The sequence below is a fragment of the Coturnix japonica genome, chromosome 1 (assembly GCF_001577835.2).
Source record: "Coturnix japonica isolate 7356 chromosome 1, Coturnix japonica 2.1, whole genome shotgun sequence".
In the NCBI taxonomy this organism is placed as follows: Eukaryota; Metazoa; Chordata; class Aves; order Galliformes; family Phasianidae; genus Coturnix; species Coturnix japonica.
This window is the reverse complement of record NC_029516.1, coordinates 161,959,990-162,032,078: the sequence shown is the minus strand read 5'-3', so window position 1 is coordinate 162,032,078 and position 72,089 is coordinate 161,959,990. Positions and strand designations below refer to the sequence as shown.

Here is a 72,089-nt window from a genome sequence, read left to right as displayed (position 1 = left end):
AAAACAGTTTGCAGGAAGGCTGTGTCTAAAGTCATCTAATTCAATGTTTTTGTGACATTAGGCACAGACAGTGTTAGGCTGCTATGGCAATAGAAGTGATGTGATGACTTCATGGAAGCGAGTGACATTACCTTGACAGTTTTGGAGCAGCTGCTTCATTTATGAGTTTGGCTATGAAGAAAGAAGACAGAAGAAGGTTTGTAAATATATAGCTCTTCCATGCATACAGTGCCAAATATCCTAACTTTCCTCTGAATGTGTCTGAAAGAGGTCTAAATAATTCAACAGTACTTTGTCGGGCCAATTTACTGTGATATTCATTAAGAAAACAAGATTTATACCCAAACATTAATTTTATTATATGGACAAGAGCCACACTTAAGTAAAGGTGATATATCTGAAGGGCATCCCAGCAGACAGAAAATGGAATAAAAAATTTCTAGGCAAGATCACAAATTTTTCTTTTAAGCTTATGTAAAAAGTCCTCAGTCAGAAAGATTTCCATTTTTTCAATCAGACCTCTTTATAACTCCTAAAACTGCATTAAAAATATCTGTTCACTAAAATGATGCTAAGACAAAGGACATCCCTTCCTAGAACATCCTTTCTTATGCTCTTTGAAGGAAGAAAGAATAGAAAAGAAAAATTTTGCATGTTTTCCAAGAGTGGTATTGAAAATTTACACAGGTCATCAGCGCATGACTAAGTGCCGCTGAGCAACGTTTCAGGCAGTGTAAAGCTTGGGGTCAGCCCACAGTGAAAATAAGCAAAATACGCCAAGCACCATGGTTCCAGCTACCATTACTGTCCAACAGAAAGATGCACAGATGAAACAGCAACAAAGAGTACTGTAGCATCATTCACAGAAATGGACAGTTCTTGGAGAAAGCCCTTGGAATGAGATGTAGTACAGCCAAATCTTTAGTACCGAGCTGTTATTAGTGGTCAAGCAGAAATCCAAACCTCTCGTTAGCACAAATTCACAGGGAAACCATTCCAAGGGAACAGAGAGTATCTCCAGAAACAGCATGTCAGGAATCACTCACAAAGAGCTGAAGGGACAAAGAGACAGTGTAAGGACAAAACCAAATGGACTAAAGTTGCAGCAGGGGAAAATCTATTTAGAGAACTGTAAACAAAATTCTCAGAGGAGCATGTCAAACATGGGGCCAGAGGTGCTGTGAGGCCCCCATTCCTGGGGACATTTAACACTTACTGGATGTGTTCCTTAGGAACCTGATCTACCAGAAAGCTTGGATATCCCGACTTTGAGAGGGGACTGGTACAGAAAACCTGCAGTGCCTCCCAGCAGCCCAAATTATTCTGTGCTTCTATAACAAGAAGCAACTGCATCCCTATGCTCACAGAAGAGCTGAACTGAAGCCAGTGTTTCAACTCTTCCAGTTCATGTGACCAACATTTCAGACCATTGGCATGTCAACACTGTGGGGGTGAGGACAGAATGAAGCTGCTTCCAGCATGAGACCAGTGTTGCATGACATTTCTTCTCCCTGTATAACACAACAGGTGTTCTGAACACATGCATTGGCTTCTACACTTGTTTCGGGGAACAGTACTGTGGACATGTGGCAGTACAAGTACCAGACAGCATCCATCAGTGGCTTGGGAGGCTATGTAAAGGTTGTTGGCACAATGAAGCTTTGTGAGATGGATATGCCCAATATCCCCCTACCCTAAACCTTCATCTGAGATACAACACACATTTTGTCTCTGCATATGTCTTTTCCAGGATCTTACCATTTTTTCCTGACTTTTATTTCCCTGCTGCTTCAGAATTGCCCATCTGCTCAGCTCCCAAGATAAGCATAAGAACATGCAAAAACAACATTTTGGTGGAGATTATAATATTTCCTAAACACTCCTGAAATCTCATCCAAAGCAATATTGTTTTTATTTCACCAACATACTCAGTGCTAAAAACATCCAGAGAGTTCTATACCAGTCTGTACAGCAAAATTCATTTTATGTTATATCAAAGAATCATAGAATCTTCTGGGTTGGAAGGAATCCTTAAAGGTCATCTGTCGGTGCTCAGTCGAGTTAGAGAGCTCTCTTAGTTTCTTGTAGCATCAGAATAGTGTATCTTTATTGTGTTCAACATACATCTTATATACCATTCACTTACAAGCAAGACATTCCTGTTCCACTAACAGTTCCTCTAATCAGTTAATTGGTCCCAGCTTCTCCCAGACAACAGTGATAATGGATGAAAGGTTTCTTAAGAGTAACAGGATTAACAATGCATATCAGTGGAACCTCCTGTCTACCCTTAGACGCAAACACACACTTCTTGCTCTTCATCTCACACTCTGGTTTTCCAGGGTTTCACAGTGATAAGGTCTAACAAAGAATCTGATAAGCTCTTTGGTGACTTGCTCACAGTTACATCTACCCCTACAGTCATTAAGTCCAGCTCCCATAAATATAAACTCCCAAATTAAATAAGAAACAAATAAACTAATAAATAAATCATATGAATATAAATGAATTCCTGAAATATCCTTATGTATTTGATGTATTCATATGTATGTGGAAATGCTGGTCTCCCTTCCTGGCCTAGTAAACTCATTAAATTTTTAAAAAATAGTAATAGTAATAATAAAAGAATTGACATGAGTTGTAATTCTTCACATTTACATTCATTTATTCATTTAATTGTTTGGCATTTTGTTTGTTTGTTTGTTGGTTTGTTTTTAACCATGTCTCACAATTGAACTTCTGAAGGCTCTACTAAAATTAGGGTCCCTAATGAAATCACATAGCTCTGCTTCTGCTCAGTGGTACTCAGTGACCAGGAACCAAAAAAAAAAAAAAATGTTATCAGAGTTACAAAGTGTGAATAACTCCTTCTGATGTATGAAAGAATAGCAAAGGTGATTTTACCAGCCATGAAGAACCTGGGCAGAGTTTTATGTCTAAGCTCTTCCACATAGATTACACATGCTGGTTACAAATGACCAAGCATAGAAGACCAGTATCAGCAGTTTTAGCACCTCCAGCTGCTCTTCTAGTTTTCTGGCGTTATGGCCTACTAAGCTGAGCCCCAGAAGTTTCCAAAAGACTCGTGGGGCTTTACTGCTGAGGCCATTTCTCATGCAGGAGTATTAACTGAGTGGTTGAAAACACACTGGGGTGTGAGAGCAGCAATATCTTGGCTACATCTGCTTCAGTATACAAGTAATTGACACTATAATTTGAAGAGGAAGATACAAATCATTGTGAGCTGACTTAGTGCCTGATGAATTACTTAGTCATTAGCTGTCATTGATCAGACCACATGTGTTCAAGGGCCTTCATCTACATAGGAACTCAGCTATTCCATCAGCATCCTTGAACTGCAGTTCTAATCCTACTGATTGTCTACAAACCCTTGGATTTGTGAACTGGAGGGAATGGGAAAAGGGATTACTGCTAGCATTGCTGTTTGAATGACCACTATTGCAAGCATTATGTGTTCAGCATTAACTGGGACTGCTGGCATTGATGAATTGACCATAGCAATGGGTGAGTATGCAGGAATCCAGCCCACACACAGACAGCTATAAATGCTAACCTAGTAGGTAGATGAAGCCTTCAGGAAACTTTGTTCACTGTAAAACACTGTTTATCCTAAATGGGGTACCCTAAAAATTTTTCATCTACTTTCCTAGGGATTACAGATTCTGCAAATCCACTTTTCTGTAATCAAAAGCAAGCATTCAATTAGTCGATCTCCCCCTAAAATATCCATGCTACAATAAGCAACCTGGATGCCATCTGCAGCATATGATGGAGATCAGTGACTGTGAGAGGATCAGCTGCAAAATTGGCACACCACTGAAATTGCTAACTAAAATGATTTTAACAAGCATCATCAAGGAAACTTTCAAAAGCCTTGAGCTTCTCACAAGTTAATGCTATTCTGATAACATTATTCACTGGAGAAGTGTCTCCAGATATTGGTTCCACAATACGAAACAGTGTTGTTGCTAAACTGAAGAATCTAGAGAGTGATGAAAACAGTTGCTTGGTGGCCAAAGAGAATAAAAAAAGTAGCAGAGTTGTCCATTATAAGACTAGGTTCACACTAAAAGTATATTTGATTAGTGCAGTGTTTTTAATTCTTGGCCATCAGTGTATCAGTGGTGAGTCAGAAAGACAAGGGAACAAGTTTCTGGGACAGAAAGACCTGGTCACTGTGCAGAAGATGCAGCAGTGCCTGCTGGGAGGTGCTGTGAAGGTTGTGGTTTAAGATGTTATCATGCACAAAATTTAACACTCACCTGCATAGCCAGAGATCCTGACTCACCCATCCCAATGGGGAATGGACATCCTCACCGCCTCATGCCTTGTAAAATGGGAGATCAAATACATGAAAACCTTGCATCCCACAACAGCTTGCTTTCCCCTAACCTCCTTGCTCCCCTCTGCTCCTTTCAGTGGCCAAATTCCTAATACTAAGAGACTCCTCATTTTACAGTTACATTTTACATCTTACATTTTGCAGTTGCTTGACCTTCTAGTGGTTACTGTCACAGCTCTCTACATACAAGAAAGAGAGATATTTTCACCTCTAAATAAGATTTTAGAACAAAGTCCCAGCAGAGAAAAGGAGATGTGGACAGTGATAGTGCTGGGAGGTTATCTCTGCTGGTGGAGCAATCAATTGTAGCAGAGTAAAAGCAAACTATTGGAAAAAGACATCAAATTGAAGGATGACAAGGAGACAAAGAGCAGCTATCAGCGTATCATACCATGCATGTAGCACTAAGATGACTGAGAAAACATAGATGTTAATGGGTACACCCACAGTGAGGTGCAGGATGGTCACTTGATTTCAAGTGCTCATGCTCTGTTATCACAAGCTTTACACATTCGTATCTCATATATCTGAGAGACTCGGCAAGCCAAGAAAACTTTGGCATGAAGGAAGGAGACTTTGCAGCACAACTGTGCGTTTTATTCAGGTATGTTCAGGTGAAGATAGAGAACTCCTCCACTCTGCCTTTATTCAGCTGCAGAGCTGCCCGGGTTTCTCTTCCAAAACATGACACACTTGCTGCCCTAGCTATAGCCCAAGTGCTGAGATGCTCCCACCTGCCACTACCTTACCTGCAGTCAACAAGGATATTAGATGTCAGGGGGAAATTTTTCACTGAGAGGGTGGTGAGGCTCTGGCACATGTTGCACAGAAAACATGTGGATGCCCCATCCCTAGAAGTGTTCAAGGCCAGGTTGAATGAGGCCCTGGGCTGCCTGATTTAGTGCCTGATCTAGCAGCCAGCAACCCTGAGCATGGCAGGATGGAAACTAAATGATCCTTGAGGTCATTCCAACCCAAGCCATTCTATGATTTGATGATCCATGGCCAAGAGCCTTTTCTGGACGCTTAGGGAATAAAGGGATGAAGTCAGGTCCCAGCTCAGACCTCTGTGTTGGTCTTCTCCCCAGAGCTGGAGGTGGAGCAATGCAGCCACCCAAACCGAAACACAGACTTCAAGAGGGAGGACAATGTGAGCCCGACCACGCTCAGCAGTGAGTTATCATCACCTGCTGCTGAGAACATGTGATGACTTTTTCCCTGCCTACTCCCAGTGGGCCTGTGACCTCATTCAGTTAATGTTGGTGGGAAATGTGATGTGTAGGTGAATATGTCCTCTGAATTGGTATTTCAGGCAGAAACGATTAGTTTATATATATTTGATAATTGGTGTTGCATTTCTTGATTTGATTTCTTTTGGATGATTTCCAGTGTGCCCACGTAGAAAGAAAAAAAGTACAGAAAGTTTTTTGGTAGCTTCACTTTGTATTTGTCTCTAGTATGGCCTCAAATGCACAGGGTGCTTTTTGTGGGGATTTTTTGGTGTCTCGTTTCTTTTTTGGTTTTTTTTCTTCATAATATGTGTGATCTGCTAACAGTTACCAGTCAAATTCCCTTTGAAATTGAATTGTTCTATGTAACCCTGGGAAAAATAATACACAGGTAGTAGCAGGGCTGGCTACCCCAAGATCACTCAGTACATTGTGGCATCTGCCCTTATCTACAGAGAGGACCAGATCCTGATTTTCACTCTCATGCAGTCTTTGCATCTTCTGATGTGCCTCTGAAGAGATGGACTTCTTGGTATTTTTTTCATGAGGATTTCCGTCCATTTGTAACTCCATAGAGTCATCTTGGTGCTGGGTCAGGCTTCGGTGCAAATGTATAGGAATTCACTGGAAGAGAGTACAGTGAGAATTGATTTGAAGCATTCTTTCTGTTTCTGATGCAAGTATGCTCAGCTCTTGCAAACCTGTTTGTCCTTGGAGGTTTCCACCAATATAACAACATATCAAATGGTTGCAGAAATTCACAGAAGTGCCACTGAATGTTGGATTTTTGTAAGAAACAAACCACAAATCCTAGATTGAAGTATCCAGAATTTGGGGGAGTGTTTGATTTTAGTTCCCTTCAAAACAAACAAAAGAAAAAGGGAGTCAAAGCTCCACGTTTATATCTGTTGTACTGAAACCTGCTTTCTTGTATCCCTGAAGAGTAAAGTTAGTCATTATAACACATAATAAATTGTATCTGATCACAGTATCACAGTATCATGCGGGTTGGAAGGGACCTTAGAGATCATCGAGTCCAACCCCCGGGATTCGAGCCTCTGTGTAGCAGAGCGGTATTTCTACCACTTGCGCGACAGGGGGATTCGAACCCGGGCCTCGGTGTTGCAAGCGGCACTTCTACCACTGCTCCACAGAGGGAAAATTATCTCCAACACCCATCCCAGGGCAGTTCCATGTCCTGGGCCTAAGGCAAGAAATTCTGTCAGGGTAGTGTGTTATACAACCACCCTGAGCAACTCCACCTCACCATCTGGTTGCATGATTTCATCTTCCGTGCTGTACGCCTAATTTTCTGAAAGTCTCACCAAGCTAGTCCATCATTTGTTCTGGAGGAACAATTTCAGCTTGAAATCTATTTATTTCAGTCTCATCTCATCAGTTTGAATAATCAGTATGAACACTTCTTAGCAACAGACCAGGTTTCTTCTTTCCTCCTTTTCATTTTCAAAGATATAATTTTTTTTGATTATCATTATTTTTGGCTCAGGAGACTTTGAGTCACTGTGCATGATGTCCTCCCGGTCATCATATATGCTGGATAGATATAAGCACTTTAAATTTCCTCAGGATTTATTGGTATTGGAAATTTGCTTTCTTTTTGGGAGCATCTCCAAATTCTTTAGCTGTCCTTGTTCTTGATCCCTTTCTTCTTCTCCAGATCCATTTCACAGCATTGCAGGAATGATGGTGAATATGCTGTGCAGCAGGTAGAAGACTCCCTGTCCCAGGACTCCAACTTATACCACACTTGGCGTGGGAAATAAAGTAAAACATCAGCCATCTGCTCACAGGTGTGAATATAGCCCAACCATAAATGTCATGCGTATCAGATCTGCAGCATGAATTTGGATAGTGACAAATCCATGCACTGGGTAATTTGTATGCATAATCATTAGGCTCCTACCCTGAAAACCTTGATGTGCACCTCCATCAGAAACTATATTCTCCTGAACCTCTTTGGGGTTACATGAACACGTACATACGTACACATGCACATACACACTTTTTACTCAGATCTCTACCAACAAGAGCAGTAAAGACAGTGACGAGAACAAGGAGATTCTCCTGGTGTAGGCAGTGGGGAGGACATTAGCACAATGCTGGTGAGGAGTAGGAACCACTCCAGTCAGTAAGAGCCATGCTCCAGTCAGTCAGCACTGGTGTCATGTAAGAAGCCCTGCTTAACACAGGAGATGGGAATAAATAATGTCCATCCAAAGGCTTTTCCTTTCTCTTTAGCAATGGTAGAGGCTTGAGAGAAGGCTTTTCAAAGTCTGCTCCATTTTTCTGGCTTTTTTTTCCCCCTAAGCTCCTTCTGAACTCTTAGATGAAAACATGCGAACTGAAGCCTCAGAGCTCCGTTTCTCGTTCCCACAAATATTTTTGTTCTGCAAGAAATAACTCTTTTCTACAAAGTGAATAAACATATGAGCCACTCAGACTTAAAAATGGCCATCTATCAAAAGAGACAGTGTGAAAAGGGCACAAGGGACTCATTATTTGAATGGGTTTGCTCATCCTGAATAAGAGCTGGCATCTCCAAATAGACTGAATTTTCTTTTCTAGAGAACAGTCCAGTTAAATTGACAAGTGTCTGAGTAAAGCCTACAAAGTAAACAGCCTTTTCTCCCCCTTGCAGAAACATTGCAATTTGTATAAATACTGCAGATGGGAAAACAATTTGAAGGAAGGGAAGCTGGCAGGCCACAGGAAGGAGGAGGAGCTGGCTGTGCACTTTGATGTGCAGAGAGGATCCTTTTGTGATACAAACGAAGCAGGGCAAGTTGTTATGGTCTCTTCTGCCTCTGAAGGAATTGCTTCCAGAAAATATTATGGAGATGCTTTGAAGACAAACATTTAAAAAATACTGATCTAATATAAAAGGTCAAATAGAAATCACTTCTTTGAAAATCACGTTACAAGGCATATTCCTTTCAACAGAAATGCTGTTTTTTCAGTCTGAGACATCTCAGAGGTAGGTGATAGCCCTTAGATTGTCTGTTAGCATTAAGAGCCTTACCAGGCACCAGTTTGGGTTAGTCCACAGTTTCTCTGCTGTATTCACAGATGAAAGGATCTCTCCAGATCCAAACTGGAACAGGAACAGCACTAGTTCTCTAGCATTTCTCCTGAATCTTCTTCAGTAGAGCAATTTGCTGTGCTTGTAAGCAACCTGCAGTCTTGCAAATAAAAGCCAAGAGGTGAAGTATAAGTTCTGCAGTCACTGATGTTAACTGTAAGGAGGAGGAGGAGGCCATGGGCCTGGCAGTCAGCCTGCATGCACTCAGGATTGTTTCACCTGCTGCTCAGTTTTCACATGTCCATCTCTCTCTCTAAATGTCATAGTGGTCACAGTCAAGGTCATGACATATGAGGGTCACTCCTAGGGATCATGGGTTATCAGAGACCCTTAATATACAGGCCGGTTTTCACAGATTCTACAGATTACTACTAGTAGAACAGTATATACCTGTGTACTCCAAGCTATTAACAAATTACAAATAAAAATACAAAAGCAAGTATTTCTTATAAGAGTAAAGCAAACATTAAAATTGACTACAGAATTTAGATTTGCGAATACTTAGGGTCAGAAGCACCCATTTCAGGGACAGAATACCTGGACTATTGCTTTTTTTTCAACTAAGCATCTTGTACATAGGCTGTATATTATGCGAGGTGTTACCGGTATGGCACTCACAATTAGCCCCAAGAATGAGGCTAATTGATAATGGAAAAAGTCCTGATTCAGTGACAATCCATGGAGTCAGACAGGCATCCCCAGTGAGGCATCCATCAGTTCTGGACATATCCTGTAGAGATCTTGTGCAGAGAAGATCTCTCAGAGTTGCTTATTTGGGAGAGAGAGAGAGTTAATCTGTACATCTATGGCTATACAAGTTGAGTAGGACACCAGTTCCTAAAACTGGAAACTAGTTTGGAAATATATATTTTTTCACAGGCCTGGTACTGAGCACCAATAGCAGTAAGACCAGCAGCTCATTTCACACAGTCCTTGGGAAAGTTACAAGAAGTTGTTAATGGTTTTCTCCAGCACACTGAACAGGTGACTAACAGATCTGCATGCACTGCATTAACAGAGTAATGCACAACAGCCTTCCGTGGAAGAATGCCTAATTTCTATCTTTCCTGTTTTGCAACCCAAAACTTCAGAAAGTGCTTTTCAAACTTCTGTTCTTTCTTTCAAGTTCTTACTTCTGTAATCCTTTCCTATCTTGGTGAGATAAATATCAGTCTGAGAAGCAGTGTTCAAGTAACTAAATTGACAGAGGAGCAAAATTAAAAATTTGCTCCTTCCTTTAGCTCTTATAAAGTCCATGATGGGGCTATCCATCAAGAGTGAGCTATCTCAGGATTGATCACAAGTCTGGCACAATGTAATTACTGAACCAGAAGCATTGCATTATATAGCATGAAATGAAATAGCAACTTTGCTTTCCACATTATGAACCTGTTGACTAATGATGGAGTGTTGCAATTAGAAAATATGGAAGTAACAAGGCAAAGTATTCCATGGTCTGCTAATGTGTAGAATAAAACTACTGATAGTCTGAAGTCGGGAAATTAAAAACAGTAAAACTGTAACAGGAAATAACAGAAGCATTCTTAATAAATTATAAAAGGAGGGAATGAAGGCATCCTTTAAAATAGCTCAAGTTTAAAAGGATTATGTGTAGCATGTACAAAGGGCTCCTTCATCTATTGTATTAGTTAACCTATATTTTCGTATTATGCTTTCTGATGTTTGAGAACTGATGCATTCATAGGCATAGTAACTGTGACCTAGAATTGGATTTTCCTTTAAGAATCCAGGAAGGAAAAATGATGAGTCTGAGAGTGAGAACCCAGCGCTCCCTCCTGGACTCCAATTTCATGCTGTGTGAGTGACAAATGGCCAAATCACAGAGGGAGGCAGAGCCAAAAGCACTGGTAGCATAACTGGTTGTTTGAAAAGTCACCATTTGGGTGTAGATCAGCCTAAAAGGAAAATAATAATAATAATAATAGAATGAGAAGAATGAGAGGAAATGATGGAGTTGTCCCAGGTCAGCACTGAGGGGGTTCTTCCTCACTGTCCTCATGTTGCCCAGAACATGTTTTTTAAATGAGTTGGTTATCTGGAATAAGAAAATGTTGAAGACTTGTTTTAAAATTCACTTCAGTTTTTGAAACTTGGATTATAATCTTTTAGTATTCAGGATACCAACTACAAACATTCAGAGTCACTGATGCAAAATGAGCCAGATAACGTATGTAAGAACCTGGCCTATTCACGTTTTTACTGTCAGCTGCAAAGTTCAATAGTGTCTGACTGATGTAGGGATCTAGACATCCAGTGACACCCAAGTTTGTAGGAGGTTATAACTGCTGCTGCTCTCAGTCTGCTAGCCTTTAAAATAGTGGTTATTTGCCACACATATAGCTATTTCCCTCTTTAGCATTTTGGACTGCATGGATCCAGATAGCCATGCAGCTGCCATGAGGCCTCCCTTACTCTGCTCTGGGCTGAGCACACCCAGGGACCTCAGCCATTCCTCACACACCTTGTTCTCCAGACCCTTCCTCATCTTTGTAGCCCCCCATTAGTTTTATATCTTTCTTATACTGTGGGAACCAGTCCCCAGCCCCAAATTGCCAACAGATGCCACCTGCACAAAGCTCCTCAGTGTGCACAGCACACAGTGCTCTGGCAGTTCTATAGCTGTAGCCACATGGCAAAATATCCAAAAAATTTAACGAGAACAAAAACATTAACAAGATATTAAATAGGTCATTTGGAAGACATGGAAAGGAAAAGGAAAGGACCAGAGGAAACAAGAAGACAGTCAGAAGTTATCTCCTCGATATTTCAATAAGGATGACAATTGTCTCTCCTCCTTTAAGAGATCTACTGAAAACTGTAGTGGTGTCATAGATCCCAAGAAGGAAAATACAACATAAAAAGCTCCTAGAAAAGAAAATACAGCTTAGAATCCTCAATGCTTAGAATCCTCAATGCTTAGAAACCTCAATGCACAGAGTCCTTAATGCTTAGAAACCTCAATGCTTAGAGAGCTCATTGCTTTGCATTCTCAAAGCATAAAATCCTCAATGCTTTTTAAAATATATATTATTTGTATTTAATCACAACAAAATACTGTAAGATCGTTATCACAAAAAAACTTGATAATTGCTTTAACTTTTCAGGTAAGAGAACATTAGAGATAGGTTAAAAACTGTTTCCTTCCCCATCAATCTTGCTCTCCAAAACTTCCTTTATAACGGCCCATGATTAATGGCCAGCGTTTTGTTTTTTTTTCCCTCTCCTGGACTGTGTGACTGCTTATGACCTTGGAGAGGCAGGTTTCACATGAGCAGGAGAAAACACACCCTGGGTAGAGCAATGCTGAGCCGTGAGAGAGCTGCTGGGTATTTCCTAAGGTATGAAGCTGCCCGGCTTCCCCTGGCCAGGGTAGTAGAGCTGAGCTACCTGCTGATGTGCCATGCAGCAGTGCCAACACAGTGCAGACCTGAAGAGTCCTGAGCTGAGGACTGTGCTTCCTACATGGCCTCCAAGGAGCAGCCCCTGGCCACAGGGATGTCCTGGAGCTGTCTGAGCCTGGGAGGTAAATGTAGATCCTTCACATCCTGACCAGTGTTTCACTCACAGCACATGCAGGCAGTCATGCCAGTGATTCAGCCTCATTCTTCCATCTCTTGTTGGCAGCAACACAAAGAACACATTTTTGTCCTGTAGGTATTTATGGTTCTGAAGGAGGCCATTATATCTCCCCTCGCTCCCTGCAGTGTCACCCTGCAGGAAAAACAGCCCCTCTGACCCTGGGCAAGGTGGGCAATGGCCAAGGGCCTCCACCAGCACCTCCAGCTCTGACACTGGGATCTGGGGCTGAGCTGGGTTGTGCAGCAAAGCCTCTTGTGCATGCGAGGAAAAGGACACATGCTGGGAACTCCTGATTCTGATAGAGAGACACAGGGCCAGATCAAAAAGGCAGAAACAACAGCCTGTGACATGAGAACCTTTATGGGGCCGTAAGCAGTTGCTTGTCTTAAAAGTCAGCATTTAATGTCTACTGGGCTGAAAGGAGATTACTGCCAACTCTGAAAAAACAAGTGGAAAAAAAGGGAAAGAGGGCAGGGAGGGGAAGCTAGAAAAAAGGAAAGGGGAATGAAGAAGAGAGAAGGGAGAGGAGGAGAGAAGGGAGAAGAGGAGGGGGATAGAGAGGAGGGAAGAGGAGATGGGGAGGGGGGGTTGGGGTGAGAGGAGATGGGGGAGTGGAGGGGGTTTGGGGAAAGGAGGGGGGAGGGGTGACAAGGAAGCAAACACTATTGCATTTGGTGGAGTTTTCTGACACCCTCTGGCGGTTTTTATCTGATAGATTTGGAAATTAGAGTTTATTTTAGGCAGGGGACTAAGTATGAATGTAATTCATTGCTTTGAAAGGGCACAGGGAAGACTATTGTCCAGTTCAAGGTGTAACATATAAACAACATGTTCTGGATTGTTCGAAGAACTCACACTGTAGCAGTACTTTGGGCAACTTCTACTACCAAGCACCCAGAGAACTGCCTGGTATGGGATGTCTATATAAGTGGTGAGGCACTGGAAGAAGTTTCCCAGAGAAGCTGTGGATGCCCAGTCTCTAGAGGGTCTCTAGAGCCAGGTTGGATGGGGCTTTGGGCAACCTGGTCTGTTCTGTGATTCTGTGATCTGACTGACAATGCAAGACTTCAAGGACAGTCATCAGGGAGACTGGACCCCCATGACTGTTATCAGATCAATTTTCTGTAAACACACAGCCCCCTGTCTAGTCTTTAATCCACTGTCCCATGTAGCTCTGTACCCTTTGCTCAAACTGATGGGAAAATAACAAAACTGTGAGAAAGATCTCAGGAACTTTGTTGAGTAGAACAAGGTCAGATAAGGCTATAGGCACAGGAGGGATTGTTGAAATAACATCAGTAGTAATTTGAGGATTTGAGGGGGAAGAAAAAATATCAACAACAGCAACAGCACTTAAATATATATATATACCATTGGAAGGCAGCAGCTTAGCACCATCAGAGAGCTCCAGGGAGCCCTAGAGGATAGCCCTCCATTCCTGGCTAGCAGACTTCTGGAGGTAATAAGGATACTGCTGCTCAATCTGAGCTCAGTACTTATTAAATCTCAGACATGATTTGCCTTAATAAATAATGATTTAGTAGTTTGCTTAAGCATTGTTTGCAGCATCTTCTATGCAGTTAAATTTGCTCAAAATGGCTCAGAGATAAGGCAAGGCACCCTACTTGATGGTGTAAAGTTAATTTTGAATCCTACGATGCCTTCGCAGGTGCCCATACAGAGCACAGACTGCTATTCACCATGGGTTCACATTTACTAGTTTGCCATATGAGATTCTCCAGATGTTTTTAGGATACTATAAAGCATTAGCCAGTCTGTTTCCAAAGTATATAATGAAAACACCTAGATGTACTCTGCTTCTATCCACTGATGTCCTGGCAGGGCCCCAGTTGTGGGACCCATCACTAGTATCAGACAGTGAGAGGCTCTCTGCTGCATCCTTCATTTAACCTTTGATATTTGGCCTTCTAGCCCTAGAATTACTGGCTTCATGACACAGTGGACATAACAAGCTTCAGTGCGTGTTCCTTGGACAGCTCAGGAAAGCGCATGGCACACATTTCTCAGTGGCCTTGGAAGCCCCTGCTGGTTCTTCACCACCCCCTTGTCTTAAAGCGACCCCCATCCTGGGAATGTCACTCCAATTACGTACAACCACTGGCCATTCTTTTATGTAGGAACTGAGTTGCATGTGTCCTGACTTTGGTGTCCTGACTTCGGTGACCTCTACATAGTCTAAATTTTGCCCTTAGGCTTCGCAATCAGGACCCAGATTGGTAAATGAAGCAATTAAGTTTTAAGAGTTTGAAGATTAGTATTTAAAAATATGACATTTAAATTTAAATTACAAAATGACTGCAATTTTAGTATGGAAAAAAAAATAGGCTTGAAAATTATTGCATTAAACTCAGTAATTTGTTCTACTTTTACCATTGAAACTGTATTTTTCAGTGATTTACAACAGTACTTAATTTCACCATTCAGTATTTTCCAAAAGGTTCTGTATAACCAAGGGGTCCATCATTTCCCTAGGCTGAACAGACAGTTGGAGGAAATAATTGCTTGCAGGCTGCTCTATTCACATTTGGAAGAGTGTTCAAATTGATGAAATGAAAGATGAATTATTCAGATATATCTCAACTTTTTTATCAACCTTACTTGGAAAATGCTTGGAAATGATGCCCCAAGAGATGTCCAACATAAAACACAAACCATTTTTCCAATGGCGAAGTCATTCAGCTAGAGACAGGCACCAGTGTTGAGCAGCAACATTAATTCCCTCTCAAAACAGGAGCCAGACTTCACATCTGCTCTTTCCTGGATGAGAACTTCTAACAGACAAGACCACAACAGCATCCCCTGTCCTGGCTTGGTCCACCTGGTCATTACCTCCTGCACTAGTGGCGATGTTGCCCCTCGCTCCTTGACTTGGCAGAGCAGTCATCTAGAAAGTCAGATACCTCAGGACACAACCATTGTAAAGCCCAAGTTATTTGTTACAGGGCAAATGCACTACAAGAGGCAATCCTGACAAATCTTCTGAATTTTGCCTCTTCCGTGCTTTGAAAGGGGAAAATAAAGGGAAGATCCTTCAAAAAACTGTGCCAGATGAGCACATAATGCAATTCTTAGTATAACTTTCCTTCCTTCCTTCCTTCCTTCCCTTCCCTTCCCTTCCCTTCCCTTCCCTTCCCTTCCCTTCCCNCACAACCTAATTTATTCGTCATTTTACTGTTAGGCCGTTGAAAATCCCACTCTCCTTTTATTTTTCTTTCTTTTTCTTTTCTTTTTCTTTTTCTTTTTCTTTTTCTTTTTCTTTTTCTTTTTCTTTTTCTTTTTCTTTTTCTTTTTCTTTTTCTTTTTCTTTTTCTAAGTAAGACACATAAGAAAAGAGTACCTGTGATATTCATTCATATATTCATAAAGTTACAACACTTGATCCAGAAGGGATAGATCTTTTCCCAAGGACTTAATATTGGAGTCATTTTATGGAGCCATACTTCATACCTCTAAAATCCTACTACTTCTGATGATAAATGTGGTGACTCAGGTTACACAGCACATGAAGTCCTGCAGAAATGTTTATTAGGTTTAGTTCATTCAGATCTTCATGGCATAGAAGAGTGTATATGTACTGTTCACAGGCATTTACCCTTGAAAGAAAATGAAAAAGATGCTAAAATCCAACATGAGTCCTTATCCTTATAAGTCAATGCAAGTTTTGAAGGACAGTTTTTTCCTGCACATATGAATGAGTCCCTATCCCACCCATATGTCATTAGCTGATTTTTTTTTTATTTATTTATTTTTTTTTTTGGTGAATTAATCCATATAAGGATAAATTTAATTCCCCCAGCTACAAACTTACAAGAGCTTTTCAGAGATCGCCATTCTACTTTGTGTAATTCAAAGTAAGAACAAAGTTGAGGAACATTTTGTCCTAGGAAAGGTCAAGATGTCTCCCTTCCCTTCCCTTCCCTTCCCTTCCCTTCCCTTCCCTTCCCTTCCCTCCACGCTTCCCTTCCCTCCACGCTTCCCTTCCCTTCCCTTCCCTTCCAACATGCCAGGGACCTGAAAAGTCACTATATTATTTCAGGAAGAAGGAATTTCAGGTACATTTATCCCTGGGGCATTTCTATCCAGCTGGTCATTGCCTTTTCCTTTTCCAATTGAGTGATGATACATTTGATTCCCACTCCAAAATGCTCTGTTTCTCCCGCTTACTACACAAGGAATGCAGACACCAGCATCTTTTGGGTGTCACAATGTTAAGAATTCAAGTTTCTTTTTATATACTGCCCTGAATAAACATAGTCTCAAGAGCAATTTTGGGTTGCAGTAGTCATATTTATTTCCACTGTAGAAGCACACTTGTCTCCATAATAAAAAAATAACATTTTCTTTGCAGAATAAAAGTAATCCTGTAGTGGTATAAATATATTTACTTGCACAAGAATCCATGTTAAGTCACTCAACATATATTCAGATTTAGTACTCCCGTAGTTTCAAATGGAATCAAAAAAGGTAGTTACTCACAGAAAAAAATGAGAATTCTAAAATGTGGCTCAGTTGGGATTTACACATACATATATGAAATCACAAAGAGGCTTTTACTGAAACAAATACATTACATATGAAACAATGCCCTTCAGCACTAACCGCTTCTGTCTAACTAACTAAAACATGCTGTATGGCATCAGTCATGAACACAGGCTCTCACAGATATAACCCAGAGGTTGGTGGCCCTGTCTGTGGAAGAGGGTTGGAATTTGATGATCCTTGAGGTCCTTTCCAACACAAGCCATTCTACGATTCTGTGAACCTCAGTGTTGGCCAGGAAGAATTAATATCAAAAGCATCTGTGTTCGAGCTCAGTTCTCATTAGCCTGTGCACAGGCTAATTTCTCCACTCCAAACACTCCTATCATCAACTGAACTCTTTCAAACAATAAACCAGGTCTAGCAATTTTCTTCAGGCAATGATTACAGACTGATCAGACAGCTGTCACTTCCTGCTACTAAGCCCCCATGCTATACTGACAGGTAATCATACAATACTTCACATAACATAATTAATAACCCAGTGCATCTAAATGCCTTGTTTATGGTAAGTAGGCTGATGTGTGGCTATCTGGTATGAATACTTCAAAAAGGCAGAACACAACCTTCTGCATTTCCAATGGTAAACACCATGTTCACTTCTTGAACTTTTAGTGAACTCCTTTCAGCCGTAGAAGTGGAAAAAAAACAAACACAAAAAGGGGAAATAAAGTTTAATGAAACACATAATGACTGTATGTTACTACATTCTGCCTAATTATACGTATTTACTGCATGGACTACCCTCAGCATGATGCCTTCACAACACATATTGACTTCTCTGAACACTCCCTAACTGTTAGTGAAATATGAAAAAATACCAGAAGTATAGCATTTGGTCTTGATTCTTCTTAATGTGAGAAGGACACCAGACTAATACAGCACAATTCTGAAGACAAGAGAACAAAACACTTAGTCCTGATACACTGAAAAGCAATTTAATATATAAGCATATTTACACAGGCACACTGACATACTGAGCACCATTATTTTTTCCTTTAATAAAAGTTCAACATCAACATTCAACAGAAGAACATTAGACCTTTACAACAGTTTCAGCATCAGGAAAAGAGCTACCTATATTTTACACAACAACAGAACACCAGTATTAACGCTCCAGTTGAGAAGCTCACTGCAAGAGACCCTCTCTCTGAATTCTGAGGCGTTCTTTCTCCACTTGCAAGCGCTCCTTCTCAATCTGCAGCTTCTCTGACTCAAATTTTAAGAACTGCAACCTTTCTTTCTCTAACTGCAAGCGTTCTTTTTCAAGTTTTAACTTTTCAGTTTCTAGATCCAGAGGCTGTATGATGGGTTTTTCCGCTTGGGTGAGGTCATTTTCCAGGGCAGGTTTCTCAGCACGCAGTGTCTCTAGCCTCAGTTTCTCCCGCTCAATTTGAAGTCGCTCCTTCTCCAGCTGAAGTCTCTCATGCTCCAAGTCAATATGCCGCAGCCGTTCTTTTTCAATTTGCAGGCGTTCCTTCTCCACTTGCAACCGTTCAGCTTCGATATCTAATCGCTGCTTCTCCAGCTCCACCTTCTGCTTCTCTAGGTTTATAAGCAAGTGCGAATCTTCGTAGGCTAATCTAGCTTGAGCAGAACTTAGATTTCCAAACTCCTCAATGTGGGTGAAGTCTGGTAGGTCATTTTCTTTTTTTGAATCTGGCAAAACTGATGAAAAAATTTCTTCTTCCTCAATAGGAAACTGCAGAGAAGAATGCAATGCACAAGAATTACCTCCCAGTCTCCCTGCTAGAACAGCGCTATACACAACTTCACTGAAAATAGCAGATGTCTGCTATTTTATTATTTTCTGCATCTTAAAAAAATACATCATTACATCATGTCATTACGTAGCCTGAGAGACACTTGATCTGTAACCTAATATTTGTAATGAAAAATCTGTTTGTCTATAGACATGCAAGACCAGCACAAAAACCACTGCATGATAGATATTACAGAGCATTCAGAATTGCTGACAGATAACTAGACCTAAAAAGCATGTGCTGGCCTTACTTTTCACAAAGCTCAATGACATTTATGTAAGCCACTAGTGATTTGTTGTGACTAATTATCTATCAGAGCAGCTGGATCCATAGGCTGTGTGGTATTAAAGCTAACCCAGCCTTCATTAACACAAGGATTCAATTTCTAAAAACATTTAACACTGCAGTATTTAAAACCATCTGGCATTTTTCACATGGTCCTAACCCTTCAAACTGTGTAAGTGGGTCAATAAACAGAACTCGTTTAACCAATTTTATGTTGTCATTTTTGCTGGAAAACCACTCGTGACACAGATTATTAGGGGTAAGTACCACTGTTCTTGGTGAACCAGAAGGCTGTAATCATGCAAGAGCTATGCGCTATACACCATAATACAGACGGGACTATTGTTTCCCATTACAAATACTACAAATGGAAGGCAAACAGAGGAAGACATGGGTTCAGAAAACAATGTAAGGCAATGAGAGCAACTACCAGTATTTCAGTTTTAGAGAAGACCGAGACCTTTCTTCAGCAGCTGTCAGGCAGTACTCCCACTATCATTTTTAAGAGCTTGTGGTGATATTTTCTCCCAGCATACATTCCAACTAAACTAAGACATGATTTAAACCCATATTAAAACACAAAACAAAACAACTATCCTAATGTGATTTCAGTCTCATTGGCTGTCTATCTCAGAACATCTAAGATGCTACTAAAAATAGCAGCCTGGCCACAGGATTTGCAGATACAGTTCTGACAGAGGAATAGCTGACTGATTTATTCAGGTAATATTTTCATCTCCTGTGGTCTCATTTTAAGAAATGCAAAGAATATTCCATTTCCTTCTTTCTGTACCTTCAGGTAACATGCACTTTCATTTGCTAAAGAGGTGCATTTCCCTTCTGTGTTCATCCACTCTGATACCCTCAGTATTAAAACAGTCAATATCTTTCAGAAATGTATTTTCATTCTACTGATAGCAATAATTTCAATCTATGACACACAGAAATGGAAAACATATTCCAATACATACTTGTATTGAGGGTTGCCAACCTTACAGACCACTGCAAGCTGCTGGATTTAATACTGTCTCTCTGAAGCACAATTTTTTCTACTACTTAATTCATACAAAGCAAAAACTGATGCTAATGAAGAACAGTGAAAAGCCCTAGATGAGGTGGGAAAAATAGCCACGTTGCACATAGCTAATGTATGCCAGTCACTTACTTCAAAATTTTGTGGATCCTCCTCCTCTTCTTCTACTTTGATTTCTGTTAAAGACCCACCTGCTTCTCTGAAGTCAGTGATGTTCTGCCATTCAAAACCAGATTCATTTGCAAACCCCAGTTTGTCATCCATATCTTCATTGAGAGAGTCATCTAAGTCAGATGAAGGAAGGTGAAACCCTGCACCTACTGCCTTGATGTTTGCATTCAGACGTTTTCTCTTCATGAGCGCTCTCCAGTCAAGGTATCGCCTTTTCACTTCCGTCCCTGTTCTTTGCTCACCTTCACCTACAGCATTCACACACTCTGCTATTTCCTCCCATGCTTTCCGTTTCATCTCGTTAATTGTTGTATTAAGTTGCTTTGAAAAGAGTACTTCTCTCCTTTTTCTGATTTCCTTAAGGAGAGTTTGAGTTTCCTGAACACTAAAATTACTTTTTCTTTTTCTTTTCAACTGTTTCATTTTTTCCAGCTTTAACCTAATAATTTTAGCACAGCAGATTACGGAGGTTATTTGACACTACGCAGTTATTAACACAAAGTTTAAAAAACAATGAAAGCAGAGATCAGCTCTCGTTAGATGTGTTTTGTCTTCACTTTGCAGTATTCTCCTATTTGTCGGTACTCCTACAAGAAAAAAAGCAAACAAAATAAATCTCAAAGATATACACTGTATATTTTCATTTAACGAGCTTGGCTCCAAAATTACCAGTTAAGGAAGCACACATTCTGAACATAGTGCTCATCTGTTAGAAGAAAACAATTTTGTTATACTGAATATAAAGCAGCTATTGATGAGCTACTCATAAACTCATATGAATTATAAATCTATTAATATATCTATGTCATAAACTGTTCAGGTTGAGTTGATATTTCCATTACAAGAATATAGCTATTTTCCTGTAGCTCTTACGGTTTGGCCTGTTGGGATACACTTCAGGCTGAAATTTGACATATACATCTTAGTCTGAATACTAAGTCATTTCAAAAAGAAGATAAGATTTTTTTACATTGTTAATTCAAAAACAACATGTTCAGGCAAATGAAATTTCTGAAACATTTTTAAAGTACTTCTATGAAAAATATATATATGTATGTTGATACAAGGAAGTACATATTATAAGCTGACACCTTAGACCCTCTTCTGACCTGTCATAATCACAACAAAGTACTGGAGCAATCTTGCTGGATGATAGAAAACAACTATTTGAACTAAGTGTTCAGACAAATGTCATGCATTTTAGATGCTACTATAAGAAATAGGCATAGGTCTAAGTCTTTACTTGCATATGTTAAAGCCCTGCTCCATGGCCCTCACACAGTAAAATGCTTCAATTCATATCAGATTCGAAGCTCATCCATTCCTCTACCCCAGCTAATGGCTGATCCCGTGCCTGATGCTAGGGGAAGCTAAACTTGGACACAGTGCACAACTCTATATAGAACATATACATTAGTACATTAATGAAATCTCTTAATTTGGGGCATACAGTACGTAACAGTCTACAGTCTATATTTCCTGTGCACTGCTGAGTATATGAAACTAGCTTAAAAAGTTCTCCAAGTTTTGCAAGCTGCATGTTTCTATTTAAGATGTATGAAGCTCCCTGCAATTCAGAAAATAAAAGAAGAAAATAATAATTTATCTGGAGAAAACAGAATGATTGAAATACATACTATAACTTAGGGCTGTAATGTAGATGCACTTCTTGCCATGACCAGTATTAAAACAAACAAACAAAAACAGACAGAAAAAAACAACCCACTCCCAACTTTGTGCTATTTAAAAAGTCAGATTTACACCACAACACAGCACTGTACCTCTGTATCTGCTAGAGCTACACTAGCATTTTTTTCAGAGACCTTTTACCTGATCTTTAAACTTCTCCTTTAACCTTCCTTATTATAAATTTGCCATGAAAAGATATTTGGGCTTTCAAGGAAGCAGCATCATACTTACTTCTGTCTGGCAGTAAATCAATTTATTTGGTACTTACTCTGCTTTTCAAATCCTAATTACAGCGCTAGTTCTTTTCTGTCTTCATTGTAATTGAATTTCTTGACCTATCTATTAAACTCAAATTCATCTTCACTGTTTATATTAAAAACTTTCTAAAAGTCATTGAGCAAAAGAGCTCCCAGTATATAGAAAACTTAGACTACTTTTATAAGTTTTACTGTTATTAAGATAATTATTCTGAACTGATACATAAAAAGATTAAGCAGAATTCCTGGTGCCTGGTACTTCACACTAGCTTCAGAAACTGCATGCACATGTATGTAGGTATAAAGAGTTACAGAATCACAGAATCCATATGGTTGGAAGGGACCTCTGAAGGTCATCTAGAACAGGGACATCAACAGGTTGCCCAAGGCCTGATCCTGAGTTATGCAGAGTCCTAACACAAAGCACAGACAGTCTTTCTGACTTACCACAACCAAGGCACCAAACCCTTGTTTGAAGTCAAAATTCACTTATTTTTACTGGAAATTGGTAGAACTTCTTGAATTTAAGCAAGTTAAGCAAGTACGTAAGTAGACATACAAGTACTTGGCTAGCTATTGGACAATGGGTCACATTTCCCCAAGTACTAACAAACAGGATATATCAAACTCTTGGATGTGTTAATAGATAAATGTCTTATATGTTACCTAAGTATCAGATTCAGGTTTTAAAATCAATTTTTCATCCATGTCATTTATTAAATACAATTCTACGAGAATGTGTCTGGTGGGCAGCTGAGCTTTCCTCTTAGCTGGAGGCCAGCTAAGTTAAAAAAGCACAGCTGCCAGGTGACCTTGCAGTTCAGTCCAATTGCTACTCACCCAGGTGCTCTCAATCACCACCCTAATTGCCCATCCACTCTTCCACAAGAGCCAAATCTTGGATTTCGATTTTAAGTTACAGGTCAAGCACTGCACTACCACATTGGGAACCCATGGCATAATATGCCATTTTGTATAGCTTTCTTTTAAACTTTTTTTTTTCCTTATTTTTTTTACCTCCTATAATATATATGATACAAGCCTCCAAAAGCAACTGCGTAGCCTACCTATTTTACAACTAGCCTCTAATTGTTAAGCACTTCTCACTTTTTCTAACTCTCTGCCTTCTCAAAGCACACTGCCTCACTGAGGACGTTTCTCACTAACGCAAATGGCGCTAATGAATTCTCTTAGCAGTATCACACAGTATCACAGCCTCATGCAGGGAAGGGACCTTAGAGATCGAATCCAACCCCTGGGATTTGAGCCTCCAGTGTAGCAGAGCAGCACTTCTACCACTTGCGCCACAGGGAGGATTCGAACCCGGGCCCTCCGGTGTTGCAACGTGGCATTCCTACCACTGTGCCACTGGGGCACATATATAGAATAGCAGATTTGGACCTACTTCACAGTGGGATCATTTAGCTTTTTGATATATTAAATGAAAAGCACTGTTATCTAAATAAAGCTGAAGCTGGTAAAATCCTGGTTCTAACACTCTGATATTTCTAGATAGTGCCCAGGATATTACTTTTAATTCAGAAAAATAATGAACTGTTTCATGCTTATAACTATTTAACAGACAGGAATGAGAGTAGGGAAGGGTTTGTACATATCGTAGATCGCCACAAAGAAAGAACAAAAACAACTTATCAGCAATTTGAAAAGATTAATTTTACAAGAAGAAAACATAAAGCATGTTTGATTTCTGGCTTGAGATCTAAAACAAGAAAACACACTCCGAAATAATTCCAGGCAAACATTTCAGCTTTTACCAAAATCAGAACCGTAAGACTTCAATGTTTGTGTTTCTTTAGCAGAAGATTCCACTGCAAACAAAGTCTGCTGAGTGCATCAGTTGGGAATAAAAGTGGTTCACTCACAAAAGGGATGAGCAGATTAGAGAAGAGATGACAAAAACCTAGTTTATGTGACAGAGAAATCCCAGAGAAATGACAAACAATGCAAACAGCTTCTGATGTGACCAGCAGCTGTGCACACATTACTTGGAATGCAAATGCAAAATGCGCATCATATGGATACAAATGGAAAGTGCCATCCAGAGAAAGAGAAGGGTTTTTCATCATGAGATAACAGAAAGCTTCTGAGGTGTGCCCAGGAGAGCCAGTAACGTGATACTGAGTTTGGTACAGTCCTGTCAGGCCGGCATCAACTGAAGGTTAAGAAGGCCCTCGCATCTGGTCTAAAGTCTACAGTCTGACGCTGTTACTTTATTTTTCCTTTCCTTGCATCTTACTGTGTGAGCACATGCTAGAATGGAGCATTTAAACGGACAAACAAACCAATGAACAAACAACACAAAAGATCATAACCAACACCAGAAAAACCCACAGAGCCCTCTATCTCTCTGTTTATATATATATAAAACACAGATCTCTCTTTTTGTTATTACGCCTTGATAGTTGTCTTCATGTTCAAAGTTTCCAGAAGTTATGACTGAACATAATAAGCATTAGATTAGAAGCCCCTGTAACCTCTTTCTAAAGCCAAATTTGAGAATTGGATAGTCTACACATAGCACTGAACACCAGGCTTTCAGGAAAACTTAAGGTATGGTACCATACAGATGGCTGTGTTGGCTTGGGACAAATTCTAGTATTGAGAGATGGTTCCAACTTCCAGAAATCAAACTCTATAACTACAAAGTAGTTATAAAGCAGGCGTTTGCTTTTATTACAGTGCTGCACACACACACTGGGTGCAAAGGGGGTCACCCCTCCTAGCTTGCACATCACAAAGTGACAGCTTAAGGATATTTATAGAGACAAGTTATACATATGCAAGAATAGGAGGGGATATTACAATTGATTCTAAGAAACTAGGCATAGATTATTCTGATATTACAATTAGAATAGGAGGGGATATTACAATTGATTCTAAGAAGTTATTATAATATTCTCACCCCAGTTGCTGAGTTATCATGACTTGCAGGCGGTAGTGGAATTCCTAAGTCACAGTCTGAACCAATACGTGAGCACAAGTGCCTGGTGCAAGAGAGAGATAAGGCTGCATTTCTCATCTCACTCCAACTCCACATCCCTCCCTGTAGCATCTGTTTTGCCTTTGTTTACTCCACAACCCCTTGCCTAGTTCATAATTAAGCAATATGCTGTTCTGAAACAATTCTAAACCAACACGTTCCACATCAGCTCAATTGGTGCTACTGCACACACACAGTGGTTTAGGTGGGAAGTGACCCCAAAGTCAACCCAGTGCCAAAACCCCACGATGGGCCGGGCTGCCCCCCACCAGCTGAGGCCCAGGGCCCCATCCAATCTGGCACTGAGCACCTCCAGGGATGGGGCAGCACAGCTGTGCCAGGGTCTCACCGCCTTCTCGGTGAAGAACTTATTCCTAACGTGTAACCGAAACCCCACCGCTCTTAGTTCAGAAGCGGAGAAGGAAGAGAGCAAGGAGGCCGCAGAGCCCCCAGCCTCGGCCCTCCTGTCAGGCGCGGCCCTGAGCCTCCAGGAGGCGCCGGGAGCCCTCACAGAGAACAAAGGCGGCCACAGCCCCGCCGACATCCCTCCCCACGCCGGGCTTCCAGGCAACCGAGGCCGTTGGAGACCGAGAGGCCCCACAACCCTCAGGGGGAGGGCAGCGGGCTGCAGCCTCAGCGCTCCCCGGGATTGAGAGTGCAGCCGTTCTGCCCCCACAAAGGGCCCGAGGGCTGAGAACCGGTCGGACAGCCCCCATAAGGCGCCGGGGACGCGACTACCTCACACCCACCGCTAAACCTCGCCCGCCCCGGCAGCCGCGCGCGTTACTCACCTACGCCCAACTCACCCCACCGGGTCGCCGGCCCTTTAACGACCGGCACCTTCCTATTGGACGATGTGAGTGTCCATCAGCTCTTCCCGCTCACCTATTGGCTGTTGAGGCTCGTCTCTTGTTTTCCCCCGTCCCGCCCTCCTAGACGCGCCAGAATACCCCGAATAAGCTTCTGAATAAGCGGGGCCGCCGCTCGCGCAGCCCCACGCATCATTGGCTGCGGCCGCTGTTCGTCATAACGATGCCTTCCGATGATTGGCTGGTTTTTGCCAAAGCCCGCCCTTTCATCCCATTACCCCTAGTCCTGTCCCCACGCACTACTGAAAAGAGACCAGCCTCACCACTATGGCTCCCACACCTCAGGGATTTATAAACCTGGATCAAGTCCCTTCTCAGCCTTCTTTTCTCAAGGCTAAACAGACCCAGTTCCCTAAGTCTCTCCTCATAGGGGAGATGCTCCAGGCCCTTCACCATCCTTAAGTGGGGCCCCCCCCCCTCCGCTGGGACTTCTTCAAAGATCCTTTCCAAGAGCAGCCCAGAACTAACACATTATTCCAGGAATTGAGGAGCTCACCAGTGGCAGGCACCAGGTACGGGTCCTCAGTACAGCCAAACGAGAGTTACAGGCTCACATATAAGCAAGAGGGGGAGGATCACTTCATCCTCTATCGACCTGCTGGACACGCTCTTTTTAATACACCCCAGTTATGCCATTGGCTTTTTTTGGCTACAAGGGCACACTGCTGGTCTCATGGTCAATCTGTCGTCCACCAGGACACCCAGGTCCACTCTCTGCAGAGCTCCTCTCCAGCAGCATCTGTCCCCCCAGCCTGTACTGGTGCATGCAATTATTTCTACCCAGGTGCAAGACTCTACACTTGCTTTTGTTAAACCTCATCTGGTTTCTTACTGCCCAGCTCTCCAGCCTGTCCAGGTCTCGCTGAATGGCAGCACAGCCGTCAGGCGTGTCCGCCAATCCTCCCAACTTCGTGTCATCAGCAAACTTGCTGAGGGTGGTCATTATCCCCTCACCAAGGTCGATGAAGATGTTGAACAAGACCGGACCCAGCACAGACCCCTGGGGGACGCCGCTAGTTACAGCCCTGCAGCCAGACACTGCACCGCCAACGACAACCCTCTGCACTCTGCCAGTCAGCCAATTCTCGACCCACTTCACTGTCCACTCACCTATCCCATACTTCCTCAGCTTTGTTATAAGGATGTCATGGGGGACAGTATCAAAAACCTTAAATAATTGTGAAGGGATAAAGGAAATGTGCTAGTTAAAGAATGTGACTTAGGTATCATCTCCTAATATGCAAAATGCATAGTGGGCACCAGCTGGAAAACATGTTAGCCTGGTTGGAAACATTGTAGATTCTCTGTGTTTTGAAACTCGCTGGAAACAAACAAGCAAACCCCCAGAACAATAACAGAGATGAGAGAAGGATTCAGTTGCTTGGTGCTTTATTTCACAGAAGAACGAACATCTCAGCAAACATACAGTAGTGTCATACTTCCACATAACAGCAGAGCCCAGGCAGCAGCAAGATTTTAATGGTCTCTATGCTTTATTGGGTATTAGAAGGGAAAAAGTAAACTGAGCATCATTTTCACATACAAATATTGTCAAAATATCCCTGGTTTAATTCTGTATTCATTAAAATAGATCTTATGCTGCCTCCTGTTGGTCAACCACAAACAGAAACATCTAAAGTTTGACTCCACATTTCCAAACGCTATCAGCACATCCTATATCCTACACCTTACCTAATACTTATTACTGATCAGAAGAGGTATACGGATTTCTTAATGGAGTAGCACTGGGAACAAATCTGACCCAATAAATTTTACTCCATTTTTAAAATATAATGAATTTTTAACAGCAGTAAACCGACTTACCACTAACATATTTAGAATATAGAAAATAAATTCATTAATACAGAAATAATAATTATCAGGTCTGTGCAAACATAATCAATATAAATACCTGAATAACTTATATTTATTGTAACTAAACCAGTATGATAACACTACCAAAGTGCCATAATGTCTTCAGTGCATTCTTATAAAGCTATCCAACATAATCATTACTGGGTATTAAAATCCCACATGTATATTATCTTAATGTATATTGTACTGGTCATGCTTATGTGTTCTATGACATACAGTAAACAACGATTAGAAATGTTTTGGTTACATTATTTAGGTGCAAATAGTAGCATATACTTTTACATGCAATTTGTATGTTTGAAACATTTAATATATTTCAGTGAGAACCTAGGTAATCATTATTTAGTAATGCATTATTTTCAGAGGAATGTACTTTTTATTTAAGTTCTATGAGCTTTGAAAATTCAGAAGAGTTGTAGAAAGAAAATCACCCTGCAGGGCTTTTGGGATCTTTTTAAATTCTGTGTAGTCAGCTAAAATATATATATTTGATCCAGACCTACATAAGTAATTAATGCAAGAAATGCGTATTGTTTTGGGTAGTGCAGTTGACTTCACTGAGATTTCATTCATCACTAGATGTATTGCAAATCCTGTGGTAAATAAGTCATTACTTTTATCTTAAAGCCTTGTTTTTAACCATGACTTTGTAACACAGATTCTTCTGCATTCAATCCCACTATCAGATTCAGTCCTCTGTATGAATCAGAATCTGCTGAGTTGGAAGAGACCTTTAAAGGCCATCTAGCCCAACCCCCCTGCCATGAGCAGGGACACTACAGCTCCTTCAGAGCCCCATCCAGCCTGACCTGCAGTGTCTCCAGGGATAGAACACTACCACCTCTCTGGGCAACCTGTGCCAGTGCTTCATTACCATTTAAGGTAAAATAAAAAAGTTTCTCTGACATCTAGTCTATATCTCCTCTCTTTCGGTTTCAAACCATTTCCCCTTCTCCTATCATGTTGAAATTACAGCAAATAACCTCTTTTTTCCCCCCTCCATGGGTTTACCTATGTAACAGAAAAAAAAATTCATTCTATTTCACAGTATCTTTTTGTGATAAATAGTAAGAAGGAACTGATGCTACTAATTAATTTCCTCATCACCAATTAAGAGAGTGAATCACCATTTGAAATCCATGAATAATTTGATGGACTGGGAACTGACTTGAGTTCCTGTACAAATGCAGCATAGAATATCAAAGAAGCATTTATTTTTCCCAATAAAGTTATGTTTAAATTTTTTCTCTCTATATATATGTATATGAATAACAAGTAATTTACCGCATATACTGTTTGGTGTCATATGGCAGAGGTATATGCATACAGCAAGTATACCGAATAAAACATAGTGTAAGAAAATACTTGGAAGAAAGAGCATCACCTGAACTTGTGACTGACTCAGTGCTGTTCAAGCAGTGCAGCAATTTGGTCAGGACAGAAGCAACAGAAGGTAACATGCAGTTCTCTAGACTCTTCCAACTTGCATAGCTGTTTATACCCATATAAGATGGGCATAATGTGTCGCTGTTGTCATTGCATAAATTACATGGTCATTATGTAAAGGGTCCTTTCTCTAAGGTCCCTTCCAACCCGCACGAGACTATGATACTATGATGATACTATGATTACTTGAGTATTAAAAACAGCACAAAACCACAAGCAAACAAGAACTGAGCCTCTGTGCAGCAAAAGAAGGCAATGGCAGCATCTCCTACTTGGATACAAGCATTATGGAGCAACAAAAGATAACAAAGAAGAAAACTTGCTCACTCCTTCTAACAACCAGTGATAGCTTAAGAACAGCATAATCTCTGTCTAAAGAGTTTCTGTTCCCTCAGCTGCTACCCTTAAATGAGGGTGAGGAGGGATGGGTCAAGGCTCCACCCTTTCAGCCACTCATGTGCATTGCTTGCACCCAAGCTCCCTGGGATAGCCATGCGTTCTCACCTGGTGGTCAACCATTGGTTCAGGCCATGACCTGGCATTTCTGTGCAGCCTTGTACTTCTAATGCAAAGCTATAAGTTGTGATAATTAAATGAAGTTTATGCTACCTTGACAAGCCTACTGATGCTAAGACTCCTATTTCTCCTATATTCCTATTTATTTTTTCCCTTGATATTTTAATGAGCAGGAACAGTATTCTCCATCTCTCCTAAACTATTCAATACATATCATTTTTACTGACAAAAAGTAGGCATGTTCTGACATAAAAACGATTGTAAATGTTACCAGTCTAACTCTACTTACAATATGATTTGGAGATTCACTATGAAAAGATCAAAATAAATGTGGAAGTTACCTGAAATACTACTACAATAAACGACTTACTTCTACAGAACTGACATATACCTTAATGTGAATTACTGAGGGGGAAAGTTCCACTATTACTAGGTCATCCAAGTGTGCATAATTTTCATTTACATCCTTATGAAAATACTTATAATATTATCTAACTTTTGAAAGATATTTGATAAATTATACAAATGGCAGAATTTGAGATTTCCACTGTTTACTGTTTGAAAGGGAAATATGTTGCTAGGCAATATTAAGCTTTAAGCATTGATACTGAGCTTTACTTTTGCCAGAAGTACATGCATCAGAGATGTACTAGCAAAATTACAGTGGTTGTATGAAGCCATGTAAAAGATGCATTAGGTACCTCATTAAATTTTGTTCATATTCAAGCTGCTTGGAAAAGGCATGCTTATATGTTTAGAACCATTCTGTCTGGCATAACACAACCTTATGGCCTAATTCATACATAAGGGCTACTGAAATCTTATTTAAATATCAGGAAAGGAAGAAAATTCTCAGGCTGTGGAAGATTACAGGTGAGTTTATGAAACCTAGATAATTCCAGTGTCCTGTTGGACAGATACTTTGTATGCATCAGATCAAATTTACTTCACAATAGTATAAATACTGAAAATCCATTACAATTTTAACACAATAGATTACTATAGTTTCTCAAGCAATGTATTGCATAGTGTTTACCTTGTAATAATTTATCACTTAAAATTGCCATGAAGATGAAAGTGTTTTAATTCATTTAACAGAAGTTTTAAAAAATGACTTATTTCCCTTCAGAAATACTTTTTTCTTTAAGTATGGGCTTGTTGGTTTTTTTTCTAACTTTGTATTCTATGTATTATAAGATAGGAAATTTTCCTGTAGTTAACTGAAGCAACAACTAAAACTTAATTCTGTAACATTCTGCTGCAAGAAGCCTATTGGCTGCTTAGCAGAAACCGCTGCAGACTTCAGAGATGGAAGACTTCTGTTAGAAAACATCCTGAAGTGTTTTTTCTTGCAGTGATTGAGGTGACCATCTGTGGAGCAAAGTTCCCACACGAATCATCCACCCTGCAGAAATCTTGCTCACCCTGCAAAGTGTTATCAAAGTTTGTCTTGCCACAGTGACGGGATGAAAGCAGAAAGTACAGCTACTACTAAGGCACAAGGATGGAAAAAATATGGTCCAACTGAAGAGCTGACATAAGATGATGGGAATTTTCAGTCTCTTCAAGTTAGACTCCTGGTTTTAATGCTGTGAAGGTCACTTTGGCTTTTCCCCTTGATCAGGTCATTCTAATAAGATAAAACTGACAATGAAGTTCTCTAATAGGTTTGTAAATACCAAAACAAAACAACCAAAAAACATGAATGTAGATTTCCTTAAACTTAAGTTACGTAGGGAAAACAGTGTCACAATCAGTTTCCTCACTCAGCAATTTATCACATGGGGCAACTGTGATTATTACAGAAATAATGGCACATATTACAGAATAAATTCCTCATAATTTTTTTCTGAAAATTAGTATTTGCAAATTATTCAGACAATTGCAGAGAAGACTTGTGTATAAAACTAAGTAATTCTTAATGTGTAATGGCCAGGATGAATGAGAATTTTATAGACCCTTTCAGAAACATTTCTATAGCAGACAACTTAAACTGAAGATTTAAAACAAAAAAAGCACATATTTTTTTTCTGCAAACTAATACTGAAAAATCTGTTCTAAAACTTGTGCATTTATATAGATTATTTTGACTCAGGAATTTCAAAATTCTCCAGAGCAAATTGTCATTACAGATGACCAGGGGTCCCTATATTTATTAAACTGAATGACCTGACAGTAAAATTCAGTTAAGGCTCTTGGCATTGGGGAAACTTCTTCCCACTCAGACCTGTTACTGTGGTAGACTTGAACTTCGTCCGTGATTTCTTCTGGAGCATAATCACCACCTAATATATAAATTTTGTCTTCCGTCCCAACTGCTCCCGCATTAAAGCCAGCACATTCAAAAGATCCTTCCCCTTTCCAAACACAGGTTTCTGGGCAGAAGCTGTAGACTTTGTAGGTGGACAGATCACATATATACAATGTGCAGTTCACTGGAACAGCTTTGATTAGAGTTGCATGGAAAAACTGCCCAAATTCTGCTACAAGCTCCGACCACTGATCAGTCATAGCGTTGTACTTAAAGAAACAGTCAAGAGATGGATTAAAGGCATCAGTAATCTCTACTTCTGAGCCAAGGACATAAATTATATTCTGACATGCACTTGCTTCTGGATAGTAGATACCTCTTGGTAATTGGCTTACAGATTTCCAGTCTTTGGAGAGAGGATTATATGATTCTACATCCAAAAGACTTCGGGTTTCTTGAGCTCCTCTGGTCTTTCCACCTATTACAAACAACTGGTTTAAGGTGACAACAGATGTGTGCATTGTCCTTGGTTTTCTCATAGCTGACACTATGGAGAATTCATTGCGGACTGGGCAGTAGCACCAGGTTTGGTCAGTGGCATCATGAAATGGTTCAGCAATATGAAGCCTGACCGTCCTGTAACAATTCCCTTTGCATCCTCCAGTTATAAATATTTTCTCTCCGTAGCTAGATAAGCTTGACCCTGGAAGATCAATCATGTGTGTATGTGGTAGTTCTCTCCATTTGTCTGTTTTGATGTTGTAGCAAAATGTATGCCTGTTTTCTCCATCTTCATCAGTTTTATGAACAAATATGTATTTTTCTGTTGTTGAAGGACGTGCATCTGGAAATAATCCACTGAAGTCTTGCACACTTTTGACTGCATCATTGATTATTACTGAACAATTAGCACTTTTAAGTAAATATTCTTCTGAATGCAGAAAGTCTTGCAATGTCTTTTCGGGCAACTGGTGCAGCCTCACTTTTTTGATCAAATTAGGCAGATATTTCTGTCGTGTTTCTATGTTATGTTTGGTCCATTGAAGAACAGCATTCAACACTGATTCTTCCTCAGGGACATTTAGTTCATCGGCTTCAAGACATTTTTGTAATATCTCAAAATTCATCTCCAAAAAGTCACTTGATCTTAATAGCAGGGAAAAGTGGTGCTGTACAAAATCTAGCGCATGATCAAATAAGCGGACAGAACCATAACTTTCTGATAGAGAAAGCAACTGTAAGCAATTGACAAGATCAATGCTTTTTATTAGAAAGTCACTGCAAGCTTTGGAAAGGAGTGAAACTTGAAGAAATGATGACAGCTGGAAGAGCATTTCTACGTTATCGTTTGTTATCTCTGTTTTTCCTGTGTAAGCGTAATCAAGAAAAGCTTTCACTGCCTTGGGTGACAGATTACTAATGGTAACGTTGCCATCATCTCGTTCTTTCATATTAACTTCAAACATGGCTCTGTGAATAAAATACAGAAGACATACACAGAAATTAACGATCTAGCAAACAGAAGGCAACATTGATGTGGGAAGGAGGAGAAAATTGGGGGATATGGTAGGGTGGGATGGCTGTATAGATCTAAAATGTGAAAGTTAACAAAAACAAAAAGAATACATTGGCTTGATATGCCATCAGAAGAAAGAATTAGTGATAACGTACTCAAAGCAATGGTTCAAAAATGACAGCAGCTGTGTTTTCTATGGATTCTCAAAGTGAGATGAAATCTACAACTCAGTGGGAGTGAAAGTTGTTAGGGGCAGAGTCAGCTTCAACAGTATGAGAAAGGCTGATTTAAAAAATATATAGCAAAAAAACCCAACTTGATTTAGGTCATGCACTGTGGATAAATACAGAACATTAAGAGGCTTTCCAAACTGCAGGTTGGAACAAATGGCCGCATGGATGATGGGTGCAGTCCTTGGGAATCAACATGGATGAGTGGAGAGAGGAAAAAAAGTATGAAGAGCAGCTCTCGTTTTTTGCTTTAGACCTGACAGGCAGATTTATGGGTAAAGGCAGATGTCAAGAAAAATGAGGTTTTGATATAGTATTTGATGATAAAATGTCCTGTATAAAAAATGGATTCACTGACTACCAAGACAATTGTTGAAATTGTGAAACAAAAGTTATTGATCAGTAGATTGGTCTAAATTTTACTGCAAGTTTCAGTGCTTTATTACTAAATATAGAATAACTGCTTTTTAACTTTTAGCTACTGCGCACAATCTAACCTTTTGAAATAAAATAATTAAGATATTGCAATCTGGAAAAGAACCATTCTGACACGACATTTGCCCTCACCCTCCTGGAGCATAAGCATCTGTGTCCCAGATTTGACCAAAGATGACAGTGGAGAAAGATTTAGACAAATGATTCCAAATTTGGAGTATATATTTTGGATTAATAATAAATCATAGGTAGTTCCTATTTTAAAAAAATAAAAGAAGAAAGTGAGTTTTATATCATAGCTGTCTTACACAACTAGCATATGGATAGTATGTGATATTTAAAATCCCATACTTTTATGAAGCCAAAGAAAATAAAAACCATTGTGCAGCATACTCTTTAGAAAGTAAACATCAAATAAAGTGGAAACTCACCTCCTGAACAAGAAGGTATAATTACAATAAGAAACTTACATACCATAAACTTTTTACATAATAAATACTCAGTCTTTTGAAGCTCTGATACAAGTTTCTAAGTTGCAGAGTAAAATGGAGAGCACATGGGGTGCCTAGGAAATAAAGCTTCACTTACAAACAGTAGCAACTGAGAAATACTAGTAGAAGGAGAGGAGTTAAGAAAAGGGTCTGAATCAAAAAGTTAATAAGTAGGGAGCAAAATGTTGCTGAATCTTGGCTATACACAATGAAAACAAAACTAAGAAAAGTCCAAAGGAATTAAAGATAATCTTTTAGATGATAAGCTTTTTATCTAGCAGACACAGGTACGTTTTATTCCCTGAAGGTAATAGATCAGCCTTGCATTCCAGGACAACTTATGAATTTTATGGCTGCTGTTAAGAACTGTTACACACAAACTCTTCTGGCAAATTTTAATCCCCAAAGTCTATTGGTAGTGCAAAAACTACTTCAGCTAAAACTTACTACTGGAAGCCATTTCATGCTGATATTCCTATCTATCAGGTGTCTCTGTGGAGCCAAGCAGTACTACTATGTTAAAGCAAAGCCAGACCTATTGCTACAATGAAGAAATATCTCATCTACATTTCAACTTTAGTCAGTAGTCCTAAGGACACGTCTAGCCTATGTCCTGTACCACCTCTGCAGACTGTGGGATGTTCAAAGGCCATTTAAGAACAATGCATCACTTACATACAGGCAACCAAATTAAGTTCATTAACTGATTTTCAGGACCCCATTTTTTCCTTATTAGAGCATCTTACTTTTGTGTTTAAGTAAAAGATACCTTTAGAAACAGGTTTGCATTCTGGGTTTGCACATCTCAGTTTTGCTAATGAAAAGGTTAGCAAGGTTCTTCATAAATTCTGTATGTGACTAATCTGTCCCTTAGGAATGTATAGCTTTAAGTATCCGAAGGAAGATCACAGCTTTGTTTCATACTGAAAGGCTGAAATTTGTAGTTTGGAAAAAATACTAGATATCTGCTTGAATAACTGAGGACAAACTGCTATTCTGATTACTCATCTTATAATAAAATCCAACCCAACTCCAAAACCACGAACAATTTATCCACAATTGTTCATTGCAATACGTATTTGGTATCAATCTGTTACGCTTCCCAATATAAATGTGTCAAAGTACATGGACTGTTCCATTCAAAGTCAAATCCTGAAGATACACAATTTGTGTCAGCTCTGCCGAACAGAAGAGCCATGCACTTACAGTTTCACATTTGTGTCCCAGTGAACAGTGAGCACTGCCAGTGAAATACACGGACTGCTGTTTGAATCTCAAACCCACAGGGTTCTTAGGTCACTCTGGAAATCTAACAGTGCAATTATTCACTTTACTGTCTGTATTAGAGTGTTTGACCACTTCGATGAAAACTCTACAGACATACAAAAGTTGTGATGATTTATCTTTTAATTTTTGTAACAATATTATTTCCCTCCCTTCCAAAGAATTTCCAATCCATTTCCTACCATTTCATGCCAAAATTATACTTACCTGAAAAAATCACTACAAGCTGCCAGCACACAACGATGACAAGGAATGACTTCATCTTTCACAATAATTTTAAAGTCAAAAAATATATTTTGTTCTCTGAACTTTTGCAGTACTTTTAGAATTTGCTGTCCATGACCTTCAGCCACTAAGGAATTAATTTTATTTTCAGGAACAGAAATTCCATTGCAAATAGGCCTGCTAATGTAATCTCGTTGATTGGCCATGTTTTCTTCAATCTATTCATGAACCTGAAATGGAAAAACAAGTAATTGATTTTGTGGTCACAACACTTTTATTTATTTATTTATTTATTTAATCAGAATGCCACAAACCAAAAATCCTAGCACTGAAATTGGTTTGCAAGTCCTATGCACAGTTCTAAGTTCAAGTGACATTTACACTGAATTGTGTAATAATATTCCTACTTTGCAAAATATATACAGACATACTTTGAAAGGTAATGTATCTGACATAGCACCCACCTGCAGGGATTTTTTCAACAGAGTCCACAGGAAGCACACTGAGGAGCGTGTAAGAGATTTTAATGGTCATTTAAGGCACACTCTAACTAGGCTTACTCTCAAAATATCTCAACTTTCTACAATTTGATTTAAAATGTAGATGGAAAAGAAATTATTACACATTTTTAGATTCCACAAAGTTCATCTGCATACTACAAACCCCCAAGCTCAGTGCACTTTCTAGAACTCACAGTGCAAGGGAAATAGAGGTTCATGGCTACCTGCTAAGTAAGCAATGCCTACTTAGGCATTAACTTAACATGGTTAATGGTTTCCTTTGTGAAAAAAAAGAGGTCCCTTCCTTTCCTTTCATTCACCCATAACTCTCAAGTGATGATGTCCTCTCTCAACTTTTGTCAGGATTAATTAAACAACTGTCAGACTTTCTAAGGCCATTTATGAGACCGAATTTGTTGTTTGGTTTAGTTTTACTATTTCTTGCACTTTTCATGCAGTCCAGTTTGAACTCATCTTTCTTTAACTGTTATTAGATTTACAGTGGTGATTAATGGTTCCGTGTCCAGGTGGAGGCCAGTAACAAGCAGTATCCCCCAGGGGTCGGTACGCTTTAATATCTTTATCAATGACACTGATGATTGAATTGAGTGCACCCTCAGCAAGTCTGCAGGTGACAAAAAGCTGAGTGGTGCAGCTGACACAATAGAAAGAAGGTATGCCATTCAGAGGTACCTCAACAGACTCTAAAGGTAGGCCCGAGTGAATCAAATGAGGTTCAGCACAGCATAAAGCAAGGTTTTGCTCTTAGGCCAGAGGAATCCAGGTATATACAGACTGGGAGGAGCAATCCTTTAGAGTAGCCCTGCAGAGAAGGATCTAGGGGTCCCAGTGAAAGAAAAACATGAGCCAGCAGTGTGCTCTTGCAGCTCAGAAAGCAAATGGTATCCTGGGCTCCATCAAAAGAGGGTTGGCCAGTAGAGATGGGGAGGTGATTGTGCATCTCTACTCAGCCCTTGTGGGGCCCCATCTGGAGTGCTGTGTCCAGGTCTGGAGCCCTCAATACAAAAAAGACAGGAAGCTGTTGGAGAGGGTCCAGAGGAGGATCAGCAGAAGCAGAGAGATAATCATCTCCCTGTACTCAGCCCTGGTGAGGCTGCATCTTCAGTTTTGGGCTCCTCGCTACAAGAAAGACATTGAAACCCTGGAATGTGTCCAGAGAAGAGCAACGAAACTGGTGAGGGGTATGGAGCACAAGTCTTATGAGGAACGGCTCAGGGAGCTGGGGTTGTTTAGCCTGGAGAAGAGGAGCCTCAGAGCAGACTTCATTACACTCTACAGCTGCCTGAAGGGAGGTTGTGATGAGGAGGGGCTTGGCCTCTTCTCCCAAGCAACAAACAGGACCTGAGGAAATGGCCGCAAGTTGTACCAGAAGAGATTTAGATTAGACATAAGGAAAAACTTTTTATCCCAGAGAGTGGTCAGGCACTGGAATGGCTGCCCAGGGAGTTGGTGGAGTCGCCATCCCTGGCAGTGTTCAAGAGGCATCTGGATGAGGAGCTACAAGATATGGTTTAGTGGTTTGTTGTAGCTACGGTAATGGGAACACAGTTGAACTGGATGATCTTGTAAGTCCTTTCCAACCTTGTGATTCTAGGATTCTATGATCCCATGAAGGGAAATGGTTTTAAGTTGAAAGAGGGAAGACTTTGTTTGGATATCAGGGGGAAGTTCTTTACTAGTTGAGTGGTGAAGTGCTGGAACACACTGCCCAGAGAGGTTGTGGATGCCCCATCCCTGCGGCTGTCCAAGGCCAGGTTGGATGGGGCCCTTGGCAGCCTGGTATTAAATGTGGAGGTTGGTGGCCCTGTCTGCAGCAGGGGGGTTGGAGCTTGATGATCCTTAAGGTCCCTTCCAACCCAAGCCTTTCTATGATTCCATGATTTATTGTACAACATTATGGTTAAATTCTCATCAGTGTCTTACTTCTCATCCAGTGGTCATCCATTGCATCCTAAATCCTAATCCATAATAACAGTGTCTCCTTATCTTGTATTAAAAACAAATTTTATCAGTATACCACTACTGTTTTTTTCTGACATTAAGGAAAATACTAATGAACACTGTGTTATTGTTAAGCCTAATTTGTTCTTCCTTCCACTCCACTGGTAATAAATAAATCAATCAATTATTATTTTTCTTGTAGCCAATTCCAACCTTATTTTATAGTTTTTGCACTAATTAATGGGTCTGGTGGATACATTCATGATTTTAAAGCCCTACAAAATACATAACAAGATAGCTTAAAGTTGGTATGTTAAAACAGGGTAAATTAGTATTTATAATTATTTAATGCATTCTCCTACAAGGCCATATGAATTAATCAATAGTTCCATTTATAAATATTTGATTGAGTTACTGACAGAAGGGTAAAAACAGCATGAGCACATGTTGCATAGGTCTGAAGCTCAGGAAATCTGGGCAACGAGGCTCCTTTTTTTTTGTTCTATTTACTTCCCCGGGATTCCAGTTACAAAGTCTATCTTTACCTGAATTACCAAGAACCAAACTCTATTAGATAGTTCATTAGACTTAGGGCCTGTATAAACAGGAGAGGGAACAGCTGTTTACAAGGGTGGATAGAGGTAGGACAAGGGGGAATGGTTTTAAACTGAGAAAGGGGGGCATTCAAAGCCAGGCTGGATGTGGCTCTGGGCAGCTTGATCTGGTGGTTGGCAAACCTGAGCATAGAGGGATTGAAACCAGATGATCACCGTGGTCCTTTTCAACCGAAGCCCCTCTGTGATTCTATGAAATAGATTACAATTCAGGAAAGCATTATTTCTGTCACTCCCTGATTGGTTGGTATGTCTTAATTGACAGCAGGATTTAAACCAGAAGAACTGTTAGCAATGTTTTTTTTACAGCATACTTTGTGTAATTAGGAAACAGAATTAATACAATGAAAAGAAAGAAATTGTATACATTTTTACAGGGGGGTTTTCATTTTTTAACATAAAATTAAACTGTAAAGAGAGTGTAAGTCTTCAAAAAATGCTGTCTCATAAATTCCATCTGCTTTAGTAGAGTAGCAATTAGAATGCCAGAAATTCATGGGAGGTTCAGCATTAAAAATTATGTTTTAATATTTATTTCTCGTATGTAACACATTTTATGTGTTTATTAAGGTGATGAATTATTTTCACTCCTGATCTATTCAAAGGGGGAGAAATTGTTTACTGGCAATTTTAAAATGCACTGCTTACCACTACACATGTAAATTAACAATCCTAATTTAATACTCAGCAAGATGAATATGAATGGAACAGATATCTGAAGGATTCAGTGGCCCTTTTAAATGATTACTACGCTGGCAAGAAAGAACTAAAATATAACTGAAATCTAAATACTATGTAGAAAGCCTTAAATATTTATAGTTTGTTATTGCTCTTGTCCACTTTATTAACTTACTAAGATCTACAACAGTAACAGAATTCCAGGTTCCTGCCTGGAAAATTGCAACTCTGTCTCAAGGCTTTTGCATAAAGAACTGAACTTCATTTTCTCTGATACTCAGTCAATCATCTTCAGACCATCAAAAAGATGCATGTGACATTCCGAGACGTTTAATTCACAAAAGTGGCATTTATCAATAATGCATATTGAGACGGGGCTATAAGAAGAAAAGGTGACACGGAGACTTTAAAGCTTTGAATTCTTTAGAGGTGATTGAAAAAAAGAAAAAGGCAAAAACAAACAAAGAAAACAACCCCAGCACGGCACCAGCAGGAAGCAGTGAAATCGAACTGATTCCTGGGGGCAACCCCTATGTGGAAGATTCCCTCTGTGCAAGCAATGATCTTCAATTGTGTATCCACTCACCAACACATCAACCCATGAAGATAAGAAACGTTTGCAGTGAAAAGACTCAAAGTTTTAGGGATTTATTCCAAAGCTGGCACTTTTTTTGTTTGTTTGCTTGGTTTTTAGGTAAAGAAGTTCAAGAATGATGATTTTCATTTACAAGAGACATAAAAGAAACGCTGTGTTGTACTTCTAATTCTGGCAAATGTCATAATCACAAAGAATGAGAAAAATCACTGTTTTTACTGTGTTTTATAGCCTCTAAATTTATGCGTGTGATTAAAAAAAAAAAAGGCTTTTTGGCGGAATATACATGCAAAATCGAGCACACATAACAACAGCCTCTTTAGAATCAAAATGCAGTTTCATAGAATCATAGAATCAATCACCAAGGTTGGAAAAGATCTACAAGATCATCTAGTCCAACCATTCACCTATTACCAATAGCTCCCACTAAACCATGTCCCTCAACACAACATCCATTCATTCCTTGAATACCCCCATGGTCGGTGACTCCACCACCTCCCTGTGCAGCCCATTCCAGTGCCTGACCACCCTTTCTGAGAAGTAATACTTCCTAATATCCATCCTGAATCTCCCCTGCTGCAGCTTGAAGCCATTGATTCCCTCTGCTCCTGTCACTAATGACACAAGGGGCCACGGACTTTGAACAGCGGCCCCAAAGGGAGGCGACACCGCAATGACCGCGGGGGGGCGGGAGAGACATCGGCGCATGCGCCCCGCGGCGGCTCCCTTTATTCTAAGGCCTGAAGCTGTCGGATGCTCTGAGGTGTTTTTATTTCCTCGCATCCCGACCGCTCGGTCTCGGGATGTGGAGGCCGCCAGCACCGCCGTCCCTCTGCACCCGGTGAACAGCCGTTCCCCCGTTCGCTCTCCCCTCCGTACGGCGCGGTACCCACCTGCAGCCAACACCAGCAGCTCTCCGACCGGTCTGGCCCACCCCCGCGCAGCAGCGACGCCAGGAGATTGGCTCCTCCCGACGTCACTCTCCTGGCTCTTGTACTCGGAATGGCTGGGCGGGCTGTCAATCTTCACGAAATCCCGCCCACCTCGCCTCTACCGACGCAGCGGGCTCAGCTCATCCGCAGGGTACCGCCCTTCCTCTGATTGGCTGACACCCGGCGCATTCCCCTTGTCACTCACACGCCGTTCTGACAGCGGATTGGCTGTCGCTGCTCCCGCCCTTCTTCCCCGGCCTCAGGGCGATGGTTGGGGTGCGCTGGGCCTTTCCCTGCTCCGCCTGGCGACCCCGCCGCGACGAGTGGCTGCTGGCGGCGCGGCTGGTGCAGCCCGAGGAGAAGGAGCGCATCGGCCGCTTTGTGTATACACGAGATGCCAAAGCCGCCCTGGTACACACACGGGAGGGCGGGGGCACGGCGGAGGGGCTCAGCGGCTCCCTCAGGGCTGGGGAGCTCAAGGCCGCGCTGTTACAGCGTAAGGGCCGTGAAGTGAGGGAGGAGGCAGAGCTGACTTGGCTGTGAGGTTGTGTGTGAGGGCGGCGTGTAGGAGAATAAAGCGACGGAGCAGTGCCATAGCAATGGGGTTTTGCTGATGAGTCTGTAAGCGTCACCCAGCGCTTTCAGCTGGTTTCATGAAGTGCCCGAGTCACTGGATATTCATAAAAGAGAGTTTTGCTGTGTAAAGAAAGTATAATATAAGGAGTATTCATCAGTACGGCGAAGTATCTGAAGTAAATAAGATAGACCAATTTTATGGGAGCCTTTAAGGCTTACTCTGCTTTTTGTGGACCCTGTCTGTCTCTGCTGATAGTGATATTGGTATTGCACACCCAGCTCTGGTGAAAAGCTTTTGGTTTTGGGCTAAATTTACTTAATAAGGGCTTTTATAGAGGGGAAAACCTAAACAATCCGTCACAAACACTTTCACTTAGTAATGAAAACACACTGTTTTTAGGCAGGTGGTGTTTTAGCAGCTGCAGTTATGTTGTACATCACGTAATAGTTCTGTCTGATTCCATTTTATTTTGTAGGCCGGTCGCCTGCTGATGCGGAAATTAATTGCAGAAAAGCTGTGCATACCTTGGAATGAAATACACTTGCAAAGGACATCAAAAGGAAAACCTTACCTGGCAAACAATGTATTCACTGTAGGTTCAAATTATAACTTCAATGTCTCTCATCAAGGAGATTATGCAGTTCTTGCAGCCGAACCTGAGCTTCAAGTTGGCATTGATGTAATGAAGACTAATTTACCAGGTAATGCGTTACCGTGACCAAGGCAGATTCTGTAATGCTTAAGTGCTGAAGACATCAAAGCTTCCCAAATAATCAATGTGTCCTAGCAATTTAGCGTTATCAGAAGAGTGTGTGCATGTGTTGTGTATCTGTTTCTTTCTTTCTTTTACAATAATTATTACACACACTTTACTGTTTGCTGAAGTTTTCCTGTTACACCAAATGGGAATGTATTTCCAGTTTAGAAACCAGAATCCTTAAATAATAAGATCATGAGTACTGCTGTGGTGCTGACAGGTTTTTTAAGCTGCATATATTGTAACTGCAGGTTTGCTGGCCAATTAGGGATGTAGAAGCAAGGACAGCTTTCAGTGTCGGGGCAGTGGGTTCCAAGGGGCAGTAGGATCCAATTCTCAGATGGATATTTCCTGCTAGAAACTGTAGGCAGTTGGTAAGGCCGTTTCTGTACACATACACCTCTGAAGGGACTAGAATAATGCTGGGCCCAAATTATGCTTGAGCCCAATGCAAGAGCACAGTGATTTTGTTATGTTTTTCCCAGGCAAAACAAAACAAAGTGATGAACAGTGCAGCAAACTGCAGGTGCTGAGTGAAGCCATTAATAAGTCCCAAAATTTGATGTACAGCAAGAGCAGGAACATGCCATGGAGCAAGTAGGCGCATGAAGGAAACAAGTAAGTCAGTGGTGTAGCCAGCAACAGGAACTGAATTACAGAATCACAGAATTGTAGGGGTTGGAAGGGACCTCTAGAGATCATCGAGTCCAACCCCCCTGCCAAAGCAGGCTCCATACACCATGTCACACAGGTCGGCGTCCAGGTGGGTCTTGAATATCTCCAGAGAAGGAGACTCCACCACCTCCCTGGGCAGCCTGTTCCAGTGCTCCGTCACCCTCACTGTAAAGAAGTTCTTCCGCACATTCATGCGGAACTTCCTATGCTGTAGTTTCATCCCATTACCCCTAGTCCTGTCCCCACACACTACTGAAAAGAAACCAGCCTCACCACTATGGCTCCCACACCTCAGGTATTTATAAACCTGGATCAAATCCCCTCTCAGCCTTCTTAAGGCTAAACAGACCCAGTTCCCTAAGTCTCTCCTCATAGGGGAGATGCTCCAGGCCCTTCACCATCTTAGTGGCCCTCCGCTGGACTCTTTCCAAGAGATCCCTGTCTTTTTTGTACTGGGGAGCCCAGAACTGGACACAATATTCCAGATGAGGCCTCACCAGGGAATTAAACAGATAATAAAACAGACATTAATTCCATTTAGCACTCTCCAATTAACTATGTTTTGACCTTGAACCCGTAGACCCCAGACAATGAAAAAAAGACAATGGTGAGGTGATGCTGGTTGGCAGCTGTGACTCACCAGACTCACCCCCTTGCCTCCACCTCCTACCCCTGTCTGAGATAGGGAAGGTGTTTGAATACTGCATTCACTTCATAACTTCTTCAGTATCGAGGGAGGCTCCTGCCAGCATTTCCTAGTATTGCTGATGGCAGTGATCCTGAGCTCCTGCAATAGAGCACATGGCTCCGTGTCATAGTGAACAGCTGCAGTCAGCAGCTGTGTGGATTTGGGAGCATCAGCTGCTGTGACAAAACAGCAGAGATCTGAAACAGACAGTCTGCAGTGTTTTTGCCTATAAAGAGGAAAATAATGGTTATTCTGGAGATGCCAGTAATTCCAAAGACTTCAGTGATGAAATTCAATTGACATTTTTGTAATGAAGTCATACTGAAAAATTATGTATCTGGATGGCCTGTCCAAAACAAAGCTAGTGACAGATGCAGGCTGATGTGATTCCTGAATGCACATACTTTCTAATGCTACTTTACACATCTCAGTGCTTTCACAGAGATCTAGATATATGTTAACAGAAAATGGTACTATTGGGGAAGTCATTGTATCCACGGTCATGGATTCATGGTGTCAAGCTTCCGAGTGTATAGAGGAGTATGAAACACATCTTTCCAAGACTGCTGCTTTCATTTCCAGTTCCTGAAGTTCTGTAGTTAGCACACTCTTCTGAAGTAATTCAGCTGTCAACATCTTGTCTGGAGCACATATGTCCTATCTTATGGTAGTGAAAGGAAGGAACTTCTATGCTTGTCATTATATGCAAGAAGTGACTGTCAGGAGTGTGTCAGTGCCTGGCCTTGTTATGCAACTTTACATAAGTGTTTGTGAATTAAGTTGAAAAATATATAAAAATTTGGTAGATTATAGGTTTTGTTTTTTTCTTGTTGGGGTTATAATGAGTGTCTTTGGTAAAGATATCTGATAGCAATGTGCTATTAGTACTGTGTGGTGGGGAAGAAAGCCAGTGAATAACAACATTAAGGATAGAATTTGTAATTGTAGCCTCTGTATTATAAACTAATGCTAGCAGTTTTTCTCACCTAAAATACTTTCTGAGAAAGTTCTTGGTAATTCTGAGAAGACAAGATCTGCTTTTGTTGCAGCTCTGCGATTATTGGATACCTTTGACTTCCCTGGTGATGTTTTGTCCTGTGGTTCCACTGGGTGGTGCTGTTGTCTTGCTGTTAGGAAGCAAGTTGGATTTCTGAGCATAACGACTTGCGTAGATTGGCTGTAAACTCTGGAGCAGCAACAAAGACAAAGAGTTCCATATGTACAAAGTACATTACAGTATTTTTCTCTAAATATGCTTGTTTAAGGGCAGAACACTCCATCCTCTGATATTATCCTACAGAATCTGGAGGTCTCCAATATTCTATTTCTTACACTCCTTTATTGTTCAACCAGTGAACAAAATGTGCATTTTAAATACACAAGAGAATATCACGCAACTGCAAGTCTGGAGACATATGCTCAGCAACTGTGTGCTAGTATATACACATAAAGAGCAGTGCACATAAACATCTTTTCTTAATCTGTGCTATTTATTTCTGTTTTATAATCAATACTGAAGGTGTCTCAATTTTACTTTTTCTGCATTATTAAAATCTGAAAAGTGAAACTACTGAAAAGAGGGTTGGCCTCTTCTCTTGTGTCATTAGTGATAGGACCAGAGGGAATGGCTTCAAGCTATGGCAGGGGAGATTCAGGCTGGACATTAGGAAGTATTACTTCTCAGAAAGGGTGGTCAGGCACTGGAATGGACTGCCCAGGGAGGTGGTGGAGTCACCGACCCTGGGGGTGTTCAAGGAAAGACAGGATGTTGTGCTGAGGGACATGGTTTAGTGGGAGCTATTGCTAATAGGTGAATAGTTGGACTGGATGATCTTTTAGGTCCTTTCCCACCTTGGTGATTCTATGATTCTACTTCTCAGGAGGTGAGGGCAGGCTGCACAAAAAGCTACTGCAAATAGAGACAGTTCTACACAAGTTCCACAGGTTTGCAATGCTTTGTCATGGCTTGTACTTGTTCAGATATTGAAGTTGATAACGTAGTGATAGCAGAAGAGGAAGATTTCATCTTTAGATATTGAATATTACAATTTCTTGAGGTGGTAAGTTTTTAATCCAGCAGGTTATTGTGGTAGGTTTAAATCACAATTTAATTAACTTACTGATGAAGAAACACTAAAGTGAAAGATTCTTTTCATTTTAAAATTTTCTATTTTAATATGAATGCTTAAATGGTTTGGGAAAATGCATACTGTGTTATAAATTAATTACTGGAAGTAATTGGCTGCCATTTGTATAGAGAGGTAATGAGGTAATGTGTGTGGATTCATTTTAGCCCTTTCAGTAAAGAAATGACTCTTTGTCAGAAATGTGGCAACAAGTGTGAAAAATTATTGTGCTCTTTATTAGGGACATTATAGAATGTTTATTCCATCTGGCTTTGAGATTCCTATCCTAAGACGGACTTCTGTGCTGCATCCTAATGTTTGCAATCAGAAGGCTTTGGTAATGTTACAGCAGTGTAACACTATGACTTGTCAGAAAAATGTGATTTTTATATCTGGGTGCCTTTGTGCTAATAATGTGTTGAGGTTTTTGTTGTGTGGTTGCTTTTTTTTGTTTTGTTTTCTTGTTTGTTTGGGGTTTTTTTTTGTTGTTTGTTTTTTGTTTTTGTTTTCATAGAATCATAGTTGATAGTTTTGTTTTGTTTTTGAGTCAAAACTCAGTTGAAACATGTCATAGAATCATAGAATGGCCTGGGTTGAAAAGGACCACAGTGATCATCCAGCTTCAACCCCCCTGCTGTGTGCAGGGTCACCAACCACCAGACCAGGCTGCCCAGAGCCACATCCAGCCTGGTCTTGAATGCCTCCAGGGATGGGGCATCCACAACTTTATTGGGCAACCTGTTCCAGGTGCATCCCCCTGGGTGAAAAACTTCCTCCTGTTCTGTTCTTAAATGTCTGTGACCTTTAAAGAGGCATAAGCATGTTTCACTCGTTGCTTATGTTTTCACATCTGTAGTTGTGTTCTTACAACCATACTGCCTTGATAAAAGATTTGGGGATTTCAGGTTTAATTTTGTCATGATGCATCATAATCTCCTCAGTGTTCAAAGGAATCAGAGTTCCTGCTGTTCTGACAAAACATGATTATTCTTTTAACTGTTCGATACCTGCCATAATGAAAACAATACCTTTTTTCATGGTGTAATTTACATTTTTTGATGGGGTACTGGGGCTGCTTCAAGCTCTACTCAGTGTGGCTGTGTAAGCCCTAGGAAAAAGCTTTTAAATAGATAAAACGCACAACCATTAATGTAGACAAGAAAGGATTTTTGTTATTGCTTATTGTCTTAATTGCTTTATGTGGTAGTTACGAATAAATACATTTATTAAATGAATTTGGAATTTCTGAAGTGTCCTTATTAATAAGACCCTGTTTATTTTAACCACTTTCCTTTTCTCTACTCAAGAAGCAAGTTAAAAGCAGACAGCATATATCTGTTGCAGTCACAGAATCACAGAATTGAAGGGTTGGAAGGGACCTCTAGAGAACATCGAGTCCACCCCCCCTGCCAAAGCAGGTTCCTTACACCATGTCACACAGGTTGGCATCCAGGCGGGTCTTGAATATCTCCAGAGAAGGAGACTCCACCACCTCCCTGGGCAGCCTGTTCCAGTGCTCCGTCACCCTCACTGTAAATAAGTTCTTCTGCGCATTTGTGCGGAACTTCCTATGCTGTAGTTTTCCCATTACCCTTAGTCCTGTCCCCACGCACTACTGAAAAGAGACCAGTCCATAAACAACTTGTCTCTGAATTGATGAGGAATCAGATGTGATGTATCCAGATAAATGCAATTGTACCTTTTTTTTTTTTTTTTCTTCTGGGGAGCAGCCATATCAAAATGACTATTGCTCCTGTGCAGTTCTGGGGGTATTGCTATCTAATCAATTACAGCTCCTTGTTTTCTTTGGTTGACTGTCAGGATAGCTTGCTAAAAGTTTAATCACTGCTGGGTCCAAGAGTTACTGCAGTTGAACCTGTGGCAGTTTTGCTAATGGTATGAGGACTTAAAGATCCTGGGTGCAGAGGAAAATAATATGCATTATTGAATTATGTTGTTTCTTTACCATATTGCCATTTTTACAGTTTGGGAAAGGTTGAGTGAATCAAAGGAGGCAAGCTCAATTTTTTGGCATATTAAGTCTAATGCTGCATTTCTGAGGTATGCCAAGATAAAAGATATTATCACTGGTTGTAAGACAAGAATATGCATTACATATATGTATCACTGAGAGAATCACCAGAAAATGACAGGAAGGTAGAGAGGTCACAGAATGCCAATCCAGTTTCCAATGAACACTAAAGCTGTGTGAGCTAATAGATTTAAAAACCATGCCCTGTTAATTTTCTGTCTGGTTCTTCTAAATTAGTCATTTATCTAGATAATTATTTGTTCTCTGTTCTCAGTTTCTAAATGTCTTTTTAAGGTTTAGATTGTATTAATAAACATCTTGGGCATCTGTTACAGAGGTAATGTTTTCTCTGTATCATTTTTCTTTGGTTTCCTTCAGAGATCACAGAATTGCAGGGGTTGGAAGGGACCTCAAGAGATCAAGTCCTGTCCTACACCAAAGGACTGGCAGCTCAAGAGCCTGAATACGTGTTCATTCTGTACAGTTCATTAGCATGCAGGATTTATAGCTATGCTGTGTTTTACACTAAACAGATTGATCTGTTGATTCTTCAGTTTCTCATTTTGCTATCTAGTGTGTTTCTCATTGTATCTAGGCCCACTTGTTATCTGAAAGTGAATTTGTATGTACTGATTAGATATTAGTTTCTGATCCTTGGGGTTTGGACTCAGTGATCTCTGGAGCTCTGTTCCATTCCCTACAATTCTGTGATCACTGGCCTGTTTGTTTCATGCAATTCGAGGAAGGTAAGATTCTGTTTTTATTTTTTTTCTAGGGATTGGCTGATCAGTAAGCTAATAGTAGTAGCTTTTAGCTATCAGTTATAATTAGTTTGGCTATAGTACACAATATAAGCTACTTTGTGTCTGACCAAAACAATCTGAAGATTGTTGAAGTGTTTAACAACTGTACTGAGGACATTTGGTCACCTGTTCCTCTCCGTATTCTTGAGCAGGCATGTCATGGTTTTACAAGCATCAGGTATGGCAGTAGAGTTACTGGCCTTGCTAAGTGAACATTGTATTACCAAGCTCTTTTGGGGTTAACCTTGTGTTTGTGGCAGTGTAAACTTAAACTAGTCTGAAGATTTCTGTATTGGTAAATACTACTGTCTGTAGGACTATTAATAGCATGCTGTATATAGATCTCAATTTTAGTGGCTTGTTATTTTCCTACAAAGGCAACTTGCTTCATTTTATTTTTAGCAAGTCAAAAAATGGAGAAAGATAGCTCTGTATTTATCTACTATTTCTGAAACATTTTCTCAAACAGGGTTTGTTCTTTCGTCTCTCTCCTACATCTTTTTAAAATCAATCATTTATATGTGGTCTGAATTTTTACTGTCTGACAAGGAAGATGCAAAGCAGATTTTTGGCCTAATATTCACAAAACAAATGAAGAAACCCGGTTGTCATTTGAGTTGAATAGATTCTATATGATATATTTATGTATTTCAATGGAAATAGTTTGTGCAAAACAAAACAAACAAAAAAAAGCATATGTAGATGTGTGCAACCATTTACCTTCCAGATCTGATACTGGACTATTCCAGCATCACTTAGTACTTTCATGACCTCACTGTCATGAGCAAAATAGAGTTGGTATGAGGAAGATTAACATAATTTATTGCCTATCAGTGTTAGAGTAAGATGGTGAGAAAGACAAAAATAAAGAACTCTTGTCTTCTGACCCTTTTGAGTTTCAGCTTCACTCCAACTCTTCTACCTCTTCCCCTGTCTTGAGCAGTGCAGGGATGTGGGGGTTGTGTTGAATCTCTAACACTTTGTCTGCTGCTACTTTTCTCCTCACACTAATGCCCTGCTCTGGATGGGGCCCCTCCATGGGATATAGCCATTCATAGAATCACAGGAATCAAAGAATCATAGAATTGCCCAGGTTGGAAAAGACCTTGAAGATCATCAAGTCCAACCGCAGCCTAACCATAGTACCCTAAGACTGGAAAGGACCTACAAGATCATCTAGTCCAACCATCCTCCCATTACTATAGCTACAACAAGCCACTAAACCATATCTCCTAGCTCCGTATCCAGACACCTCTTGAACACTGCCAGGGATGGCGACTCCACCACCTCTGCTTGACAGGTCCCTGGATAATATAAGGCCCTGTTTTCAACAGAAGGTTGGACCAGATGGTCTCCAGAGGTCCTTTCCAATATAAAGTTTCCTATGATTCTGTGAATCTGTTTTCCGCTGATGCTCAAACAAATATGGAGAAACAGACTAAGCAAACTGTAGTATTGCTAGCAGTTTCTTGAGCCATGAATCCTGTGATCTGATCCATTGCGCAGATTGTACCATATTAAAATGGAAAACTATGGGGAGGGCAGATCAGTAGAAAACAGTGCCTGAGTTTTTCAGTGGGAGGAAGTGCCAGCTTACCATGTAAATCTGAACATGATTGTCCAGCATCATGTCGGAGAAGTGTAGTTGCACAGCTGAAGAAACTCAGGACCAGAAAGGAATGAGGACTTAAAAGGCAGTATGAAAGGGTATGGTATACACCTCATATCTGAGCAGTTTAGCATAATGTGCAGGCACCATGCATGTGAGAGCCAGGGGAAGAAGTTCTCAAATGTTTCATCATTTGAGTGATCTGAAGAAACAGTTGGTGCTTCCTTAAATACCTGTGAAAAGGAGGAGGAGAAAATAAAAGAGTTTGGAGTGTTTTTTAATACAGTCATCTTATCATATTTTAAAAAAGTCCATTTAAACTAAGCAAGATTAAAGATCTTTCTCCAAAGTGAAGAATTGCTTCGTTTATTTTTCATTGTTTCAGGGAAGTTGGAGTGTCTAATAGTTGTACGCCATCCTTGACATTGTGGTTGCTTTTCTTTCTTGGTATCTTTTCCTCCTGAAAAGAATGTTATTTCTGTCCTCAGATTGTTGTGGATCATTCCTTTAACTACAGCAACTACCATCATTATTTCTATGTTGAGAAGTTTTTTCACTGTAGTCAATAAAGGAAATTGAAGGCATCTCTGAAATGTCAGTACCACGTATTATATATGTGTACAGTATGTCAGATTCCATTTTGCAGTATGACCTGGAAAGGAAATTGTCAGGAAATCTAACCTGAGTCTGTGCTTCAGTGTGACTCCAAATATTGCTGCAGCCAGTATCTGTTTTTATACAGTGCTCATACACATGTAGAAGACAACCACTTTATGAAAGGGGTTTAATAATCATTGCACTCTGGGCTTGCCCATCAAATAATTAAGAATGGCCTTGCAATGAGGGAGATGAGATTAGTTTGCATTAAACACAACTAGTATTTCCCTTTAACAAGAGCATTGCATACACTACAAAAAATATTGTCTCAGTGTATGGAATTTTCTCTATCCAGATTTTGGTTATCCCAACTAAAGCAAATAGATTGCTTTGTGCCATTGTCTGCTTAGCCAGCTGTAAGCCCTATTGGACAGATTGCACGGTATACTGGTTAATCATACAGGTTGTGTGTGGTTAGTGAAGTGTGTAATGATGTCCATAGCTTCCAGTGCATTGTAGAAATGCCATTGATCAATATAACCACACAATCTGTAGCATCTCTTGCAAAATAAATTAGGACTACAGGGGAGAACTGGTGTAGTCCCTGAAAAGCTGTGACGGCAGTACACAGCTGTGCTGATTTTGGTGGAGGCTTAAATTTAATCCAGGGATTTGAGGCTTTTTTGTTTGTTTGTTTTTTGTCTGTATGATAAACTTGAGGGTCTGTATTTCTGCATGTGCTTGAAAGTGTTTCTTTGATATCCCACTGTCCAACGACAGAAGGCAGAATAGCCTGATGAATTCTGACAAGCAGCATGCTGTTTTTAAAATGTTGCTCCGTCAAGCTGTCAAATACTAAAAATTTTATGTGCTGCTCTTATAGCTGGATATAGTTTTTTTAATATATGATCTCTAATGGTCAAATACTGTCTGAAAACATGGAATGTATTTGACTCTCATATCAGATTTTTTATGTAACAATTTCGCCATAGGAATGATTTCTTTAATACTGTGTTCTGAGCTGTCAGCAGCATCTGCTCACTGCTTTGAAGCTACGTAAATTCAGATTGCAGAGCAGCATGTGTTCATATTTCTTTTCTTATGAGTGAGCTTTTCTTCAGAGCAATAAAGTATTTCATTTGCTTATCATTACTTCTCTATTAAAATTCCTGTAAATATTTTTTTCAAATCTGTAGGTAGTAGTTCAATTCCGAATTTCTTTCATATCATGAAGCGACAGTTTACTGAGAGAGAGTGGCATGTAATCAAGTCTATGAATAATGAGTGGATGCAGCTGGATATGTTTCATCGACACTGGGTAATACATTTATTTCCTATTTAAAAACTACAATATTACAACATGTAAACTGTTTAGTGTGTTATGCTATTCCTTTCATTATGAGAAAACTATATAGTTTTATAGTTTCATGATCATATAGAGATTATCTGTTTAACTTTTGTCTTTTAGGCCCTAAAAGAAAGCTTCTTGAAGGCTATTGGAGTTGGGATTGGTTTTAACTTGCAAAGAATTGAATTTAATGTGTCCCCATTGCAAATGGAAATAGGGAAGGTGTATAATGAGACCCAGATGCTGTTGGATGGAGAAAAAGAAGAAGAGTGGACTTTTGAGGTAAGAAATCTTCAATTTTTATTTTTAATCACATTACACTTTTTTTTTAATTGTAACTTCACACCTTTATTTTGTACAACTACATTGTAAAGATATAGATTAACGCATAGGGTGTAAATCACTGACATGTAAAAACATTTTTGTCAGTCACAAAATGCTCCTACAAAGTACGTTCGTTGGAATGGCTTTTTATTTCTCCTGTTCCTGGAGTGTCATTCTGGCACTTGAGGATATTCATCCAAGGCCATGCAGGAAGTTCAGTGAGGTGTATTCAGACCTGACTTGTGAATAGTGTAAAAAATTCTGAAATTCTTCCAAACTTGGATACTCAGTGATTCTGTGATCAGTTCGCTGAGAACGAGACTGGTGATAACTAATGCCATTAGTTAGCATTTATATTACATCTATGAAATGACAGTATTGTCTTCAACTCTTTGGTTGTGTTTTTGTTTGGTTGGTTTTTTGTTTTTGTTTTTTTTTCCCCTTCACCTTTTTGAATGAAGAAGCAGTGCGCTTGTGAAGGTTTGAATTGAAGAGGTACTCACTGGTTGCTGTGTATTGGAATGGGCAGATGCAAAAAACAATTGCCTTTACTTCATTGGAACATACTTTTTGAGCTCAGTCTTCTGAGTGTTAGGTTTTGCCTTTGTTAACATGTTTGGTTCTTTTTTTTACTTGTTTTTTTTCCTCCTTGAAAGTTATTGAGACTTGACACTAAAACATCTGTGGGAGTGACCAGTGGCCATCTAATGTGTTTTAATGGGTGGGGAGAGAAAGAACTGATGCTATCATCTCACAATATTTAACCATCTAAAAAAGAAAGAAACCACAAGCCCTCCAGAAACACATTTAATCTGTTACTGAAAGGGAAAAGTGGAAAAAACAATGTGACTTTAAAGTTGTCTAGAAAGGGGCTTTTGTTCCCATTTGTCCCTGTCTCCATCTTCTGTAAGGTTGTGCAGCATGTCTGTAGCTGACTGGAAGATCAAAGAATGTATGCTTTATAATTCTATTTGAGAAAATAGTCAAGTGTGCTTTCTATTTGAGTGATCAGCTTGCAGTATGTGTGAAACATTGCACTTTGCAAATATCTGTATTGTTGGACATGACTGTTCTGGTAGAGCTTGTCTGAATGACCAGTATCTGGTGTATGCTTGTTTTACCTATCATACATAGTACATGTGGTATGCGTGTAGTGAATAAAAAAATAAATACAGTGTAAGTTAACATTTAACCTGTAAGCTGTAACATTTAACCTGTTCAGAGTTCATTCCTTTCAGCATCTCTAGTCACACTTGGGTTTCTGTTATTTTTAAATCTACCCATGTTAAATCAATCCTCATACTAATATTCCCATGGTCTCCAGGATTTGAGCATGTCATGAAATCCTATAGTGGGAATTACAGACTGGCAAGAAATATCCTAGGACAGATTGTGACACATCTTGTAATATGACTGTTTTCTGCATTAATGCTAACTGTACCATCATCAGAGAAGCATTTATCTCTTTTGATTAACTTCTGAAGCTCCAAATTTTGATCTTTGAAGGCATGGTGGTGGTTGATTGAATAAAATAGCCCAGAGATGATGATGTAGATAGCTGCCTGTAGTACTTAAATGTTTTATAATATTATATTTTTCTTTGTACCTCATTAATACTGCCAGAATCTTAATTTAATTTTTGTCTGAGAAAAGCCTCCTCTTCCATGCTTGCCCACTACTTCCCAAGAGCACGGCCTTATAACTATGCAGACTGTATTATCTCAAAGACAGGATTTATTATCAGATTTCATTAAAAATACTAGCTCTGCTGGGTGTAATTTCATTTAAATATCGACATTAATTAAAATGAAATGGAAAAAAACCCACTGAAACAGTTCTTCAGTTATATGTCTCCAGACTAAAATTAAGAATCACTATAGTTTTAAAAGAAACTTGTGAGAAGACAAAACGTTGTACTCTATAGTTGAAATAATACAAGTACATAGTTGAAATCACAGAGTAATGGATAACCAGAGGGTATCTAAGGAAAGACTCGCCAGCACTGAGGCTTCCGTTGAGATGAATGCTCACCAATGTTGAGGCTTAGCACAAAAACTCCAAAAAGAGATGCTACCATGCTACCTCAGTGGTCAGCCCTTAAATGGGATCTAGGAGAGGTGGAGTCAAGCTCCACCCCTTCCAGGAGCACAGCTGAATTACCTTCACCTGTGCTCCTGCAACTGACTTGTTGCTTGCCTCAGATGGTTAATCAGAGGTTCAGGCTGTGATCAACAGTTTCCCTTACATGTACCAATTTTCTTATTCACAGAATTCTTAATGTATGGTAGGAGATGGATCAAAAACACAAATAATTGACTGTGTGATTTGGCAGCAAATACTTGCTTGGTTTGCTTACAAATAAACAAGTTCCTTCCAAATTGAGATTACCTGGATTAATTTAAAGCATATTGAGTAATTGTTGTTAGTTGCATTAGTAATGGAGTTTTTTTACCCTCAATAAGAAGAGTTTGTTCTGTTGTATTTTGAGGAAAAAATAGGAATTAAAGCTTGTTTCCAAGATTAGCTAATCCACCTGGATTCAGACAGCAATCAGTTCTGCTGCCCGTGAAGGTACAGTTTACTCATAAGTTGTCTGTTTTAGTGAATCCAGACTGATCTGAATCCCAGGCACGTCATTCTGATGAGCCTTTGAAATGAGGTAATTATAAGTCTCATTGTGCCTTTAGTTGGTTCAGAGAAAAACAAGTTTTGATCCATTATATGTTTTCTGTTTTATAGACAAGAATCTTAACAAAACCAGAGGAATTTCTGTACTGTTTGTTTTGTTTCCAATGCTGCTTCTGCTTTCATTTAGTCATCCATTTTCATGTAAGAAATGGGATTTAATTGATAAGGTTGTGTAGAGATATCTCCAAATGAATATGAAACAGATTGATACACTGTTTTTTAAGTATCTCTATGCTGCATTAACTTCACGCTGTAAGGATTTTGCTGGGCATTAGCAGGAGCCATGAAGGATTTGCTTGTTTGGGGCTTACATTTCTCTGAAGCAATGAAGATAAAATACAGGGCATAGTTTGTTACATTTCATTAGAGAATGCTGAAAACTGTTTTTTGACCTCTAATGCCCTGAGGGTAGGCAAAGTAAATGGGAGGAAACCCTCTAATTATTCATTGAGAAGACTTTTTGCAGGGGAACGGTCCCCCTTATCTAAGGAGTCACTTCCAGTTAAGTGCAGCTTTGAACTGAAAGAAAATGGTTTGGTTAACTACCTGTAAGAGACTTTACATGATGTGTGCTTATAGTTTAATGATATAATCTTATCATTAAGAAGTAATCTAACAATTAGTGTCAGAAAAATAAACTTTGGTGCATTTTACTAAGAGCTATAACAGTTGTTTTCAGTCATTTGACAACAGATGTAGGCTGCTGTGTGCAGTCTCATCAGTCTTTAGACTTTTGGACAGGCTAAGAATAAAAAGAGGGCAGGGAGGAGGTAAAGTGATTAAAAAGTGTACATGGTCATTTTTCTTCAAGACAAGCACAGAACATTGCCACCCTAGAACTATCCCAATTGTTTGCCATTACTTTTGCTCCCACACCAGCACTTACTGGCCAAGGCACCCACATCTTTGACTGTGAAGTGCCTCAGCCTTATGGTACTTCTACATGTGAATAGAACAGATACTGTCTTAACTGAGCTGGATTCAGAACATTGGTGCTGAGCATCTTGGTCCCTGTTTTATGTCCAGTGCTTATTGTGGAATCACAGAAGAGAGGACATCATGACGTTTTCTTTCTGTAATTATATGGTGTGTTAGTATTTCCAGATAAATGGAAGTAGGAGGTTCAGTCATACCTCCCAGGTGGGTATCCACTCAAGTAAATGATTTTCAGAATAATAGTAGCATCTAGATTGTTTGTTTTTACATTAAATTCTTCCAGTTCTTGATTTTTGTTTTATAAAGTTTGTACAGTTACGGTATGGAAAATTTTTGAAAAAGAAACAAGGAAAACATTTTCCCCTTTATTAGAAACAAAACAAAAGCAGGATTATGACTTGACTATAAAATCAGCATTAGAAACCATACATAAAAGCAGTTTCTTTTGAAATGAATTGCCTATGATGAATTCTTAGCTGTTCTGTGGTGTGGGGGACTTGAAAATAAAATTGTTAGATATAAATTATATTAAAATATTATTAATAGTGTCAATTAATAGTATTATTAAAGCATTATAATTAAAGTATTATTATAAATTATAAATTATACGTGTATGTGTATATATTTATATATATACTTTACACACACACACATATATATATACACACACTTATATATGCATAAACTAAATACATAAACTATAACACATATATTAGAATATATTTTTGTGGAAAACTGTTTTTCCACAGAGCAGTTTTCAGAGTACTCAATCAGAGTCAGCAATTTGAAGTTGTAAGCTGTGGACTTGCATGATGTCCACAGCCAAGAGCAAGGAAGTCATTGCTTTAAATTTACATGTGTGTCCTTGGTCTTTAGAATGTCCTCCAGAGAAAGTTCATAATTAATCTCATTTGAAAACAAGGAGTTAAAATAGGTTGTATGGCTTGTGACTTAGAATGGTGCAACATAGGAAGACTAAGGTCACAGACTGGTGTATAAATCTCTACAAATGGGTGAGATGGTGCTCAACTATAGCTAACAGTTCATCTCTGCTAACTGTATCTGCATCCTTGAGGTTTCCAGCAATCTTTCTAAGAAGGACTATTGCCGTCTGAATGTCATGATTCTAAAGTAATTTCAATGGTGCTATTGTATAGTTCTGAGCCGTATTTTAACTATGTGTGTAGTCTGTGCTGGAAACAGTGAAGAAAAAATGTTTACATGGCTGTTTTTCATCTTTACTAGGAAACACGGTTAGATGACTATCATCACATTGCAGTGGCTCTTGGGAAACCAGAAGGATTTGGACAGCAACATACTGATGTAAGAAATTACAAAGTGTTTGCAGGTCTTGGTGTCTTGGTAACTAGTTACTTGAACATAAGCTTAGCATGATGCTTTAGCTAAAATAAGGCCTCATCTCAGATGTAGGGCCAAGGACAGGAAAGCTTATCTTAACTGCAGTGTTAGATTGTTGGAGGACTGTTACAGTTAGTCTGTTTGTGCCTATTTCAGGAACAAGCTGGGAAGGCGAAGTGGTTTCAGAAGACAGCAGCTGATAATGTTAAATCTAAAATGTATATGCTACAGCATTCACTGTGTTTATTCAAGAGACGATTCAGTGTTTTTTATTACAGCCTGCTAGGCTGAAGTCGGAAATACGGATTTTGTAGATGCAAACTAATCTATCTTTTGAACTGTTTCACCATCTCCTGTTTTAATGGAAGACCACCATTTCATGTATTTGAAAGCAGATCCAGCTCTCAAACACCATTAGAACAGTTCTTGAGACAAGCAAGAACAACAGACAGATTGGAAGAACAGCAGCATTAGTCTTCATTCTGTGTATTCTTTTTATGAAGTGAGGCAACAAAGCTACTTAAAAGCTTTTCAGGAGTTTCTGTATAATTTAGCAAAGACCTGGGCCATTAAAATAGCAGCAGAAGTCAAATTTGAAGCAGATTGCCAAAGTCATAGCTAAAATAGCCAGAGAATCAGCAAAAGGAAAGCGTCTGTGGCATTTGAGTTGCTCACAAGGAAGTGAATCTATTGTTGTCCATTATGTAGCTAGCAAGACTGTACCAGGAACTACAAAAAAATAGTTTCATCACTGGATGAAAGTGGTTACAAAATCTGTGTCTGTGTTCACAGATAGCACAGTGAAGCAGATCTTTTAGCTTGTGTTGGTTAAATTCAAAAAACAGATGGAATCTACATTTGTGGATGTACTCTGTCAAATATTATTTAGGAAAAATACATGCATTCTGTTTGACAGTATGCTTATTATGCAAGTATGCTACAGAATTCAGGATTAGTTGCTGACCATTGCAATCACTGTGATGCACCTTAAAATTATCACAGAAGGAACAGATGTGGTGTATAGTGGGAGTTACAATGCAAAGTATTTGAATCAAGAAAAGTCTCAAAGGCATACTTAATAACTACATTTATAATGACCTAAATTTCATTAGCTCAGTCCACTGAAAATGGGAAACATTGAGTAGCACAAGTGGGCATTCTCTGACCCTTCAGCATGGAAGTGAAGTGAAAATTTATGTGCATTTGTGTTTCTTTTTCAGGACACTTTTTAACAGTAATATGGAGGAAATAAAATTGGCCTTCTTATTTTCTATGGAAACTGTAGAATGGATTCCATCTGTCGTTAAATATGTCGAGGGGAAAGTGTTTTTTTCATCTTTGTTTAGATAGATCGAATGTGTAGACATTATTTAGAAGAACAACTTACAGCCTTTGTCATTCATGCAACTGCACTTTTTGCCTGCCTGGAGTTACGCTTGCAGGTAACATACAGCGGGCTTTACAGTAACATGTGCTCAGGAAAACAAGCCTATTTTTCTTTGAGGTGCAGTTTAGCTAATGCAGAGACTGTGACACACGCATCTCCAGTATCTAATCTCAATTTAACAATGGGAATTGTGGCTTAATTATTACTGCTTTTGTCCCTAGGAGTTTGTGTGAGTAGACTGAGTGTGTGCACAGCTCCAGTGATGGCTGTTATTAAGAGGAGTTTGAGTAGACATTCCTCCACTGGAGTAAATCCTAATGCTATTGTCCCAAATAATCATGTCTGATGTAGAGTGTAGTAATGTAGTAGTTTATTTTTGCTTTTTCTGAGCTTAAACAGTTGTTCTATGGTGTTTATAGAATTCTCTGTCCCTAGTTCTGTGTTTTCTGAGCTGAATCAAAGCAAACTTACTTTTTGTTTGCACCTTGTTACATGCTTCTGTTAGTTGATGTATAGCCCAAATTAGCAACAGTGACATTGTTTTAACTGGAATGCCTTCTTTCTTCAGAAAGCAAAATGTAGTTTTAACTTTACATGGGAAGCTGCAGGAAGAAAATGGAGATTTACTGATTCATGATAAATTAATATCTGTTTTCCTTAGGTGTGTTCCATGCTGTCTCATCGACCACAGTTTACATTATTGACCTTTGAAGATTTAGTTGCACCTGGAATTCCAATTACACCTGAGGATTCTGCATACTGGGATAACTTTTGTTCTAAGCAAGAGAGTCCAATGAAACAGAGTTCAAATTCAAGATGAGAATGCTTAGAAACAAAAGATCGTAGGAATACATGCACATGTGTAAATAAGAATTGTTTTCTCATGTTTTATATATTTCCCTTATCAAACTTGACATTTTCTGTCAGTATTTAAGAAGATAACATGTTTCCTTGCTGAAGGAATTCGAAGTGAAAAGTCTAAGCTGACCACGTGAATTTTTGATTCTTGATTCTCTCATGCTTTAGTAATTACTGTTGCTGGTAACAGGAAGCAAAGCTACAATAATGTTGTCAATCAGCAAGAGCTTAACACATGGAGGTGTGTTTGTGTGTTTTATGTTGGACTTAAATTATTATTTAATGTCAGCTTTTATCTTAAAAAAAAATCATAGTTTTATACTCCAGTGAATAAAGCCAGAGAAATGGGTAAAAATGTTTTTGCTGCTATTATATGGTGCAAGTATTGTACAAGATTTGAGGTTTAGTTGTGTAAAAGCAAGCTGATGACATCTGAGTTGTGCTCTTGGAACTAAAACTGTAAAATTATTTTGAGGCGGGAATTTAACATAAAAATATTCCATATCCTTTTCACTTAAAACCTTAATTAAAACTTTTTCTATCTAATAGAAGTTTTGATTTTCTTTTTACTTCCATTTTGTTTTGTTTTGTTGTTTGTTTTTACACTGAGTCATAGATGTTTGCTAATCAGCAGTTCTGTTTTCCCAGGCTTGCACTTACAGGTTCACAATCTTAGAAACTAAGTTCTGTGGAGAAAACAAAACCAACAATTGCTTCAGCACCTGAAGACAAAGTATTTTATTATGTTACAGTAAACTAAAATTTCTGTAGAAAATCTGTAGATCTGGAGTATTGTTTTAGAATATTTCATATTCTTTTCCAAGTTGAATTTGATGTTGCGACATCACTCTCTCTTTTTTTTTTTCTTCTAAGTCATAGATACTTTGTGATCTTCCTAAATATAAGAAAACATACCAAAGGGATTGAATCTCATACTCAATAGAATGATTTTCATAGCTCTGAAGTTTCTCTCCTACAGTTAAACATGACTCTTCTGTGAATTAAGATTTGTGCAAAAATTGGCTATTGTATTCTGACTCAAGGAGAATATATTCGCTATAAAGCCATGCTGTATGACATAGATGAATATGAGATTAGATAAGGATGTAAGGTTTTAAGGTTTCACTGCAGGTAATCCTGAATCATATATGCTGCTAAACTTTTCTACTTCTGCTAGTTTGGGTTAATAATTTTGTATCCATTTTAATGAATCTCTCATATTGCACGCTAATCATGGGGTTTTGGTGTTTGTTTTTGTTTTTGTTTCTCTGTAAAACCACAAATCATTGATGGTAGTGCATTTTCTCTCCACAGGCAGCAGACTCCACAGGAACTAAATTAGATGTTCAGCAACTTCGAATTTGAAGTTAATAGAAATGTAGAATAATTTTTAGAGGTAGAATAATTCTAAGTCAAACATTTCACACTGGATTCAAAAATGAAATATGAATTTCACTAAATAATTGGACTTCCACTAAGGTCAGAAAAGACTATTCCAGAGGGTATGTGTCCACAAAATTTACTGCTGTAGGATATTTTTACTGCTTCATTTGACTTAATTTTATTCTGTCCTATCTGAACTGTTCTATAACCCAGCTGTGCAAGCATGTAAAGGTGTTTAAGAGCTGAGATAATTAGAACTGTTGCCAAGCTGAAAGAATGGACATGTTCTGCCACTGGCTTTGGAAGCCCTGTTGTAGTCATTAGCAATGATAGCCCACAGAAGAAGAAGGCCTGTTCAGAATAAGAGGGTATAGAAACGACTAAGCTTCACAACTGCCTGCTTGTTACTGCTCCAGTTTGTGCCAGTCTTCACCAGTCATTGAGGCTGCCATCAGTTGCAGCTGTATGAGACAGTTTAATTTACCATCTGGTTTCTAAAGATCTAGACAGAATCATCCATGAGGCTGCAGTTCTTCACAGTAAATTTTTCCCATGTATTTCATTTACACTTTGCTACTTGAAATCTCTTCTCTTTTAGCCTTAAGTAGGTTAAGATTAGGTGATGATGGTGCCTTGTGAAAAACCATTTGGGTCAAGTTGCTTTGTGTCAGTGCAAACTGACAGTTTTTATACTTGTATTTAGCAGTGTGGAAAAGAGTGGCTGTGTAGGCATGAAATTTACCTACATGCAGCTAAAAGACCAGCTAAAAGCTCTGTCACCAGAATTTATCTGAACATCTGTCTGTCACAGAGGCACATATTAAAATAAGTTTAGATATTATGTCCAAGTAGAGCCATATATTATTAATTTAAGGTCCTTTGGCATTCAACATCACATTTTCCATTATATAAAAATTAAGTCATGTTCATACATGGTCATTACTCTGTCTTCCTTGTGTTTCCTCAGAGTACAGTTCTTAATGCCTATGGAGTGTGCATGCATTTTTCAGAAGTACTGGTCCAACAGAGCTATAACTTTCCTCACTACCTCAGAGTGTTTTCCCCAGTCCAGTGCAGATAAGGTGACCTTTACTAGTCTCCATCACTGTTCTATCCTCAAGAGATTTCCCAATTACATCCAAAAATTCTCCAGCATTCTGATCCCTTCTCCAGAGCTTCCTTCCCTCATCTCTTTTGTTTCATCCACGCTGCCCTAAACATGACCACACCACATAACCTGGAGCCTGAAATGTAAGAAGATATGAAGTGTGTTCTCAGCACAAAACATAGCTGTTCAATTTAATTTTTCAGTTTTGCTCTTTAATGACCAAAAGCAGATGAATGTGTTTAGCTTGGACATATTACCGTCTCCTAAATCTTCATGCATTTCGCTTAAAGCATTGGAGTGGAATAGGACCTTCAAGTGTCAAAACTTCAAGACAAATTGCAGTTATGTGGTAAGAGACTGGTGCCATTTGATGTGAAAATATGTAGTTTTGAAAAGTGAATTATGTATTCATTCAGGCTTTCACAATGTCTGTAAACCTATGCAAAATATATCTTGTACTGTACTATGGAATCAAATGCACTGATGTTAATCAGTTGTTCTAGATCTTACTCAGCCAAGAAATGGTAGTATAAATATAAGAGGAGGTATGAATTTGATTGTAATTTAGAGGTTCTTGTTAGCATGTAGGCAGTAATTCAACTCAGTCATCTTTACCTTAAGCATTGCAATAAAACCATGATGCAAAAAGAAAAGCAAGATAGGAAGGAAAAGTAGCTGTTCAAGTGAGCATAGAGTTAGGTTTTTTGTTGTTGTAGGTTGGTTTGGGTTGGGTTTTTTTGTGTGTGTGGTTTTTTTGGTTTTTTTTTTGGAGCTTTACGAGACTGCAACAAAGAAGGTGAGCAGTATTTGGTCAGTATTGATTGAACCAAGTTTAAAACAGTGATTCAGACTCCTCCTTAACAGCTGTCTAAACCTACCAGTGGCTGGACATAGTAGTTTCCTATATTTATGATCCTGGGCACGTTTATCCAGAGAATAGATATTTCAAATTGCAAGGAGACTCCCTGCATTATTCCTGCAATTTTAGTTCAATGAAGTGCAACCTACTTTCTTGACACAAACTATGACAATGTTATTGTGCTCTGCTTTACAGAGAGTATTTCATTATTCGGGCTTAATTGCAAAATTAATATGCTATTTAAGCTGTGTCAGAAGATAGCATTTTCAAATGAGAGAGGCTACAGTGTAGCATAGTGGTTCTTATTGGAACATGCAAGGAAGTGTCTGAAGAATTTCACAACCATGTCATGGAACAGAAAGGTTCTTCAGGTTGTAGTAAGGCCTCAGTGTCTCTCCCTCCTGTGAAAAGTCTTGGAAAATTATTTTGGATTTATAGATTAAAGTGAAAATAATTAATATTTTCAGACATATCAGCTCCATCCTGTTTCCTTATGTGGCCTTACCTGGTTCAGGGACCTTTCACTGCAGCATCTTTTAATCAGCTGCTCCCTGTTTGGGAAGCTGTTACTGACAGAGAGATACCCCAGAGCCAAAAAGCAAATATTTTGATGTCATTACCAGAAACTGGTCCAGTATCCCCCCAGTAAATTCATGGAGAAGTCAAGTGAAAAATTATACATTAAGACTGTAAATGACAGGGGGAAATGAATGTGAAAGACAAGATGAAAGTGTGGTAATTCTAGCTTTCAACTCATGAAAAGAAATTCTTAGTTTGATTTTGCTAAAAGGTCTCAAAGCAGCTGAAATTATTTCAATCGGTTTTTCAGTCAATCAGTAATATAAATATTTTTTATATTTTTTGTATTTCCCATCAAGGTGAAATACTAGTATTCATCTTACATGCTTCTGGAGTTCCTGTTAAGATTTTCAAAGTAGTGAGTTTCTGTTGTCACAGTAGCTTAAGGTTTCCAGCCTTGGTTCAGTGTTCTAAAAAATTGCTTTCCTTTAATCTTGCAGTAGGTGGAATTTCATTCAAGTGACCAGTCACATCCAATTTATCCAGGGAAATCTCTGATAACAGACAGAAAGCAGAAGCTTGGGCTACCTTTGAATTCACACATAGGTTAACCATGTGTGCTTCTTCCCTTCCCATTGGGACAGCAGTACTAGGGGTGATGGAGACCAGGGTGACATAGGATGTCTCATACGTCCTCACACAAATACAGGGGCAGAAGCATGAGCCTGACAGTGCAGAACTTATTGCAGCCTGCTACAATGGTTACTTGGCTGTTCAACATAGTCCTGTTTGGGTCAGAAGTGCAGAGAGCACACCTGTGTTGTAAGTGAGCTTAAGTTCCCTTGTTATTTCACTGAACTTACTTAATGTTGCTGCATATTAGACTCTCAATTGCCTGACTGATAATTAGTTTTTATTTTGTTTTTCCTACATCTTATGATGTGAGCTGGAAGTTGTTGCAACAGAATCTCACTGAATGGTTGAGGTTGGAAGGGCTGTCTGGGTCCCTCAGGCCCAAGCCCTGCTCCAGCAGGGTCACCGTGAGCAGGGTGGTCCAGGGCCACATCCAGACATCTTAGGGAGACCTCCAAGGAAGAGACTCGACAGCCTCTGAATAGCCTGTATCAATGTTCCATCACCTGCACAGCACAGAAGTGCTTCCTGGTATCTACATGGAACCTCCAGTGTTCCAGTTTGTGCCCATTTTAAAGCTATGCATGTAGGTAAGCATCCCTTCCTTATAATCTTGCACTGCAGTAATCACATAATGCAAAATGTATCTTTCTTTCCCTTTAAGAAGGGTGCAAACAAGAAAGAGGTGTTTTTGTTTTTGTTTCTTTTTCTTGTTAACTCTGTCCCTCAGGCAGAGTAAATTAGGATTGCTGCAATTTAATTTGAGGGGATGTAACTATACAGATATGCAGCAGCTAACAATTTGACCTAATATGCTTAATTGAGGTTGGGACTCAGACCATAACCATACACTTGCTGATGTCTTTATTATTGAGAAAACTTTATTTTGGTCAGTAGAAAATTGATCTGAGTACAGTTCTGCATCATAGGCTTCATGGGATGTTTTGGGAAAATGCTAAAGAAATACATTTAAACCTCAGGTGGGAGAAAGACCTCAGATTACTTTAGTCACTATGACTACAACAAAGATCTATAGGCATTACAGCTTTAGATCAATTTCACAGGAGGTACAGAAGTTTTTCAAAGCCATTATGAGTTTCTAAAATATTTGAAACATTTAGCAAAATTGCACAATTAAAGGTAATGCCTTCCTTGTTTAGGTTTGCTTTGAAGAAATATTAAAGAGGATGCTAATCTTCTGGCACTATTATATTATGAAGCTCAATTTCCCAGCAGTGCTTTAAGTGGCAAGGCATTTCACCAAATTATGGCTGTCGCTAGACTTCCTGAGCTGGCCATCTGTAGCTAATTAAATCTCTTCGATCCTTCCACTGCTTCTGCCCCATGAATTTGCTAATAGCCGCTTCTCATCAATGTTTGCAGTTTTAGCCACAGTATCAAAAGCATCAATGGTTGTGATTTTGAGGTATAGTACCCGAATAAGCAGTGCAGAAGGGGCTGGGAAGTGCAAAAAGGAAAATGAAAGTATAAATGATATTTATAAATACAGCAATAGGCTTTATATATCCTTACATGGTATGTATTGGATGCTGTGGTGTATGTAATGTATTATAGCAATGCTACATATTGTTTATGGTGTTATAAAAGAATGTTATGTGTGTAACAGATATATATACACACACATATATATACGTATATATATCATATTGAGTATCTTACCTTTATCTTAAAAATACATCTGCATTTCTCTCTGCAGTTTGGATAAGCAGAAATACCTGTATGTAGTTTGAAAATAATAAAAAAAAAAGTTTATTGTTTTTCATCATAGTGTTTGCTATAATGGTATTATTGTTTTTCATCATAGTGTTTGCTATAATGGTATTACTAATTAAGATTTTACTGAGTTTACATTTGGAACAGCACACAGGCAAAAATCTGGAACTACTTGTTGGAAAACATTTTCCTTTCAACTGAATATCTGTATTTTGTCAACTCCAGCACTGGCGTTTCCTGTAATGTAGCACAGCTGCCATCAGGTGAGTGGATGCTCAGCCCATGTGTCAGCTGGTTGCACTGTGTACTCCTCACCATCACTGAGAGCATTTGTGGCAGGTGAAGGGAGTTGCCTGTTCAGTGGGTCGCTGCTCTCTTTGTAGGAGACATAGAATTTTCCTGTATGTAGTCAGTTCTAATACCATATATTGAATACAGTAATATTCTCAGTGAGCAGTGCTTGCTACCTATATAAAGGTATTTTGTTAATCTCGTGAGTGTTAAGTGATTACAATTAATTAGCTACCTGTAGCACACTATGAAAATGTATTGGGTTAATTTTGTTTGGTACAACTGAGTGTGGCTGAAGGTTGCACTTCAGCTTGGTTCTGCCCTAATTAAAATTCTCATGTGAATGAAAGCAATGTCTTACACAGAGACTGATATTTCTGATATCATAGTATCAGCCTAATTGCTTATTACGATGTTTAAATGATTGGCCTTGTTAATTTAACATGTTTTCCCCAAAGTGCAAGGGAATATTTATTTGCATTTGAATTGTGGCAGTCAGACAGCTCCTGCCTGCAGAAATGACTGCTGTTTCACATTCACCTTTCAGGATTGAAAGCAGCAGTAGCAAAGTGCTCATTGCAGTGGGAGTACATTTGGTTTGGGTGAAACCAGATGTGCTGGCTATGGAACTGCGTAGTGTCAGTCATGGAAATGCATTCGTATAATCTCCTGAAATAGATTTTCAATGAAGAGAGGGAAGAAAGTAATGCTGGGTGAAGGCTGCTGAAGCAGTGAAGAAATCTTGTATGTGTCAGGAATTCATATATATGTATACATATATGCAACTGATTTGGGGACTTCTTAAACAATGTGATTGATAGAATTGACAGAATGTTTTTCGGTTTCGTTTGGCAGCATGACAGCAAAGAGTTGACTGAATTCTCAGCTCTGTACAAACAGCTTTTAAAAGCAAAATCAAAAATGCAACTGCATTGAAATGTTAGTGTGTTTATGCAAATGTGTGTTTCAGTCAAACAGCGTATTTTAGCTTCCTTGTTCTCAGTCTACAGGGAGTTCATCACTGACAAGTATCAGGGAGTTGCTATGGATATGTAGCGTATGTATAAATCCAAACATACGCATATACATATAAATGCATATACATATATATGCAGATATATGTGTATATATACACATTTCATGTACGTATATATATGGAGTGGGTCCAGAGGGCTACTAAGATGATGAGAGGGCTGGAGCACCTCTGATGTGAGGAAAGGTTGAGGGAACTGGGCTTGTTTAGCTTGGAAAAGAGAAGGCTCTGGGGAAACCTCATTGTGGCCTTGCAGTACTTGAAGGGAGCGTATAAACAGTAAGGGGAATGGCTGTTAACATGAGTGGATAGTGATAGGACAAGGGGGAATGGTTTCAAACTGAGACAGGGGAGGTTTAAGTTAGATATTAGGTGGAGGTTTTTCACACAGAGGGTGATAACACACTGGAACAGATTACCCAAGGAGGTTGTGGATGCCCCATCCCTGCAGGCATTCAAGGCCAGGCTGGATGTGGCTCTGGGCCACCTGGTCTGGTGGTTGGCGACCCTGCACACAGCAGGGGGGTTGAAACTCAGTGATCATTGTGGTCCCTTTCAACCCAGACTGTTCTGTGATATATAGATACATGTATGTATAAAGAACTGGAAACTGGCCCTATCTTCATTACCTCAATAATCTGGACATGTAAGAAAAAAGCTTCAAATACCAGAAATGGTACAAAAGCTTTTGGCTTATGCAAGAGAGAACCTGAAGTCTGGCAGTGGGGGAAATAAAAAACAGGAAAAAGCGCAGATTAAGACATAATAGCTACCAACAGATTTTTTAAATCAGAAATACATTATATATATATATATATATATATATATATATATATATGAACTGAAGTGAATATGGTAAAATATAATTTCTATGTCATTTTATGGCTGGCAATTTGTACAAGACAGATTAACAACAGAAACCAAGAAACTGACTGCATTTAATTTATTTTGCTTTAGCTGAGAGCTTTAAATGCTTTTCTAGCTTTACATTGAGTGTGATAGAGGAAAACTAGGGGCATCATTACAGGGCATGCTTGAAATACATTTAACCTTCTAACAAGTCTAGGAAAGATTAACCCAGATGAAAATGTTTCAGAGAACAAATGCTTCTTAAAAAGATTCTTTACACTGTAGGTCAGCAGGTAGTAAAATGCCTATTAGAAAATCTGATGAGCATTTCTCAGCCAAATAACAACCATATCCTGCTTTAAGGAGGTGATAAGATGCAGTATCAGCAGTGTAGTCCCTGCAGGTCATACCCAAACTTATTTTTGATGTCTATATACATATATTGGCTGCAAATGGTCAAGCATAAGTCTTAATAGCAATCCTGGATTCTGAATCACTCTTGTGAGCCCTTCCATCCCAAGATGCTGAGGATGAAAGTCTTTAGACTTGCATCCTCTCTTAAGCCTGCTCAAGAACATTTGCCGGCACTAAGGAATCTCATTCCAAGTGCAGAGCATGGGAGCTGGGCCATGGCAGTATGCAGAGATTCCCTGCTGTGTTTTAAAAGTATCTCAGAGAGCCCCAAATAGCCAGGGAGAATTGTTAAGAGATGGTCAAGGACTGCAAAGCAGCCAAGCATCTGGCATTAAACATGACTTTTGAGGAAGAAACTTTTCTTCTTAAGGCAAGTATAACCTGATTCTACAAACAGTTGTCTGTTCTGTAGCTTTCACAGTGAAAACCATTGCTGTAGGAGTTTTGATTCCAGAATCAGACTCCAGTCTGTCCATCAAAAAACTTTCCTAACAGAAAATGTGCATTTCTGTATAGGGCAAAGACATAGCTGTGAAGGAGGAATTAAGGAGTTGTCAGCTTCTTGTAGTAAATCCTTTTTTTCCTCCAGGTTATAACATCCAACATTTCAGTACCTCTAAAGTATATTTTCTTGTAATTCTGTATTTTTATTGATATGGTACAATTCTAAGATGACCTTCTATTGTAATCAAGAAATAGCATATGGTTACATTTCAGCTGGACGCCTGCACCATTTGGACTTAGTCTGCCTGTGGCTGTATTTTTAATAATAATATCAATTCTTGATGCCTCTGTTTCCCTTTGGTCTGCATCTTGTCAGCAGAAATTGCGTGCTCCCTCTGAGAAAGAAACTCTCCCAGTACTTAGTACCATGGATGTCTGGTCCCAGCTAGAACCTCTTTGCATTACTCTTACACAAATAATATGGAAATAATTGAATCCCGCCAGTGACAAACCTAATAATCCAACAGCAGCTTCTTCAAACTCAGATGATGCTGTGCTTGTACATGGGGTCATTGCATTGACACAAGGCAGACTTTGTTGTTTGACTGCTAATATGGGCACCTCGGTATGGCTCCTGTGAGTGGAGACATGGTTTTTGGACTTGCATCCTGGTAAGCTGGGATGCTCTTTATAACCTGTAGGTGGTTTTCACCTGAAATTTCTCAGTTCCATGCCTTTCTGCTCCTCCATTTGAATTACTAAGTCTGTAATAGAATTATGGAATATCTAAGCCAGAGATGTTTATACTGCAGGCAGCATGCCAAAGGCTAGATGATATTGTAACTCAATTAAATTTGAGTGTATGTATGAAGTAAAAGATTAGGGTATATGGCCTCTGCTTACCATGCTTTCCTGCTTAACCTACAGCTTCTTGGCCAGATTATTTTTGTCTTCTGCAAAAAGTCTTCTTTTTTATGATGCTGATTGCATCCCAAACTCTTTCACAAATATTACATAATCACATCACATCCTCTCAGCATTTTCCTCCTCCTGTTCATGTTCTTTTACCCTTTGCACTTTTCTTTCCCCCAAAGTAACACTGCTGCTATTTTTTCCCAACACAATAAATTTACATGTGACTTGCCAGGTTTCTTCCTTCTCCTCTTCCTTTCTCCTACACAGCCCTTATATCACTGTTCAAACTATGTGCTCTTTTTGAAGCTGATTTTTATTTCTTTCTCCCAGTCCTAGGTTTTCCTTCTCCCGTCCAACCTCAGACAAGGCTGCCTGCCCTGTGCTTGCTGCAGAGGTGGGGAAGGCACCTCTGGTTGCACCGGCTACAACCACGAGATGGCACTATTTGTGGGCAGTATGTTACCTGTCCAAATCATTGCGGAGGTGATACCCCTCCTTCTTGAAGAGCAACGTGACAGTGGGGTTATGTTTCTAATTTGGTTCATTAGAGACCTTCAGTGTATCCTTATGAGGCAGGAGCTGGCCTTAAAATCAAATGAGAGGTGCCAAGATTTGTGCTTCAAGTCTCACTGGCATTGTAGAGATAAAGCGTTGTGGACCTTCAGCAAGTCATAGAATCACAGTTACACAGTTGTACAATGGCTTGGATTGGAACGGACCTTAAAGACCATCGAGTTTCAATCCCCCTGCTTTGGGTAGTGTTACCCAGCAGATCAGGTTGCACAGGACCCCATCCAACCTGGGCTGAACACCTACAGGGGTGGGGTATCCACAGCTTCTCTGGGCAGCCTGTACCAGTGCTTCATCACCCTCTCAGTGAAAACTTCCTTCTGACATCTAACCTGAATTTCCCCCACCCCCTTTATTTTAAATCCATTCCTTTGCTGACCATGCGCTATCTACCCATGTAAAAAGTTGGTCTTCCTCCTGTGTTTAAGTACTAGAAGGCTACAATGAAGTCTCTTGGGAGTATATTCTTCTTTAGATAGAACAAGCTCGACTTCCTTAACCTTTCTTCATAGCAGAGATGCTTCAGCCCTCCAGATGAGTCCTTACAAGGGCAGAGCAGAGGAGGACAATCCCCTCCCTCTCCTTGCTGCCACCCCTCTGCTGATGTACCCTGGATCCTGTTGGCCTTCTGGGCTGCAAGTACACCCTGCTGACTCTTGCTTTTTGCCCTTCAGGACCGTGAACTCCTTCTCCACAGAGCTACTCTCAATGAGTTCTCCCAGTCTGTAAACATATCTGGGATTGCCCTGAGATAAGTGCAACACATTCCACTTGGTTTTGTTGAACCATGTGTTAAAGTGGGCCCATTTCTCAAGCCTATCCAGGTCCCTCTGGATGATATCCTTTCCTTCTGTCTTATCAACAGCACCGCACAGTTTGGTGTTATCTGCAAACTTGCTGAGAGTGCATTCAATCCCACTGTGTCATTGATAAAGATATAAAAGAGCACAAGTTGTGCACAAGTGCCTTTGTTTTCTTAGGGCAATACATTTTAAATTGGGCAATACATTTCTATTATCCAGTGGTTTGTTTTCTTTAGTGCATCAAAGCCCTTTTATTCAAGCATTTAGAGATGAAAAATATGGAGAAAATATTACTCCAAA

General features: G+C 39.6%; 3 protein-coding genes across 4 annotated transcripts; 1 reads left to right on the top strand and 2 right to left on the bottom strand.

The window, feature by feature from the left end:
• Positions 1-16,579: 16,579 nt before the first annotated feature.
• On the bottom strand, positions 16,580-25,961 carry MSANTD4 (Myb/SANT DNA binding domain containing 4 with coiled-coils). Of its 2 annotated transcripts, XM_015852218.2 has the most exons (4): positions 25,843-25,939; positions 24,974-25,055; positions 20,066-20,691; positions 16,580-18,554 (listed from the first exon to the last, which is right to left on the bottom strand). In XM_015852218.2, exons 3-4 carry the CDS (start codon positions 20,525-20,527, stop codon positions 17,982-17,984), a joined length of 1,035 nt encoding a protein of 344 aa, XP_015707704.1. In that variant the 5' UTR covers positions 20,528-20,691; positions 24,974-25,055; positions 25,843-25,939; the 3' UTR covers positions 16,580-17,981. The 2 variants fall into 2 exon arrangements, with proteins under 2 accessions (XP_015707704.1, XP_015707705.1); XM_015852219.2 differs by lacking the exon at positions 24,974-25,055 and having other exon boundaries at positions 25,843-25,961.
• A 1,331-nt stretch (positions 25,962-27,292) lies between these two features.
• KBTBD3 (kelch repeat and BTB domain containing 3) lies at positions 27,293-41,542 on the bottom strand. Its single transcript, XM_015852222.2, has 3 exons — positions 41,432-41,542; positions 36,172-36,419; positions 27,293-33,478 (listed from the first exon to the last, which is right to left on the bottom strand). Exons 2-3 carry the CDS (start codon positions 36,393-36,395, stop codon positions 31,858-31,860), a joined length of 1,845 nt encoding a protein of 614 aa, XP_015707708.1. The 5' UTR covers positions 36,396-36,419; positions 41,432-41,542; the 3' UTR covers positions 27,293-31,857.
• Positions 41,543-41,710: 168 nt separating this feature from the next.
• Positions 41,711-61,465, top strand: AASDHPPT (aminoadipate-semialdehyde dehydrogenase-phosphopantetheinyl transferase). The gene is made up of 6 exons (XM_015852223.2): positions 41,711-41,881; positions 42,523-42,748; positions 52,531-52,652; positions 52,803-52,964; positions 57,876-57,953; positions 60,038-61,465. The coding sequence occupies exons 1-6, from the start codon at positions 41,738-41,740 to the stop codon at positions 60,194-60,196; spliced, it is 891 nt and encodes a 296-aa protein (XP_015707709.1). The 5' UTR covers positions 41,711-41,737; the 3' UTR covers positions 60,197-61,465.
• The last annotated feature ends 10,624 nt before the right edge of the window (positions 61,466-72,089 follow it).

Bases quoted from the DNA above. Each gene is read 5' to 3' on its own strand.
- MSANTD4 (XM_015852219.2), bottom strand. From the start codon at position 20,527: ATGAAACAGTTGAAAAGAAAAAGAAAAAGTAATTTTAGTGTTCAGGAA. The intron at 18,555-20,065 runs GTAAGTGACTGG...TCTTCTCTGCAG, and splicing joins AGGATCCACAAAATTTTGAA to TTTCCTATTGAGGAAGAAGA.
- KBTBD3 (XM_015852222.2), bottom strand. From the start codon at position 36,395: ATGGCCAATCAACGAGATTACATTAGCAGGCCTATTTGCAATGGAATT. The intron at 33,479-36,171 runs GTAAGTATAATT...TTTTATTCACAG, and splicing joins GCTTGTAGTGATTTTTTCAG to AGCCATGTTTGAAGTTAATA.
- AASDHPPT (XM_015852223.2), top strand. From the start codon at position 41,738: ATGGTTGGGGTGCGCTGGGCCTTTCCCTGCTCCGCCTGGCGACCCCGC. The intron at 41,882-42,522 runs GTACACACACGG...TTTATTTTGTAG, and splicing joins GAGATGCCAAAGCCGCCCTG to GCCGGTCGCCTGCTGATGCG. The intron at 52,965-57,875 runs GTAAGAAATCTT...CATCTTTACTAG, and splicing joins AAGAAGAGTGGACTTTTGAG to GAAACACGGTTAGATGACTA.